The 72,089-nt window shown below is 34.0% G+C and overlaps 2 protein-coding genes across 2 annotated transcripts; both read right to left on the reverse strand.

Moving 5' to 3' along the window:
* Positions 1-13,881: 13,881 nt before the first annotated feature.
* Positions 13,882-29,833, reverse strand: LOC126811824 (cholesterol transporter ABCA5). Its single transcript, XM_050537749.2, has 17 exons — positions 29,662-29,833; positions 28,112-28,242; positions 27,540-27,927; positions 26,654-26,775; positions 25,952-26,178; positions 23,753-24,110; positions 23,019-23,166; positions 22,529-22,715; positions 21,797-21,861; positions 19,924-20,057; positions 18,925-19,077; positions 18,106-18,225; positions 17,576-17,714; positions 16,455-16,545; positions 15,370-15,509; positions 14,884-15,000; positions 13,882-14,365 (listed from the first exon to the last, which is right to left on the reverse strand). The coding sequence occupies exons 1-17, from the start codon at positions 29,705-29,707 to the stop codon at positions 14,160-14,162; spliced, it is 2,772 nt and encodes a 923-aa protein (XP_050393706.2). The 5' UTR covers positions 29,708-29,833; the 3' UTR covers positions 13,882-14,159.
* Positions 29,834-42,405: 12,572 nt separating this feature from the next.
* Positions 42,406-56,652, reverse strand: LOC126811828 (organic cation/carnitine transporter 2). The gene is made up of 6 exons (XM_056099043.1): positions 56,648-56,652; positions 55,803-56,018; positions 47,370-47,573; positions 46,974-47,046; positions 44,651-44,913; positions 42,406-43,863 (listed from the first exon to the last, which is right to left on the reverse strand). The coding sequence occupies exons 1-5, from the start codon at positions 56,650-56,652 to the stop codon at positions 44,731-44,733; spliced, it is 681 nt and encodes a 226-aa protein (XP_055955018.1). The 3' UTR covers positions 42,406-43,863; positions 44,651-44,730.
* Between the last annotated feature and the right edge of the window lie 15,437 nt (positions 56,653-72,089).

The following is a 72,089-nucleotide window of genomic DNA, read 5'->3' on the forward strand; positions in this document are numbered from 1 at the left end:
ATTTAAACAGTCGTCCATTTAAAATTAAATCAAGAAATGGCCGACCACTGGAAACCGGTTTTGAAAGGCCTACCAAGCGAGGGTACCATAGCCATTGAGAATGTTACTTGATAATTGAGAATATGTGGGTGGAATTATCATCTGTCAATCAAACGATCGACAATTCTCGTAGACATTGCGGACACAGTTGATGCCCATTTCTAGTCCAAACTTTCAACAATGACAACTCAGTTCAGTATAAAGTAATTGGACTGAAATTTTCAATGTTTTCTTTTTTTATCATCTATTTTTGAATTCTTGTAGCAAAAATGGCCAACTCTTTATTAAACTCTTAACTAATGTATCTTTAAGAAAACAAAATCAATCGCAGATATTCTTTCAGCATGATTTTTTTAGACTGATATCCCATTTAAAGATTGAACTTTGAGAATATTTTAGATTGCAGGGGATTCAAAATCTCTCAAATGATGATCAGAGACTTTAACATGTCGTTATGGTAAACTAAATATCTCAGAGATAACACTCCATACTTTTATTTATTCTCAATACAATCCCGCTCACATTTTCGTCTTTAATTTTTAAAAAAACTTCTAAACTTGTAAACTGTCTGTTTATTGTACATGAAAGTAAATATTTAGCATTCATAATATATATATTTAAAAACTTACTCTAATTTTCCATTGACCATAATGGCTAATCTATTACAAAGTGCATCTGCTTCTTCCATATAATGAGTGGTCAATATAGCTCCCTTTTCTGTAGATGAGAAACTTGCAGAAATCATATCCCTGATATGGACAAAAATGATTTAAATTAAAACAAAAGCAAAAAAGTTATTGCTAGAAAGAATGTATTAAAATCTGAAAGCAACTGATCACAAAATGATCTGATCTAGCAAAATGTTGATACAATTTAGAAAGATATATTAGAGTTGTCAATCACTTTGGGTGAAGGATATAACAAAACCATAACTTTGTTCTAATTTAGAGGTTGTTAGGCGACTTACCACAAAAATCGTTTAGATTGTGGATCCATACCAGTTGATGGTTCATCCAATAATACGACTTCTGGACTTCCTAACATACTTAAAGCATAACACAGCTAGAAAATATATAAACATACAATTATTCTAGATATGATTTACTTGTAGCACAACACAGCTAGAAAATACATAGACATATAAGAACTCTAGATATTGTAACTTTCTGTATTATAAATGACTGTTAAAACTGTATCCAAATAAAAATAAGGGAAATTTTACATATTGGGTAATATACTGTTTAAAAACCATGTGACAAAATATAAACCTGCATTTCATAAGCAAGGTCATTTGCAACCAACATTTGATTTTTAACAACTACTTCCACTTGTTCAGGAAAGTAGATGGTGTCAACTAGGTTAATTATTAAAAAAAACTTTTACAAATGGTACATAAACAAAAAAGAAAAGTATGTTAATTACCTTTCTTTTAGTTCCACCTGAACATTTTTTTGTATGTTTATCAGCGTGTTCTTGAACCTTTAAATTTTCTATATAGCTAGAAACAGAACAAAAAAAAAACAAACCTGAACTTTTAACAATAATTTAAAATCACCTCCACTTTTAGAATTTTTACAATCAATATATATTAGACATTATTCCCGAAGGACATCATTAAATATAATTTATCCAACCTATTATGTACCAGTCATCAAATATAATTTATCCAACCTATTACATATATTAGGCACCATACTGTATAATCCCTGAAGGACGTCATTAAATATAATTTGTCCAACATATATATTTATACTAAATTGTATAATATAATTTGTTCAACTTATTTATAATGTCATTCAATATAATTTATCCAACCTATTTATATTTATACTATATTTTATAATCTTAAAGGACGTCATTCAAAATAATTTGTCCAAAATATTTATATTTATACTATTTTGTATAATTCCCGAAGAACGGCATTCTATATAATTTGTCCAACCTATACTGATTTATACGATATGTAAGATGCAAATTATCAATATTTCGTTTTATTGTTTCATTTAAAATGTCCAGTCTTAAATTTAGATGTAATTTTTAGTTGAAAAGAATTGTTAACCAGTGTTCTACTCTTTAAGAAAATTGCTATGCTAATTTGAGTCTGGTTGACCGTGTCTTGCGAGGTTGCCATTGACGAAGCATGGCTGCTGCCATGAAGCTGTGCTATTATTACGTTTATTTTCATTGTGGGATGACATAAAATACGGTGAGCACACAAATTATTATATAACTGTTGAGTATAGTAATCAGGGAAAGTATTTATATTACTGTTTTTAGTTGTCACATTCATAATTACTGGTTTTGGAAGAGTTTAGAATTGTCACATTATAGCGTCTATTTGCTGGGTAAAGGCCCTCTCATAAACTATGATGTTGTTTATAATGTTGACACTTGTTTAAGCCAAAACTTATTTTTGTGGTTATTTCTCTATTCTTATGTACTTGGTATATTGTGTAGATAAATATGTATGTATGGTTGTACATTTTATCATGGAAATTTAAAGGTCACATAAGACAGTTAGGTTGATATTTGTTCTGTGCTTATAAAGGCTGTCTCTGTATTTTCAGCCAATCACCACCACTGTCACCACTATCACTGTCACCACTATCACCATCACCACCATCACCACCATCACCGCAGTTGTAACAATCTTATTACTTTATGATGATAGAAATAAAATGGTGCATTGCCGTTCATTGTTAAACCTTTTGCAGTATTTACGATATTTCATTATTCTAAAGGACGTCATTCAGCATAATTTGTCCAAATATATCTATACAATATTATACAATCCTAAAGGACATCATTCAATATAATCGTTTAAAACTTACAAATTTGCTATTCTATCAATCTGTGATTCAGGAACACCTCTAATAGCAGCAAATAACTGTAAATGTTCTTTAAGGGTAATAGTTTCCAATAATGGGTCATGTTGTGGACAGTAACCAAGAGCTTGAAAAGCTTCTGACATGTTGGATCTAATATCATGACCATGTACATCCACCTGTGAATATAAATGAGGTTTAATGAGGTTTAATGTCCTATATTTCTACACTGACTGGGTTAATGAAGATGGGCATACATCATACAGTATGCTATGAGCGAAATTCTGCATTATGGGCATACTCTTTTTTTTAACCCCAACTGTCAAGTTGGGCAGTAACGATTCATCAATGAATCGATGAACCGCAATGTTTTAAAAATCCACGAAGCACAATACAATAAAGTTCCGTATTGTGATTCGTCATTCAAAAAATTATTTCACACAAATAGACCAATATTCTGTCGTTTAAATGCGTAACTAAGTTCATGAGTGTTAAAGCGTTTTTGGCAACTGAAGTGGCTTATTAAAGATATTTCGTCAAGATTAAATTATCAGTCTGGTTAAGCAAATTAGGTTCCTTTCAAAGTACACTAGGGGTGATGATTTTCCGTGATCGTGGAAAAAACGCGGAAATCGCGGAATTGTCCACTCAAAACGGAATTTGAAATCTCACACGGAAAAAGACGGAAAAGCCGATATTTGCTGATACTAAACACAAAACAATTTTGCAGTTATCCAAGTATTTCATCTTTTTATTCATTCATAAAAAACGGAAATATTGAATGATATCGCGTGGTTTTGTTACTGTCTATTTTAGTATTTAGCTACTTTCATTTCATCATTTAGGAATCATAATTTTAATCGAAACGAAAACCTGTCTTTCATGTATCCCTGTATACAATTACTCTAGCTGTAGTTTAACTTGAATTAAACATTGTAATGTATATATATATATATATGTCTTAAAAAAACTTCTGTCACTTCATAAAAGTAAAAATCGTTTCATTTACTTCTTATTTTACTGCCGGGCTCGTGACTCGTGTTTATCCGCATTAACCACGTGACATCACAAATATACCGTAGCCTTGTAAATCCAGCCCTTATTCTCGAAGAAACGGTAGTAACTACGAAGATGTCTGGATAAATCGCGACTACAACTAGCAGCTGAGAAAAATGGCTTCGTCTGCTAAAAAGATGAAACGAGCTCACAAGATGTAATTTATTTTCTGTTATTTAATTCGGGAAACAGGTTTAAAGAATAACTAGTCATTGAACATTACAAGTCATTCACAATTCAACATTTGTTATCATTGGTTTAAAATGATCCGTTTTGTAATAAAAGGCATTTTAAGATGTTTTATTCATTTATTCATAAAATATCATTTTATCTCGAAAAAACAGAATATGGTCAGCTCTGAAAACGGAAAATAACGGAATTAATAATACTTAAAATGGAATTTGCTATTTTCTGAAACGGAAAATCATCACCCCTAGTACACACTTGAATAATATGCAGAAAAAAACATACTACATATTATTATACATACGTCAGTAATATGCAATTTCTGATAATATTACTGCATAAAATGCCGATTCGTGCATAATGCATACATTGATCAGCACAATTAACTTTTCTATATTTTCAATGTATATCAATATTTGACATTTAAAATTTTGTACGTTATTTTCTAAGCCGTTCTGTAATCTACGACTGACCTTTCAATGAGCCAGCCATATTGATTGGGAAGCTGAATTTTTTCATAATGAATTCACCAAATTCAAGTCGCACAGTGGACAAAAGCAGTCTTGAGATCAAAAATCCCCATATGAAGTATAAGTCTCAAGTTAAAGACTTGAACTTTGTTATTGAAAGAATGAAAGTAGAGTGGATTTCTGAACTGTTGTTTACTTATGTGCCGAAGTTGATAATTACTAATTACTAATTAAATTAGCATTATTATAATAATCATTGATATATATATATGTAATGCAAGGATGTGATAAAGGGTATATCACACACATTTAAAAGTATACAAACCCTTGAAAAAGTTCATAATATTATGTTTAAAGTAAAACAACAAAGACTTTTAAAATTTAACAGCATTTCTAAAATTTATTTCTGGAGGACCCAGAGAAAAACCCATGAGGAAAGACAGGCGATCCCACTACTTTGCACATAAAAGCATGGCCATGTAATCCTAGCCATTTGACTCAATGACAGAATTTAAGATGTAAAGTGCAAACTTGAGGACTATCCAGCCACCTCCCATACCCCCCAAATTTCCAAATTTAATATAAAAATATCAGCCATAAAGAGCAGAACAATAAAATCTCAGATAAAAATATCAACTAACCTTTCCTCGAGTAGGACCAACTTCAGCTATAATCATATTCATTAATGTTGTTTTACCAGCTCCATTGGGACCTAGCAAACCGAAAACTTCTCCAGAGTTAACAGACAATGTAGCATTTCTAACTGCTACTTTTATTTTATCATCATGTTCAACCTTTGTACAACCCTTGTATTCTGTTTTACCTCGTTTTGTAAATTCTTTTCTCAGATTACTTACATATGCAACATAATCCTATAAATAATAAAACAAAATAAACATCAAAAGGGTATTGTCACTAACATAATCCTATAAATAATAAAACAAAATAAACATTAAAAGGGTATTGTCACTCACATAATCCTATAAATAATAAAGTAAAATAAACATTAAAAAGGGATCACTCACAATGAGAAAAAATGAAAGACTCGTCAATGGTATTGTATCATTTCTTTTCACTGGAAAACTAAGTCTACACAATGGAAGAGGGAGTTGTCTCGATTGTCAAAGTACGTGGTTAAACAGACAAGGATAATGATGCCTGATTGAGTGAAACTTTTCAAACCTGCACACGTGATAATAACACTGTAAAATCCAATGTTGGATATAAAAAGAAAATGATATATTTGCCAATTTCTCTACTGGCACAAGTGATTTATATAGGATTATTCTTTAACAGAGATGCCATGTATTTTTAGGCTTTATTTTAATATTTTTTAAACATATGACTTAAAAAAAATGCAATTATCGCTTTAAACTTGAAAACCACACCCAAATTTGTTAAAATGTCTGTACCTGAGTGACTGCTTTACGTTTTGATCACAAATGATTGATACAATCTATTTTGAACATTCCTACAGTAACTACTGTTCAGTCAATTCAAATCAAACTTAAAATTATTGACAATAAATGGTTAATGCTTATTTAATATTAGTGTTTTACGAATAAACTTCTAAAAGAAGAATTTAACAAGAAATTTAATTTGGATAATTTTTGTCCTGTTCAGATAAAATAAAGTTTATGGGAAGCAATAGAATAATTAATTACACTAATATATATATAAAATTTCTCATATTCTTTTGAAAAAATATTTAAGGAAGACAAAATAATCAAATATTGTCTGGCTGGCAATGTTTTGAATTTGAAGTAGAAGCCCTGCATTCTATTGCAATTATAAGACATAAGTTACTTACATGTCCACTCTGTTGTTGTAAGTTAGCAACTTTTTGTCTTTCTTCTTTTACATCTTCATCTTCATTTTCAATTAAATCTAAGTTATCATCTGGTACAACTTGATTACTATGACTACTTGACTTAAACAACTCCTTTATATCTCCACCATTACTCTTAATATCCAGTATTCTTAACAATATATACAACAACGCAGCATGGAATACAGGCTGAAATTAAATATTATTAACATTTAGTATTGAACGCAATACTTAATCTAGTGCAGCGTTTGAACAGGGGCATCTAGAATGGTTTCAAAAGTTGATTCTGGTAGCTGTCACATCCATCTGTTGAGAAATGAGTGGGTCATCTCCTCAAACATTCGTGATAAAAAACATAGAGCTTAGTACTTACCATAATTAGAGGAAGAAGAATGGGAGCTTCCATATAATCTGAAAATATGATACTGTCTGTTTGCTGCATATAACTTTTTATTCTATAAACCTATAATAAACAGAATTTAATATTAGCATTTGATTTATCAATTTACATGTGATAAATTTAAAAGCATCAAAGTTCAACATTTTACTGGCCTTGGCAGATCACAGGTGATTTTAATCTTTCAAAAATAAATCTATTTACTTATTTTTTTTTAAATAAATTGCTTTATTTACATCCTATACACTGGAATATGTTTCTCTGGAAAATCAAGATTTTAAAACACCATTACTGGTTATAAAAATTATTGGCGATTGGACACAAATTTGGAAAGGACAAACATGATTTAAGTCAGACACAAGAAAATTACAGGATATAAGTTGATTTGGAGTGGTTTAATTTTAATTGTATTTTACAATGATAATCCATAGATCAGTCAAAATGGGGTATAAGACAATATTTCATTGCGTTACAAGAATGTTATCCTAGTCTAATACTGTTCTGATGTATGTCAATAATGGCCCATGTGAACTTATTAGCTGCTAAATGTAGGATTACCATGAGTAATATTTTAAGTTTTGTTCTTGGTTCATATAAACTAGTTTTTACTTCAAAATGTCAAATAAATACACTCTTTCTCTTCATACATGGACAAAAAATATGCCATTCTGGTCTTTTAAACTTAAAGTAGAATTCTCTCAAGAAATTACGAGAGATGAAAATGTGTTTATTTTCACTAGACCAATGCCAGAAGGAAGATTTCATCTTCCTGGCCTGAATTCTGTAGAAAAAAGGTATTGACTTATAGCCTGAAAAATACTGTAATAGAAACATTCAAACATAAAACTGATATACATACCCGGTCAATATAATAAAATCCTCCAAATATTGAATAAGGTGGAATAAGTAAAGTGCAGATGTAATGAACTATTACAGGTACATTCCCTTCTCTTATTAGCATATCCATTAATGATACAGCTAAATATGGTATAAAGGATCCCTAGAACAAAAATATATCTATTATACTTGTAAGTTGGATATTACATCAAGGCCTATTCTAAAACACTGGAGACAACATCTGCCTTATGTTAAAAGCTTGACTATAGGGCTATTGGGAAACAGCTTAGTTAGTTTATTCTTATGGTCAATATGAACTACAATAATGTATGGTTCTAAAGTAGTATGATTTTGATAAATGCCATCATCAGATAGCATTGTGAATTTTACTGTTTTCATGTCTTGTAAATGTAGGTTTGTACATTTTAACATGAAGTCATAAATTTTGAGGACCTTCATAATGGCCAAATCGTGGAAATAACCCACATGTCACTGACAGTGTCCGCCATAAAATCAGGTTTGTCAGGTACAAATCCTCTGGTACCTGTCAGTTTCATCTGAGTCAGATTTGTCTTTTTTCTATATTTTTTATTAAAATCATTTGTAAACTCTGACAAAAAGATATAAATGCAAAGTACAACTTCAAGTTTAATAGTGCCTGACATTAAATTGTTCCCCATCTGCTAAAGGTCAAGTCAAACTTGATTAACAAGACAGATATCCACGTTTAGTATTTTTTGTTAAAAATAAGAAATCTAACATTTTACTTACATATAAAAAGACGTTGGGTAGAACTGCAATACATGTCTCAAATTTATCAAAAGCATACGTAAAACAGTATGCTAATAAAATGTTTGCAGGAATAAAGGTGATGAAAAGAACAATAACACAAAAGATAGCTCCACCTGGTGTCAATGATGGTAACTGTAACAAATAGAAATGAAAAGAAACAAATATTTAACACATAGTAGAGTCCATCTTCTAAACTATACACATAACTATGAACGTAAAGAATACACCACTTACATTAGAATGTTAAAGCGAACGACATAACAAAGAGAAAATTATCAAGACTGATAAAAACTTCTTAAAAGATACATTATGTAACAATCTGATTAAAACACAGATCTTATTTCGTTTCGTTTTTTATGGTTCAAAATTTCGTTTTCTTTGCCTTCACTACAATAGGATCTGGAAGAGTTGTTATATAACAGGCGTTTTCGATGGAGTGAGGGATTAACCAATGAAACCATACAGCGACTTCTTGGAACTGTGGGTAAACCACTAGAAACGTCAAAGCTGATTGATTAATCAATGTGTGACATCATAGGGTCAAAAACCGCTCGTACGGCCCCCGACGCAACCTTCCAATACAACTGGTCAGATCAAAAACAAACAAAACATAGATCTGTATTATAATCAGATTGCATTATGTAAGAGATAAATCTGCTTATTGTATGTCTTCCTTCTGGCTTCAAATGTTATATAAATTATTATTTAGACATTTATTCACATGAACTCTCTAGAACATCAGATGACTAAGCTATCAAGCGATTTAGATAATCTCCCCCATAATATCTTCGTTAAACAATAATCTTGAATTCGGTTATCAGGTAACATTGCTACGATAATAAACAAAGTCTTAGTTTTCAAGATTCATGAAAACTAAGACTTTGTTTATTGTCGTAGCAATGTTACCTGACAACCAAGCACTATTTCTTTTCAAAACTTCAAACATTCATAACTTTGCTCAGAATATGAAGTAATTTGACTGACATGCTCAACATATGCCCTTTCCATTATCTATTTTTAAACTATTACAGCAAGAACGGTCAGCTCTTTATCTAAATCTTAAATAAAGTTATTTTAAGCTAGAACAGAAGACAAGACAAGACAAATATCAAATCAAATATATATGTTAGTCATCCTATGATAAAAAATAGATTACAGTAAAATAAAATAGGAAAGGCAAGACCATTTATATGGAATACAATCACTGGGTTTATTCCCTGTATAAATATAGTGCCATGTTCTCTTATTGTTTCCAAGCACATATAGTTTATGTATGAGAGGGTGGGTGCTTGTTTTAAGCTGGTGGTTAATTTGTCAAATACAGTAAGTATTAGATAATTGTAAATAATCCTACATACCTGTACAGCTAAAACTATTATAATACACACTATAGCTGGTATTAAATACAGACCAAGATCAAAGAGAAAATTAACTCCCCAATAAATGTTAAATGTTATTCCTGATACACGAAGTTGACTTTTAAATTTTATCTGGAAAAAAAAAAGAAAAATAATTCTTTATAAATACTATATAAAAAATGAAGCATTTTTTTTTTTCTTTCAGTAACTGGATGCAAACTTTTCATGGTCAGTCCCTAAAACTAAAGTTCAAATTGGTGTAGCTTTATATTTTATTTCCCTGGTTTTTAGAAAATGTCTGAGTCGATGCAGAAAAGTAGGACATTAATACTCATTTCATTTCATTTCTGTTAAAGAAATGCACAAACAAATCAACCATCACCTAGTGTTTAAGAGAACCCCAGGCATTACCAAATAAACACATCACAACTCAGCTCAAATCAAATCTGAGAAATAATAAGGGATATTTATTTTTTATTTTTTTTTTTGGGGGGGGGGGGGGGGGTCGAAAGTGAACAATATATAAATGCATTACCTCTTTAATCTTTACATGATTTGCAGCAAAACCAGCAATCGTGAAAACAAAAGCCATTCCTAATATCATTATAGATGAGAAGGCGGTACCATCGTAAGATCTTTTGTTTGTCAGAGCTGGCCACGGCAGATTAAAAGTATTGATTGAATTGACTCCAAGTAAAATATTAGACATAATATTGACAATAACTGGTAATGATAATAGAGCTGTATCATTGTATAATGATGTGTATGCCAGAGACTGGAAAAAAAACAAAACAACAGAATTCTGTTAAACTTCATGTATAAAAGCATCTAATGAAAGATTTAATTCTTTTTCATAACCTTGCAGTTTAAACAGACATTTTGCAAGAGCTAAATATGTCTGTTGCAGGTCTTTAGGCATGAAATGTTATGTAAACCATTAATTATACATCTATTAACATGAGAAGACCATAATCAACTCTTGATGCCATCGGTTATTTCCGATATTAAGTAGATTAGAACCGTTCAGCCATATTTTGATGTAATTTAAAAATGAAGAGCCGATGCTTGGCTTCGAACAACCAGTATGGTGGTTGCAATTAATATCTTCCCTCACAGTAGAGTAATTTGAATGAAATTTCCAATATACTGAATTTACATTATCTTTTTTCAAACTATTATAGCAAGAATGGCTAGCTCTTTATTTAAATCTTACATAATGTATCTTTGAATATCTCATTAGCAAGTGAGATATAATGGAATGTGATTCATTAGATGCAATAAAGTTTAGCTTTGAGTTAAATGCTTTACAAATGTCATTATTGTTATCATTTTTCACTAGCTTAGTTAGTTACCCAGCACTGCACAGGTGAAAAATCTTAATACTTCTAAAATCCGCAATAATCATTAATTGTCAATTTCATCATTAAATATTGCACCAAACACAGGTTACTATGAAGTTATTTTAAATTTCATAAGCTAAACAGTTATACAGATGATGGTATAGGCTATTACATTTGAATTCATTATATTGATTTACAGATGGATACTGTCAACAGTTACACAAGGTAAATATGCTATGTTTTGATTACTTTTATTGTCGGTGTACACTATTACTATTGGTTTAGATTACTATTGAAGAATCCGTAGAACAATGCTTGTTAACCTGGATCTTGATGATACAGTTGGGGCAGCGCAGGAAAAATATCCTTGAAATTCCCTGAGCAAAAAACTGTGTCTAGATAGAATGGTTTAATCCAGGATGTGTTTTGGGCGATAGCCCTTCTTCAACATGCCCTGGATCAATCCACTCTATCTACACACAGTCTTGTAAAGTTTGTTGATCGGGGAAGGGTTATCTTTACTTATTAAATATTAGCTGGATTATATCCTACTTACTGTTCCAGTAACCATTGTTTGTAGATTAACACCAATATTATGAGGTGCTATCGACATCAGATCAACTGATGCATTCTTAATATCATCAACTTGCATATAAGTATTTAACTGTGTAACAACTGCTTGTGATGTAGAATCATCTACAACATATATAATACTAATGTATATAAACTTACAATCTTGCATATAGAAATGGTTTATAAATTATATCTGACAAAGAGAAATGGGGTAATTGGGTAATTTCAGGAATAATATAAGGTTTATGTATTTTCTAATTTAAAAAATTTGCTTGCAAGAAGGGTTTTCAGCAGTGAGAGGAAAATGGAGAACTCAGAAAAATACATGAGGTGAGACAGGCAACTCTACATTCATACAATGAAATGAAATGGGGTTTAACGTCCTACTGTTCTGCACCGAACTGGTCTAATGAAGAGGGGCATACGCCATACTGTGTGCGATGAGGGAAATTTTGCCTGGACAGCAGCACTACAACCTACTCTTATATATCGAATTATAACTGTCAAGGGATCTTTTACGTGCACGCCAATGTGTTAACAGGACCTCAGTTTTTCATAGTAACCAAACAACTAGACAGCTGTCCTTGTCAGGTCTCCTCCGTCCTGCATCACTGACAAGGGGTAGCACACTGGAAAATCTGGATGAACTTTCTCAGCCAATCCAGGGATCGAACACCCGGCCTTCAGGCTAGCGAGCCAGCGTCTTACCCACTTATAGCCACCGTGACCCCCTAAATTCATACAAGATTTGGAATGAAACCATTTCTTTATACCTTTATGTATGATAAAGTTTAGGCCATATAAAAAATATTCTGGTTCTCAGATATCACTGCATTTTAATATGTCACCTGTTTTCGATTGCAAAAATAAAACATCCTTGTTAATTACTAATGTAGTAATAGAAGATACACACTTCTGCCATTATATAAATTTACATTTCTTTTATTCAAAGAAATATCAATCAGTCTAAATAAAAACCAGCGGCTGCCAGGCAGGATACGCCCACATTTTGCTATCAGGGGCCATAATTCAGGAAGTTACGTTCCGATATGTGCGAATATTGAAAGGAACCGAGATCTTTGGGTTATAAACTTACATTTCAAGTTTCATCAAAATCAGAAGAAAATTGTGACCTCAACCACAACCTTGATATATCATATTTTTACACTATTTGAGTACGAGGGGTGGCGATTTTGTCTGTCAGTTTTGGTCCAATTTTTACGAAATTCAAACTCAATCCATCTTTAGGGTGTAACGGTGATATATTCAAACGTTTTTTTTAAATCGTATAAAAATTATGACCTCTATAGGGTCCACAAACTAAAAACGTGATTTTTCGTACAATCAGGAGCCATAATTCATGAAGTTTCGGTCCGATACATACCAATATCGAAAGCAACTGAGATCTTTTGGAGATAAACCTATATTTCGAGTTTCGTCAAAATCAGATAAGGGGCGACGGCAATATATGTCGACATGAAAATGTGGGCGTATAAAAAAGATAGAAAGACTTGTAACTTGTATTAATATATTATTACTTACTCATAGAATCAACAAACAAGAAACTTGAACTGGCATATTGATCTGGTTTTAAAGACATAGAAATTACATTATTTGTATTGTTAACTTTTGCTCCAAATTTATTGAGAAGAAGTCCAGTTGTGACAAAGATTATCGGCAAAAAAATTTGAGAAATCAACGCAAGTTTCTCTCGTATTTGAAGCAAAAATCTTATCTGAAATAAATAACAATAAACAATGATGTTTGTATTTTGATTTAGATTCGATAAATGAACACTAACATATATGTATATATTTAAAGCGATAATTTCATATTTTCTAAGAAAGTCAAAACATAATTATTTCTGTCTTTTGCTCAATAGGTTGTCAACTCACTATTATACGATCATAGGTATTATTCTCCCACTTAAAAATCCTTTGACCCCGGAAATACTAACACAATTACCTCCCTTGTTTTTCTATTCCCCCCCCATGAAATAGCTGTCTTCAAACGTTTGAATTTGAAGTTGAAAATGATATTTTTGTCAATTTCTCAACTGGCAATAGTGAATTATAGGATTAATAGGAGTATTCTTTAACAAGGTAGGACTGTTTATAGATACCATCTATTTTAAGGCTTTATTTTAATAAATTTTAAAAATATAACTTAAAAATATGAAATTGCAACTTTAACTAGATATGCAAGCAGAATTGAAAAGGCTTTCAGAGGAGAAAAATCATTCCGATTTTTTATCAGGATTTTCTGGTCACAAATGTAGTGACTGGACCATGACTTGTTTATACTTAGCATCTTCTTGTGACATGGGTTAACATACATCGTTCTGAGTATTAGTCAAAATTTTCTGTCATCCGGGTAACTAAAGATAGTTCAGGGTTTCACTTTCTGTTCGTTGTTCCTTTATTGTATAATTTTGTTCAAAGACTGAATTCCATTTCCATTAACATACCTTTAAAAATGCTTTCAGTCTTTGTTTCATTAATGCACTACCTTTATTCAAATTAAGTAAATTCTTTGAATTAAAAAGATTGTTGGCGTCCTCTTGAGTACCATTCTTGTTTATATTGACAGAAACATCATTTACATTAATCATGTTAGTACCATTGGCTGATTTATCATTGGTATCCTCAGATTCTTCATCATTTCCTTTAAAATAAAACAATCATTATAAAATTACTGTATAAAACAAGCAAAAAATAAATTAATGTGGAAGTAACAAAGACTTAATATCAATATAGCACTGAAATTTATATAATTAGCCATATTTTTCCTTTCTTATTTCGAAAACGACCATTGTGGCAATGGAAGTATATTTTTGCTTAATGTAAATCATCATAGACTAGATTACAGAGAAAGAGTAATAGGATTCAACGTCCACTGGACACAAATTAGGTCATTTTGGGACTAAAGTATGATTTCAATTTTATTTCAATAATTCGATTGCGCGTAGGGGTCTTTAGCAATGGGAGGAAGCCGGAGGACCCGGTGAAAACCCTTGAGGTTGGACAGGCGACCCTATTCCTTGTCACGTACAACCGTGGAATCGAACCACGCCAATTGACAAAATGACAGACCTTATGATACAACGTGCACATGCCAACCATTCGGCCATCCAACCCGCCATTAGATTACAGAAAAACAATTTAACCGAATTATTTAAATACCTAATTTCAAAAATACTTCCTCTAATGACGTCATGGAAACACCATAACTCTTTATTCCCATTTTTTCTGCTTTAGTTACACCATCAGATCCTTTTTCCTCCAGAGAATTAAACATTGCTAATAACAAATAAAAACACACAAAAAATAATATACAAAAAATAAACAGGGTTGTTATTTTACTCTATTTTTACAGATTGATAATATTTAAATTAGTTGGCCTGCAAAATTATGTTAATGTTGCAGAAATCAGCTTGCAAAAAATTGATGCCACCGAATCCAAATTTGAACAACTTTTCATATTTTCTCATGAATTATTATATAACGAATCAAGATTAATATATGAGTTCATGAAAGAGACTTATTGTGCTTTTAGATTCTTCATTTCTCTCAAAGTTTCCCCCCACTTCTACCTAAATTTTCAGGAAGGAGAGAGGACTTCTTTCTAAAGTCTGAATTGATCTTGAAGTACAGATTGTCATATTTTACCTGCAAATTTGTCCACTTCATTTAATGGTACTGTGTATGCTAATTCTTTACCATGTGATCTTCTATGCTCTACACCATTTATTTTTTCTTTAAGAAGTTTCGTCACATCGTCAGCATCACAAGATGGTTCACTTATCATACTATATAACAAACAAATAATATTTCAACATTAACTATTTACAGAAATATGTATTTACTGATTTTCAGGTGAAATTTGGTATAAAAAACCCAAAAAAACTTAACCACAGTTGGCCTTCTTTCTTATTGACATCATATCTATATTAATATATTCCATTCTAATGGTCAATCTTATACAAAACAATTGGGAAAATGTCCTTTATCATACTATATTTTTTATTGTTAAAATTAGGCTCGACCAGAGTTCTTAACCCATTTTGAAACGAACCGGTCAGAAGTGGGTCAAATGAGGTCCTGGTAGGAACTGGGTTTTAAAATTTTAAGCTTCCATTCCCTTTAATATAACCAGACTTCAACAAAAATAATTCTTGGTAATTTGTTATGAGGAATATCATATTCTACTGTATGTTATTAGCATAAAAATAACGACAAATAGGTACACCGTTTAGAAAATTTTCCATATTTAATTCACGTACCGGCTTGAAATTCATGTCAGTAATATTCCTGAAAAAATTACTGTATTCGTTTTTTTTGTTTTTTTTCGATGGATATAAGCTGATACGGCACCATGGTATTTCTTCATAACACACAATTTGTAGTTTTTTTTCTATTATGTAACTTGCAAATGTTTTTATTCATTCGTCAATGATAGACACATGGCACAGTGATCATGTGACAACCATAATTGAAATGGCTTTAAAATTAAATTCCATACGACTGTGCCATAAAGCTTTCAATAAAAATAATAACGACAATTTTTTTAAAAGGTAATACTCTGTCAGCATGTGTATAAAATTTAAAATCATAACGATAAACGTTATTTAATTAAAACTAAAACTAGCATCGCTGGTTTACTGACAACAATACACTCAAACATGAAATAGTGGCATATAAACATAAATCATTTCTGTAAATATACAATTTAGGTCAAATTAATTTCTACTTACTTCAGATGGTAGCCTATACCAAATTTACTCTTTAGAAATAAAGATGAACCACAACATCGAAGTTTACCTTTACTGATAATTGCCTTACGATCTGAAAATAATCAATTCAGTTTTAATCATGAAAGTTCTGGTGCAGAAACAAACCCAAGTCAGTTTTTACTATTAGCAAACTACAGTAGGTATAAATATTATATGCAAATACCGATTTTGAAATTGCTCTTTTATGAAACTATAGTTATAAGTTATCAAAGTTATTGCATGTAGAACTATAGATTAACATGTACGGTAAGCAAATTATAAGTACCAACAAAATACACAATATAACTCAGTGCTCACATTGAATTTTGATTTTGAACATTTAATTTAAATAAAAATTCAAATTTTTAGTTCATTTTCATATTTCTAGAAATATTGCATTTTTTAAATCAACACATTTTCCTTTATTTGCATATCTATTTACTGACTTATCTGAATTACTGACCAAACTGACATTAGTTCCTTTAGGAACTGACTCTGATTGGACGATGTCCGCTGACAGTTCCTTTCCATCCCTATATAGCTGCAATACGAAAATACAGTAAAATACCGCTCTGGTCTACACCACCTCTATTCTCAGGCTATTTTGGAACCTTAACTTTCTATTTTTCAGCGTGATTGTTTATTTTTCGCCAAAAGAAATCATTTCTCACCATATATGACACAAATTTATAATAATTCAACAATATTAACTAGTAGAATTTAGCGATTAAATAAACATGCGGTATACACATGTTCCAGTCTCGTAATGGCTAATAAGTTCAAACGTATTTTGTGTACGTTTTTATTCGCGAATTCTCCTTGAAAATATCTTTCAATTATTATAAATGTGTGTCAGCTGTGGCAAAAACTGATTCCTTTGGCGAACAAAGAATAATCACGGTGAAAAATAGTTGGTAAGGATTCCAAAATAGCCTTAGAACAGAGGTGGGGAAGAGTGTTATTTTTATACTGCAGATATATAGGGACGGATTATAAGAACTGTCAGCTGACATCATCCAATCAGAGACAGTTCCTAAAGGAACTAAACTGACATCAAATAAAGAAATTATCCAAATTTAAATATTTTGAGAGCATTAATATACCTGCAAGTACATCTGCTTCATCCATAAAATGAGTGGTAAGTACTATAACTTTTCCTGCTTTCTGTTTCTTGAGGAGGGACCAAAGATGACGCCTGGAGTGAGGATCCATACCAGCAGTTGGTTCATCCAGAAATATTATCTATTTAAATAATCCATATTTAATATTCAAAATAGCAGTAATCTACATGACATTAAACCTCGTGTAACAGTATGATGTTATGATAATCTTAATTATTAAAACAAATTAACCCCAATATATTTTTGTTCTGGAAACAATCTTCGTATAGTTAGCACGCTTCAGTTCCTGAAAGTCAAGTGTCAACTATTGTTGCAGGCAGTGACAGGTGTCAAGAACTCCACAAGTTTATTCTAAAGCTGATACCATTTTTTAATACGTTTTGTGCCTTATCTAACAACAACCTGCTATGTATCTTATTCAGCCAGAGTGGTTCACATTACATCAATCAATATTCAATGAACAAAAATTCATAATCTATGTATTATTGTATATAATCTATACTATAAAATACCTTGGGGTCACCAATCAGTGCTATAGCTACCGATAATTTACGTTTTTGACCACCACTGAGATCTTTAGCAAACACATCACCTTGATCCAATAAATCAACATCAGTTAATGACTGCTTTATCTATAATTAAAAACATTAATTTAAAAAATAACAACGGTTTACAATCAATTACAATGCACCAGATAAGAACTCCATAAGGGCACATAGGTATATAGTTTTGTTTTCCTGTTAAAAATATGAATCTCCAGTTGAAACGGAAGTGGATATTAATACTGAATTTCAAACTGTGATGCCAGAGGACGAGAATAATTTAAACAGACGGGTAGGAGAATGGAAAACTATCCAAAAATAATGATGTAAAACAACAACTATTGACCATGTATTTCAGCATAAAACCAAGCCAATAGCAAGGCTGATATCTTCTGCCTTAATCCCAATATAAATAGATGATACATGTTACAAGTACTTGCACATTTATCTTTATCTGTCTATAAACCATTAACTCTGCTTAACCTAATTAAAATGTTCATTATTGAACTTAGTCATGGTATTGAGGTACTGAAACTATAGACCAAATTACAAAATTCAAAGTAAATTAGAATCAAAGTTATCACATTCCAATGAATAGACCAACCAAGTTGCACATCTTACCTTAGCCTAGGCAGAAAATACTCATCCACACCAATTAAGTTTAAACATTCTAACTCAATTAGAGGAAAGTTATTGTGTTCCTAAAGATCTGAGAGACAGACAGACAGATGGACAAGCTTATTTTAAATGAAGTATTTAAAGTTGAATGAATTGTTTTAATCTACATACCACTGACTCTACATTATTGGAAGGTACACCCTTAATACCCGCAAATACACGCAGATGTTCTTTGCATGATAACTCATCATACAATATATTATGTTGAGGACAAATACCACACATAGTTCTTATCTTCTCCATATCACTGCTATCAGATACATCCTATAATATGCATAGATGAAATATAAAAATGTTTACTTTCTGCAGTTCTTAAATAGGGACACAGTAAGATGAAATTGGGTTGAATATCTCTTTGACAAATAAATTAATTATTTTAAGAATAACATATTTATGTATATTTGTGTAAGTAGGATAATTATGCCAGCACGGTTGAATCTGAACCATTAGACACGGTTTCTTTGTCCGTCTTCTAGTTTGGCCCATTAGTGGGAATCAGCAATATTTATATTTTCAAAAAATTAAAGTACACATGAGAATATTTAAAGGATTGAATAACTTGCTAAGATGAAATATTGACAATTCATATATTACAATATGAACAATGTATTAAATATCTTGCCATTGGAATTCAATGAAAAGAAGGCGTAAACACCATTGTCTGGGCAGGATTTCCTCATACCACACTGTATGGCTCATGCCCATCTTCATTAGACTGGACAGTACAGAAAAGTAGGATTTTTATTTTCATTTAGAATTTGGTCAAATAAAAAGCAGAGATTACCGGTTCAATATACCATTTAATATGTAGTAAGAGAGAGGGAGAGAAATGGAGTTTAACGTTCACTCGACACAAAATAGATCATTTTGGGACTAACATATGGTTCAATCTTATTTTAATAATCTGCTTGCACATAAGGGTTTGCTTGCTAGCAGTGGGAGGAAACCCGGAGAACACAGAGAAAATCTATGAGGTTGGTCAGGTGACCCTACTCCTTGTCATGTATAACTATGTCACATGACTCAATGACAGGCTTTATGATCTAAAGTGCACAGGTTAGACCATTCAACCACCCAAACAACCTTAATATATAGTTAGAAGATACTTACTAAATTATTGATAATAGCACCACCACTAGTAGTAGGAATTAAACCATACAACATATTTAATAAGGTTGTTTTACCAGCACCATTATGACCCAATAATCCAGTTATTTGACCCTCATATATATCTAATGATATTCCTGCAAAAAAATAGTTAATATGCTAATTTTCTATTAGCTACTTATTGCATTCCATTGATCTTATACTACAATTAGTTAGTTAAAATGGACAACATGCCACAAGGCAAATAACAACTTTTCTTTATTTAAATTTATCCAAAATATGCAGAATATTAAAGTAGCTAAGTCTCAAACTCAATATCATCCAAAGTCTTCAACATTGAAAACACGAATTATTTGGGGGCTTATGTAAATAAGTCTGGTTTATGCACTGACACAAACTCGTTCACATGTCATGACCTATGCCACGTGACCTCATCTGCCTCTTTTTCGAATCTGCCTCTTTCTAGATTACAGCGCGTAGGCCGAGTCATGCTATATGTATTCGGCAAGAAATATTTCAAGCCCACCTCCTCCCCATCTCCTGCCTTCCTGTTTGCTAAGCCAACAGGGACTAGTTACTTGTTATGCATTTTCACAGCTAGTTTAACCATAAACTAGCTATTCTACCCCAAAGTATGGGGTTACCTATTTGGTTTGAAGTCAGTATTGAATATTATTGTTCAATTTATATACATGTATATATGTTTATGTATTAAATGGAATCTATTTCAGGTACAGTTCAAGATTGGTCTGGGAGCTTCACTCCTCAATCTTACAATCGGAGCTTCGCTCATCCATCAGTACGAACACTCGAGCTTCGCTCACTTCACTGTGATTAGGAGCTTCGCTCATCCATCAGTACTAACACTCGAGCTTCGCTCACTTTATTCACTCACACTGAGAGCGGCAGCCTTAAGCTGTCTGCCAATTGAGTCATCTATCAAGAATGGGGTTTTCACAATACATCAATTCCCATGTATTGGACATTCAGCCATGTCAAACATGTTTGGAGTGGAAGATTGTGAAAACCAGTCATTCACTTTAGTATTCAACATTTTAATATTTCATTTAATGTATATAGAGTAATGCCAAGATATACATGCTGTAGTCCCCATATGCCAAATAAAGTTTTATTGTTTAATGTCAATCCGAGTTTGTGTTTTGTTGCATAAATGTCAATTTAAATCAACATTGATGTTCTGATCTTACCGGGAAAAGATGGGCTTCTGATATTCAATATTTAAGACAAAATAAACATTTTACCATTGGTACAAGAATCGTTTAGCATAATGCGTTTCAGTGCCATTTGTAACACAGGACTCGAAAAACAAGGCTAAACATATTCCACAAGTCATGTCAAACGATGACGTCATATTCTTATCTGGTGAGCATGCGCATTAAATACTATCGGCGTAGACTGAAATAACCAGACGCTAGAGATTGCCATTCGATTGAGACTTCTGGTGAATTTCCCCAAACATAATTGATTTGAAATTAGGGTAAAAACAGAAACGATTGAATATAAATTAGTTTATATACATTCATATTACATTATCATATGCGTTGCGACCCATTTGTGCCAATTTCTAGATCCCAAATGTTATCGACTTAGCTCCTTTAAAGCTAGCAATTTAACAAAAATATGGGCTGAAAATGTTATTTAGGTAGTAATCTACATGTGGAAGATAAAGCCTAGAAATGCAGGTTAGATAACATCTTGGTCTTGATTTTAGTAGCTATAAATCCTGATATAAGAGGTATGCAAAATCAACAGAAACCGAAAGTCTGAAATATCCAGATGTTGAAATACAATGTGAAATATAAAATAATAATATTTTAAGCATATATGAAGGTCTTAATTAATATAACCAACTTACCATTTACAGCATCTATTGTTTCACCCTTTTCTTTACCAGGAAATGTTTTACCTATATTATACAACCTGAAACAAATATATCAATAATACAGCCATTCATTCATATATATAAATAATACAACCATCTATATAATTATTTTTGGATTGGCCTGGTGACAGAACTTTTTAAATGAATGAAATGGGGGTTTACGTGTATATCCTACTTTTCTGCATCTGGTTAATGAAGATGATGGGGATATGCCATACAGTGTGCTATGAGGGAAATTTTGCTGAGACAACAATAGAATTCCAAAAGTCAAGGGTTCCTTTAATGCACACCAATGTGTACATCCGACCTCTCTTTTTTGTCTGACACTCTGCCTCACTGAAAAGGGAGAACCAAGAAGGAAAATCTTTAGGAACTTTCGGGACCAACACAGAGAAAAAACCCTAGACCTCCAAGTTAGTGAGCCAGCACTATGATGGAGTAGATGATTCTAATAGCAACTAAATATTATTATAATATTGAAGACTACTCAATATAGAATTTGGCATAATAAAGTTCCAGAGTTGAATACCCACAAACTTGGGGTTGGAGCATGAGAAGGCCCTCTGAAATATTTTTGGTCTGGGAACATTTTCATTGTAAGGGAGGCCATGTTTTTCCACACATGACTAATTACAAAACAAATTTGATAACATGAACCTGTGATGAGATCAGAATATGTGAACCATAGTACTGCTAACTACTTACCTAATAGAAGCCTTTTCTTCCATTTCTCGAGGAACATCTTCTACATCTTCGTCATGTGTCATATCACTATGATGCGTTATATGCTGATTGTCTATTAAGGACTGTATATCATAGTTGCTCTTTTTACTCTGACACCAATAGGATGGTAATAAACAATACCATGGTTTATACCGTACACCATACTCTCCTACACAAAATATAAACAATACCATGGTTTATACCATACACAATACTCTCTTACACAAAATATAAGAATACCATGGTTTATATAATACTCTCTTACACAAAATATAAACAATACCATGCATATGGTTTATAGCATATTCTCTTACACAAAATATAAACAATACCATGGTTTATAGCATATTCTCTTACACAAAATATAAACAATACCATGGTTTATACAGTACACCATACTCTCTTACACAAATAATACTATGATTTATATCATACGCCATGCACACCATACTCTCCAGGCAATGCAACTTACCTGGAATAACATGATCTAAATAAAATGCCAGCAATCCATACAGTATAAAATCAACAAATAACATCAATATGGGTATATAGAGGGGAAATTCACCTAATGTTGCAGTTTCAAATGTCATACCACCTTTTGCAACATCCAAGAAAAGTCCCTAAAAAAATTAAGTCACATTTAAGTACAAATAAGAAAGTACGTCTGATTCTAATATCACATGCTCTCATTTTGATTTTTGCTTGAAAAACTATGTGCATACAATGAATTTGTGTGAAAAAAAAAGACACCAAATTTTGCATGTCTAGTTTGTCCATATGATACACATCTCATGTTTGGCAGATCATTTACCAACCATTTTAAGATCATCTGTGAACAGTTTAGTCCATAACAGTCCTTCTAAAGTAATACACAATAACTCACTTTAAACCTACATGTACATATGCTGTGTTTTAATATTGAATTTGGAGATTTATGGCCAACCCTATATGGAAACTGAAAGTTTGTATTTCTTCGGAAATGTATCACAGAGATTTCAATAGTTGCACAGCAACAGGATAATGGTTTGCAAAGGTCTTTCATCGCTAATTAACTACTTTTATTCATAGAAAGAACCCTAAGTTTAATTTGTACAACATGAACAAATATTTTCACTTGAGGCCATATGTTTCAATAATAACAATACATATTTACAAAATTATCCTACTTTCATGATAAAAAATAATTATGATTTAAACCCAGATTACCTGATCCACAGCTAGAGCAAGAGCAACAGGAGAAAGAAAGCACAATGCTACTTGACCGCCAGCTCCAACAGAATACGAATATCCATCCACAGTTTGAGTTCTTGTCAATCTCACAGCAAAATACAAGCAACTGATGATAACAGTAGAAAATACTGCAACAATTCCTGCCACTTTAGCTTTCTTAAAGAATGGCGTTAGTAAGAAAGCGAGGTTTATAATTGAGAGTCCGTATAAAAATAACATGAGGAAAAGCAGAAAAATGTTACTATGTGGTAAAAAATTTGAAGCGTAAGCTATAATTATGACTATTATTGTGACAAAAAGTATGAGAATGGCATATATCAATGACCATGATAACCTGAAATACAAATAAAACACACAATTATAAATTAATCACAGTTTTAAAGTATGGACAGATATTGTATTAATAAATTGAAATTAACAATGGATGGTTAATAGTATTAAAAACAAGAGCAACGCTACAGCTGCAATATAGGTCCACATTCCTGCTTTGATTGATATGGTATTCTTAAAAATGAAGAGAATGAAATATGAAAGGTGCAACAACTTTAATATGACAATAGGCAAAGAAGGCTTGTTGTGCAGTTTGTTTTGCAAAAATTTACAGACTAATTATTAACAAAAAAGGGGTGTGACACTGCCTCAAGGGGTCGGGGCATGCACCAAAATAAAAAGTTTCTGTCTTTAAGATACAAGGAATAAATATGTCAAGTTCCAAGATAATCCAATCAGAATTGCAGCCTGTATAGGATAAACACAAACATTAGGCATGGCTCTACCACTAGGGGTCAGAACATGCACCAAATTCAATAGTTGCCGTCCCTAGGCTATAAGGAATACATATGCCAAGTTCCAAGACGATCCATTAAGAATTGTGGCATGCACCAAAAAAAATAGAGGTCAGCCTTAGGGTATAAGGAATAAGTATACAAAAAGTTTTCAAAACGATTGATTAAGCATTGCGGGCAATAAGTGACACACAGACACACAGGAAGAAAATGGGCGTGGCTCCGCCTCTAGGGGTTGGGCATTCACCACAAACAATAGGGATGTTCCTTAGGATAGAAGGGATAAGTATGCAGTTTCAAGGTGTTACATTAAGAAATGTGGTCTGTAGATGACAAACAAATAAATATTCACCAAAAACAATAGGGATCATCCTTAGGGTATAAGGAATAGGTATGCAAAGTTTCAAAAGGATCTATTAAGACACAAACAAAAATTGGGCGTGGCTCTGTCCCACTCCAAGGGGTTGAACATGCACCAAAAATTTAAAAAAGTCATCCCTAGGGTATAAGCAATATAGAAAAGTTTTTAAGACGATTCATTAAAATAGCGGCCTGTAGATGACACACAGACATACAAAGAGAAAATGGGTGTCGGACATTCACCAAAAACAATAGGGATCATCCTTAGGAAAGAGAAATGGGGTTTTACCTACACTCGACACAAACTAGGGCATTTCGGGACTAATCTATGGTTTAATTTTATTTCAATAATCGCTTGCACGTAGGGGTCTTTAGCAGTGGGAGGAAACCGGAGGACCCGGAGAAGACCCACGAGGTTGGACAGGCGACCCTACTCCTTGTTACGTACAATCGGGGATTCAAAACCACACCAGTTGACTCAATGACAGGCCTTATGATACAGCATGCACGTGCTAACCATTTGGCCATCCAACCCCCCCCCCACGATCATCCTTAGGGTATAAGGAATAAGTATGCAAAGTTTCAAAAGGATCTGTTAAGAAATGCGGTCTGTAGACGATGGGCGTGGCTCTGCCCCTGGGTGTCAGCATGCACCAAAATAATAGAGATCATCTTTAATGGTATAAAGAATATGTTTGTAAAGTTTCATGATGATCAGTAAAGAATTGTGGCCTGTAGGCGACACACAGACACACATAAAGTGGCAACAGCAATATAGGTCCACATTATGAATGTGGACGTATTAAAATCAATTAAGAACAACAGACGGTTATTATAATCAGTTTAACAATTTATCTTCACAATATTTTTGAAGTTCTTCAACTTTGATTAACCTGCTAAGATCGCATGAAATGCCAAATGAAAAATAAAGCAAATCATCTACAGTAATAACCAGTGAACTACCACCTGGTAGATATACTGCTGCATTTTACATTTAAACTATTGATTTATTCTTGAATACTTTTCTTACCAAAATACAATATCTCTGAGACCCATCATTTTCATTCCTTCTCGTATCTTTTTCTCTTTTTCAGCCACGATGTTAGTCGTCAGGAAATTGATGAAAAGAGAGTACGCGAACACAAAGTAGATAGATGCAAGGGTTTGCATTATAGAAATATCTGAAGTGAATGGACCTTTAGGCATAAGTTGGACTGAAACATCAGGCATTTCAACAGATGAATTGCTTTTGTGCACCTGGAAATAAGATGGCAAACTCATTACTTTTTTAAATAGATATACACACTGATCATAAATAGATATATGTACACACTAATCATAAAAAGATATACACACTGGTGATAAATAGATATACACACTGATCATAAATAGATATACACACTGATCATAAACATATATACCTACATGTACTGATCATAAATAGATATACACACTGATCATAAACAGAAGTTGTTGGTAGTCATTGAATGTCTTCAACGCATGAACAGACACCCTGTGCATAAAGTCAATTAGCCTCTAGAGCATCCACAAGCAATTGTGAATGGCTAGGCAGACTGGGTGACGATGATTTACAACCACATTGAAATGTGAAAGTATAAAAATAAAATAAAAAATAACTATATCTGTGACACACTCCTATTTTGTTTCACAGCTACTCTTCCAAATAATCTTGGATTGAAGTTGTAGCAAATGATATAAATATGAAACTGACCCTTATTAATGCTGTGTCTATTGCGTTCTGTAACCATATAAATCCTGATGTTAAAAAATTATTTACTTGACACTGTGATCCACCCATTGTACCATTCAATTGATAACTATTTCTACAGCCAGCTTCAATAAAACATAAATATACAATCATAATAACTTCTTTTTCTATGAAACTTTTGTTAATTTAAACAATAATTTCAGTGCAGACTGGTTGGTATTTACTATTGGTTTCCAAAATGGTGGTATTGCAGGCAACTTTAACTTCCTTTGACAGGATGTTCCCAGATATGTCATACATACACCATACAAGGGAGTTCCCCATGATAAAGTCAGAAGGTAGTATATTTGAGAAAACACAGGACTGAACAATCTACATGTAGACATCTCCAGATATATGTACAATCACAAAACACACCACATATTCACATATGCTACATTTTCCACCTCCTTCAGTTGGTTCCTTGGTTGCAGCTATAACCTATTCCAGATTACATCTTGGAGGGTTTTTTGGGAATGAAGAAGTACTTCCACACCTGAAAACTCCCCTGAAATTCCCCTGGGCCAAGTCAGAAGGAGACAACACAGGACAAAGCAATGTAGGCGTCCTAAGATAAACGAACAATCGCACACCACACCACATATTTACATCCCTTCTACATGCAGAAAAGAACAGTGTTTTCACTTGCTTGCTTCTAATCATCTTATCAGAAACTGTCAGTATGAGGTTGACCATCCATAAGCTTCTTTATTTCAACGATATAGAAAACCATATTGTAGTCTCTGTTGTGCTTACAAGAATTATGGACAACAGGTGGACAGATTAAAGCACAATTTACATGTACATTACCAATATTCTTGCCCAATAAAAAAATTCTTTCCTTACTTACCAGTTGATAATGCTAACCAGTTTCCATCTGTAGATGCATCACTATAATCCATTCTTATAGCATAGTCCATTACATTACCACCCTGATAATTAAAAACAATTCCTGCCCCAATCTCCTTAGAGTTGTTTCTGTAGATATCTTCAATTGTTTTCATATCACCATACATCTCATACTGTACAGAACCCAAGAGATTTGAAACATGTGTCATGATGGTTTCGATATTTGTTGTATTTGGAGAAACAAGAATTTTTTTTGCAACATTGAAATGGAATGTGGCATCATTCAATGATTTCAAAGGAAACCGATTAATGGCTGGTTTTGTAGAAGGTTTTGATAAAGCCGTTATCATAGCCAATATGGCAACAAAGTAGATTGGTAAAAATATTTCCTGAAATAAAACAAGAAAAAAATGAAAGGTTTTAAATTTTTATTGTTACCCTGGTTATTTTAGCCGCTTAATTCTAAGCTCTTCATCTGTTACCAATAACAGAAAACCTGTCACTCAAGAGTCAAGATTCTTTCAGCAGTCCTAGTTGAGCAATTGCCATTCTGGTACATGTAGTAATATTTACCTGGATAAGCTGTTTTTTGTTCCTTTTCTTCAGTAAAATGTTCCTCTGCATCAGAGCCTTCAGTTGTTGAAAAAATGAGGCGATTTTGTTGTCTAATATCACTGACTGTTGTGTTATCAATTCACATTCATCTAAAAATATTTAAATATCAATCTAGATAAAATGGAATTTGAGAAGAATTATACGAAACGATTGTTGGGGTATTGTTACATTTTCCCCCTTTCTATTCTATGCTATTCTTAGCTACTCTAATTTATAATTTGTGTTAAAAGGACTATCCCAATTTGAACAGAGTCTAAAAAATACAGGTCCGAGTACGTATGAAATTTAAACGCCAAATATAGGGAATGGTGTATTTATCCTGTCTCAAAATTCCAGCTCAAAATATTGAGTCGGTTGGACGTGAATGTCAATACTGCTTATCCCGACACGTAACCCCTTTAAGTTTTCGGGCCAATGTTTTCGTTGGGTGACCTGACAATCGCTTTCCGTTCCTTTAGTGGTCTATACAGTAAATGACCCATGTGCTGTACTTTATAACGAATAGTTAATTTCACCTACACATTATTTTTATAAAATAAAAGTCTGGTTTTATCTGGACACCGCATAATACATTTTGGGACACCGTCTCCATTTCCAGATGACAACTGATGGGTTTAATTTATTTGAAAACAAATCACATATATTGAGTTAGTTGCTCGGCACTAAGGTAGAGGATTTTAAGGGATTTTAATACAAAATAAAGCCGTTTTATTCTCCAAAATATTATCGGGATTGGCTCTTTAATCAGAAAGTACCTTTCCAGTGTGTAAATCTCCATTTATATAATTTAAAGAAAAGACTGTTTTATGTACCCATTATGGACATTTTTTATCCATATATACTTCAACCATCTTTATTTCTCTTCCTTAACAAGTTAATAAATTGTTTTAGAATTTAATTTGCAGAAGGAAAAAAGTTGGTATCGAGGGATAATTTTAACTAACCCGGTGTCATCCCTGTCAGTGATATTGGAGACCAAGCGATTATTTACTGCTGATCAGTTTGAGCAAACTGTAGTGTTGTGATAGTGGGCATATGTAAATAATAACCCGCCCCCCCCCCCCCAAAAAAAAAAACCCTGTAAATGCAGTGCTCGGTTCCTGATAGATTAGGTCAGCTCTGAACGTAAGTCTCATTACACTCGCCCTGTAATGAGTGTAATGAGACCTACGTTCAGAGCTAAACTACTGATAGATAAGAAACCTCATCTCTCAACAGTATATATCTCAACGTTTTTAGATACGTTCTCCTAGCTAGGTTGGTTCCTGACTGTGTCACTCATATCAGGTGCATGTGCATCAGTTGATCCCATTTTCGCTAAACACCCCTGCGCAGTACGTTGATCCGGCTACTTGGGGTTAGGGTTAGTGGTGGAAGTCAAAAGTAGCAGGGTCAACGTACTAGGCCAACACCCCCCACCCGACCCCAAACAAAATCGTTATGTACGCCCCTGTGTTCACACACAGACCTGTCATGAAATGAGCACTCAACAGAAGCCTACATTTTACCTGTATAATTAACTTTAGAATATTTGATCTTCGTTCTTCTTGTCATGTCTACAACATGAAACTCCCGTGTTTATATTTTTTGTGGTTGGAGACACATGACAGTGACAAATTCTATTATGGGATTAACCCTTTCACAAGGTGTTGCGAAATGTTAGTAGTGTCTTTCCTTATCGACACAGCTCACCAAATATTCCTGGGCCGTCGCGAAACAAGGGCCAAAGCTATTTTTAGTCCTTCTCCCCCTTTCCCTTTGAATATACATTTTCTGTCAGGTTTTGGTGTGAATATTCATGATTTTGAGGCGGAAGGATACAAGAGTTAAGAGGTTGTTTAGGTTGAAATGTAGAGCGGAAAATTGCTTTTATTTGTTATCTCTACTTCCAGGTAAACGATAGATCTTATAAAGCGAGTACAATAGTCAATACAGAGCGAGGAACATGTCAGTCAATTTGACATTATGTATAGTAGAGGCTAAAATCAGATCTTGGATCTACTTGTAAATATTTGTTGGGCCTCGCTGTAAAGTGCGTCTGTTTAAATTAAAAGATTTTGGAATATTTTTTCAATTAATTTCCATAAAAAACACGAAATTTGAGTGATTTTATTATTTTAAATTAAGAATATTATCGTATATGTCCTAGAAATAGAGAAAATCATCGCATTATACGACACATAAAATTAGAACCCATCGGTTTCGCTTTATATAGTGAGTCTTTTTCTTATATTTGAAAGAAATTTGGAGTATTTCTTTCAATTAATTTCCATAAAAAAAAGATATTAGAGTTATTTTATAGTATAAATTAAGAATATTATCCTATATAGGCTATCCTATGACCACATATACAACCCAATCGGGTTCGCTTTATAGTGAGTCTTTTTCTTATGTTTAAAAGATTTTGGAGTATTTTTTTCAATTAATTTCCATAAAAAAAACATATTTGCAGTGATTTTATTATATAAATTAAGAATATTACCCTATATATCCTAGAAATAGAGAAAATCGTTGCCTTATACCACACATTGAACCCAACCGTCCTCGCTTTATAGTGAGTCTTTTTCTTATGTTAAAATTATATTGGGTTATTTTTTTCAATTAATTCCAAATTAGGAATATTATCTATATATCCTGGAAATAGAGAAAATCATTGTCTTATACCACACACAGAGCCGAATCGGTCTCGCTCTATAGTGAGTCTTTTTCTTGTGTTTAAAGGATTTTTTTCAATTAATCTCCATAAAAAACATATTTGCAGTGATTTTATTATATAAATTAAGAATATTACCCTATATATCCAAGAAATAGAGAAAATCATTGCCTTATACCACACATTGAACACAATCGGCCTCGCTTTATAGTGAATCTTTTTCTTAATTTTGAAAGATTTTGGTGTATTTTTTAAATTAATTTCCATTTAAAAAACGATATTTTAGTGAGTTCTTATATAAATTAAGAATATTATCCTATATATCCAAGAAATTGAGAAATTTGTTGCCATATGCCACTTATAGAACCCAATCGACCTTGCTTTATAGTGAGACTTTTTCTTAAGTTTAAAAGATTTTGGAGTATTTTCTTCAATTAATTTCCATAAATAAACATATTTGCAGTGATTTTATTATATAAATTATGAATATTACCCTATATATCCTAGAAATAGAGAAAATCATTGCCTTATACCACACATTGAACCCAATCGGCCTCGCTTTATAGTGAATCTTTTTCTTAAGTTTTAAAGATTTTGGTGTATTTTTTAAAATTAATTTCCATTTAAAAAAAAACCAATATTTGAGTGATTTATTATATCAATTAAGAATATTATCCTATATATCCAAGAAATAGAGAAAATCATTGCCTTATACCACACATTGAACCCAATCGGCCTCGCTTTATAGTGAATCTTTTTCTTAAGTTTTAAAGATTTTGGTGTATTTTTTAAAATTAATTTCCATTTAAAAAAAAACAATATTTGAGTGATTTATTATATCAATTAAGAATATTATCCTATATATCCAAGAAATAGAGAAAATCATTGCCTTATACCACATATAGAACACAATCGGCCTCGCTCTATAGTGAATCTTTTTCTTATGTTTAAAAGATTTTGGAGTATTTTTTTCAATTAATTTCCACATAAAAAAAACATACTGCAGTGATTTTATTATATAAATTAAGAATATTACCCTATATATCCTAGAAATAGAGAAAATCATTGCCTTATACCACACATTGAACACAATCGGCCTCGCTTTATAGTGAATCTTTTTCTTAATTTTGAAAGATTTTGGTGTATTTTTTAAAATTAATTTCCATTTAAAAAAAACCCGATATTTTAGTGAGTTCTTATATAAATTAAGAATGTTATCCTATATATCCAAGAAATTGAGAAAATCGTTGCCTTATGCCACTTATAGAACCCAATCGGCCTCGCTTTATAGTGAGACTTTTTCTTAAGTTTAAAAGATTTTGGAGTATTTTCTTCAATTAATTTCCATAAAAAAACATATTTGCAGTGATTTTATTATATAAATTAAGAATATTACCCTATATATCCTAGAAATAGAGAAAATCATTGCCTTATACCACACATTGAACACAATCGGCCTCGCTCTATAGTGAATCTTTTTCTTAATTTTGAAAGATTTTGGTGTATTTTTTAAATTAATTTCCATTTAAAATTTTGGTGTAATTTTTAAATTAATTTCCATTAAAAAAAAAAGATATTTGAGTGATTTATTATATAAATTAAGAATATTATCCTATATATCCAAGAAATTAAGAAAATCGTTGCCTTATAGAACCCAATCAGCCTCGTTTTATAATGAGTCTTTTTCTTATGTTTGAAAGATTTTGAAGTATATTTTCAATTAATTTCCATGAAAAAAAGATATTTGAATGATTTTATTATATAAATTAGGAATAATATCCTATATATCCTAGATATAGAGAAAATCGCTGCCTTGTACCACACATTGAACCCAATCGTCCTCGCTTTATAGTGAGTCTCTTTCTTATGTTTGAAAGATTTTGAAGTATATTTTCAATTAATTTCCATAAAAAAAAATAACAATAGAGTCTGTTTATTATATACATTAAGAATACTATTTTTTATGTATCCTAGAAAAAGGGAAATTCATGGCCCTATACCACATATAAAACCCAATCAATCGGGCTCGCTTTATAGTGAGTCTTTTTCTTATGTATGAAAGGTCTTGGCGTATTGTTTTCAATTAATTTACATAGAAAAATGACATTTGAGTGATTTTCTTATAAAAGTTAAGAATATTATCTTATATATTCTAGAAATAGAGAAAATCAGCATCCTATACCACATACAGAACCCAATCGGCCTTGCTGTAAAGTGAGTCATTTTCTTATGATTGGTTGGGTTGAGCGTGGACCCTCCTACAGAAAACTTTTAAAATTACGGCCCTTTCCTGTCGGGTTAGATACAAAGTGGAACCAATGATTACATTGCCCAAATCTGACGAAATACGGAGTTATCAGGATTTTTGCACGAAAAGAGTTGTTTCGATACAGATCGAAAATTCTAATTAGACAGTGATTCTGCAATGGATAAATCGCACTCCTTGGAAACAAAGTTGACAAGAGAAATGTCGCATAGATGCTTTAACATATAACATATATTTTACATAATAAGTTTCTTTCCAGCTTTGTGACTTGCGAACATGTTAACTGCAACAACTCACCCGTTCCAATATTATTACCGTTATTACCCCCTTCAAGGCGGTAATAATATTGGAACGGGCAACTCTATACTGCACAGCGAGGGGAGCGCTTTCATGCGTCCCTTACCCATGTGGAACGCAGGTGGTGATTCTTGATTCGTGCAAGAGAGCAGTATACATTTGGGGGGGGGGACTAAGGAATATCCCAACACCAAATTCAGCTCGTTGCGTGCATCCAATACTATCAGTTCAAAAAAGAGAAGAAAGCAAATGAGAATTCTAACATCGCATTTGACTTTTAGGAATAAAATGAAGACGGGTATATACCATGATGTGTGCTAGTGCTATGAGGGCGTTTCCGCCTACTCTGCCGAATCTAACATGTACACGGGTATCCCAACCGAACGACACGGGAAAGCCACGCTGGAAAATCCCGTCGAACTTTCTCTGCCAACACCGGGATCCATCTCGGGTCCTCCTGTCAGTGAGCCAGCGCATTACTCACCTAGACACCGTGGCTCATCGCCATTTGTCGAATATAATTGGCCTGGCTCATGACTCATGTACCTTAGCACTGAACACAGGCAAGGGGCCTTTTTTTCTGTCTTGAGGGCCCTTCTACTAGACCTAGGGGCTCTATTATAGGGGGTCCATATTATGTTTTCTCCCCGGAATTGGCGTTTTTTCTGTTTTATTTTTAAACATTTCCCATTATTTTCGGGTCGGAGGCTGGCGCCACCGCTATAATCCGCTTCTGACAATAACCCACCTTTAATTGAGGTAGAATGTTTAAACTTCGTTTAGATGTTCAATGGGTGAATGTCTTGACTGTGTTCGATGATTAACATTTTGCGCTAAGGCTAGGCAGAGATAAGCAATTTGGTTGGTTGATGTTTTGGGACACGATAATTAAGTGCTTTGTTTCGTCTTTTATATTAGCGATTTGTACTTCTTTCCTCATCTAATTAGATGATGATGATGATGATGATAATAATTATTTTATTAAAGTGTCACAAATCAGTAGAATATTTACACATTTTATACAACATAAAACACATGATTTCTGGCCAACAAAGGCCTTTGAGACACTGGTTAAAACATTAAAATACTATAAGGCAATAAATACAGATATATAAGGCAATAAATACAAATATATATCTAAAATACAGATAATAAATACAGATAAAAGAATTATGTAAACACCTGTTTCTAAAATACTTATTCTAATCATAAAATTTCATATACTATATGTTTAAATTAAAACCAGTCATAAAATTTCTAAACATTTTCGAATACTATAAGGCAATAAATACAGATAACCCAATTAATTAAGTAAACACATGTTTCTAAACTACCTATTCTAATCACAAAATTTCATACTATGTTTAAAGCTATGTAACCATATATATAAGAGTAAACATTTTGAGCCTGTCACAGAATTTCAAACTATACAACGTTTTTCAGGATGTTTCGTCTATTATTTCATTTGTGTAAGAAGGGTGCAAGTTGACATTCAGTGGAATTTGATATTGAAACTGGTCATATGTGGCTAAAGATTGGAATCTTGATTTTTTTTAACTTAATTAAAAATTCTGATTTTATATATCGTTGTAACACGGGCATGAACATAAACACTGTGTCAATTGGATAATAACTGTAGCCCCTAGAGCGTATACAAGATTTTTCAAAGTGATCAAGGGCCATAACTCTAGCAGTAATTATTGGCAATCAATAAGATTCTTCATCTCATGACCGTAAACACTGTGTATCTATTTCAAGTCAATCGGATGATAACTTTAGTAGAGCGTCCACAAGAATTTTCAAAGTGATCACTGAAAATCGCTGAAAAATTCAATATGCTTGCTTCTCTGTTTCACTAATTTAAATACTGCATATAAATTTCATACAGATCGGATGATAAATGTAGTCTGTTTGACTGTTCACGACAAATAATTGTGGACGACGGATCGACGTACTGACAGACAGACCGACCGACGGACGGGGGTGACGACAATATACGACCACATTTCCATGTGGGCGTATAAAAACTGTATCCTCTATTGCGCTGACAAAAAGTGTGGACGGACCGACGAATGGAAAGGGTGATTACATAAAAAAATAAAAATACGCACACGGCTCCGAACGCAACTGAGGAGTTATAAACAAATTACTGTACCTGTTAAATTAAAGTTTATGTTATATGACACGACAAAACGTGTTGTGGAATTAACTACAAAATTTTCAACAAACTTATTAAAATTTTCATCAGATTGAAATACTTCTGTAGACATATTAGGTGGTATTCGAAATCGTCCTGCCTCAGAGAAAGATCCAACGATAGTATTCTCAACTTCAGGGAGAATAAGTTTTATGTTCATCATAAGGCCTAACAATAAACGGCCCCTTGCAACCTTAACTTTCAAAAAAGTGGGAAGGGCCTAAACAACAAAAGGGCGGGGCTTAAATTATACTCGCTTTATAGAATCTATCAAAATCGGCCCTGCTTCATAATATCTAACGCTTACCTTCTGTGTCGGTCGAAGAGACGAGATTTAACATTAAAGTCAATGGCAAATCATTGGTGATCTGTGGCCTTATGTTGCTACAGAACGGTTGTCGTAATTTTTTCACGCGGTGTACAAAATATAAATATAATATGTATGTAATTCCAAACACAAGCAAATTTGTATTTTTCAAAATGAGGTTTTATACACGCCATAATTAATTGAGACAGAACAGGCAACGATATAAAAGGAAGGAGAAAAACAATGAAAAGCTCATTAAAAAAAGGTTCTTATTATATAGGGGAGAGCGGGGATGGTTCGGACAGTGGGATGGTCCGGACACCCCCCATAGTTTTAATCTTTACAATGCTATCCGTTTTCTGATTGGTTATTTAAACACTAATGATCTCATCTTGTAACATGAAAAACGCATGGCAGAGATAAACATTCAAATGTAGATGCAGATAAGATTTTTCTATTTTTGACAATGTTGATGTAAAAAATTTCTAATGTTAAATGGTTAAATCAATTCGGTGTTTAACAAGTTTCTTTTTGGGGTACGCTGTCATCTCTTTCTTCCTTCGCTATTTAATAGAAATAGATTGAAAATCTATCATATTTTCATTGTAAATAAACATAATGGCGGCTTACATCAGAATTATGGGTTTGGGGTACATCCGGACATTGTCCGGAATTATCCCACAAGTGTTTGGATCAAACTGTTAAATATTTCCAAGAGTCAGATTTGATAAAATAAAAAGAATGATGACTGGCATTTACGGGGTCTATTAGGTTTACTGAAGTCATGGGTACTGCTTTACTTCCATTAAATCAAATTCTGTCAATTCTTCAGAAACCCTTATCCAGTAGCAATAATAAGGTGAGTTATTACTACAAATTTGGCCTGTCATTAGCAGAAATAAACATTCGGTAGCGTAAATTATGGATTGACATCATACCTAGAGAATAGCAAGAAGCTTTAAAGCTTTAGAATTATCAGTTAATTCCTTTTTGAATATGTTCATTTATTTCCATCCAGCTATGTTAAAAAAAATGCCTCGGATAGATGACATTTTGCTTTAAATTTATCACTACTGGTTTAACTTTATTGTTAACGGTATTTTTTGAATGAATACAACTAAACTGTGAAAGAAACCTTTTCAATTTGCTTTTGTTTAATCGTCCTCTACATGTTCAAAGTATCCCCCCAGTGGTGACCGGTGTCTCCCTGCTATGGGGTAAATCCGGACATTTTACTAACCTCCCCAAAAGATGGTAAAACACGAAGACTTTTATAGCTACACAGCTGTATCACTGACTGAATATAGCCAATAAGGTTGAGTCTATTTTCCACTCTTAAGTTCAAAGACAAGTGCATTAGTAATTGCACAAATGTGAAAAAACCCAAAAGTGTCCGAACCATCCCCGCCCTCCCCTACCGGTAATTGTTAAATTACATAGCCTAATTACATATTTTAAATTTGTCACCTAACACAGTAACATTACAAAGCAGATTGACCCGCCCCCTCCCCCCATATAGACCTACGCACGTGCTTATTTTGCTTAATGGTTAATCCAGCCCTGCCTTCACGCGAAAGTTTTCGGGCATTAATCAATTAGCCTATTTAATCATTAAGTTTTCGGGAATCAAAATTTCGTTGAATTTGCCTTCTTGTCGATGAAATAGAGCACGAGAATTCCCATGACTTTTCTTTTTGGTCTGGAGCTACTATCTGCATTGTGCGATATTTTTCGGCATCGATCATTATTCGTGTCATTTTAATTTTTCGGGAATCGGAATTCCTTTAAATTGACTATGGATACAAATTTGAAATCAGTGTAATAAACTGGAGGGCCTATCTTATATAGTATCTAGCATCAAGCTACAATACTCATTTTAGTTTTTCGGGAAGTGTAATTTTGGTGGCCTGTTTGACGTCAATTTTTATTATGAATTAATACGATGACATTGTGATTCAATCTAATTATTGATGCAAAGCATTAATTTTTATATCACATATATCATTATCTCGCACTTTGAGTGCCCATCCTGTCACACCATCTGGTGATAAAGGATAAAGCACAATTATGACACTTTTCTCACAAAAAAAGTTGTTTTACAAAAGGTTGTTTTACAAAAAAAAAATTATGTAGCTGAGCAGAGGGGGGGGGGTGGACCCCCCACCCCTCTGGATCCGCCCCTGAAGGCGCGCAGGGCGGGTAGGCAGCCTTGCCCTCATAAATGCAAAAACAAAAGAAAGTGGAAATGTTTGATAATGCTCGAATCCGATGAGATTTCCTGCAAGAGGTATAGAGGTATGTGAGGTTATGTGCCATCCCTTCCGAAAAAGCGACCACTCTTCTGAGTTTGGCAAAAAACTGCATGAGATAACGACGTGGGCTAATATTTGAGAGATTTTCTATTCTATTTCCGGATCCAACATCCAATCCATTTCCACGAAGCGAGGTGTTGACAAACATATCAACCATACTGACATACAAATTGCATTTGTGTGTGTCTGACCGACAATGACCAAGGGCGCCACGCCAACCGATCTGAATTTTTGATACATGCAGATTGCAATATTTGGCATCAATATATGATCACTACGTTTCAAATCACTAGAGTAAAACAAATGCACCAAGAATACCGACTGATTTTATTCAGACATATTATAATACAGCTTAGGACACATGTCTCCATTTCCGGATGGAGAATGTCGGGTTTAAATTGTTTGAAAATGTATCACGTATATTAGAGGATTTTAAGGGCTCTTAACACAAAATTAAGCCGTTTTATCCCCCAAAATATAATCGAGATTGGCCCTTTAAATTACTAGTTTACGAGCATTCCGCTCCATATTGATGTACACAATTTCCATTTTTTCACGTATTTCAACCTGTTATTTGTGATAATTAGACCTATATGCATCGTTGAGAGAATTTCATTAAAACAAAATGGTATAATATACATGTATTCGATTAGTATGTGTTGATCGAATGACAAGCAATTTTTGACATGTAATGACGGTCAATAGCTGTCGAGGTCAGTTAAAATATTGAACAAATACTGGGAAATTAATTTAATTAACGCAATACGCACGCACAGAGATTCCTGAGAAGACGAAAGAAATGAAATGAAATGAGGTTTAACATCATACTTTTCGGCACCCACAGACTGAAACGGGCGTACAACATACGTGTACACGGGACCTCGGGGTTTCGTCCCACCCGCACGACTAGACTTATCAGCCATTGCCAGGCCCTCGTCAAACCACGCTGGAAAATCCCGGATAACTTTATCGACCGAATCCCGAACTTCCTAGTTAGTGAGCAAGCATCTTACTCACTGAGCCACACCGACCCCCTAGAAGACGAAAGACACATAAATCAGAATAATATTGTATTTATGTACCCATATATTAATGTATATGTATCCAAGTGCAACGTATTACCGGTAATCTAAACTTTATTAAAGCGCATTATGGACGATTAGTTAAAGAGTTGACAGTTCGCGCTATAATAGTTAAAAATAGATAATGTAAAAGGGCTATGCTGAAAATTTCAGTCAAATTACTGCACTGTAAGCCGAGAAATCCTCGTTTTAAGAACACTGTAGCCTCTGTTGTCATTGTTACAGTTGTTACGATAATAAACAAAGTCTCGATTATCCACTTTTACGGTTGAACGGCAGATCAGATTCAAATATATGGAATAAGGGGAATCATCAGATGTCATTGAGATTTGATTATGGCCTTGTCATGTTAATAAAAGCCTAATTAATAGTTTACGCATGTATAACATTTCAGGCCTAAAGAAAGACCTGCAATTGGCAGATTTAGCTTTTGAATAATGTATGTTTAATTTTATGCACTTAGTATTTGAATTTGAACAGGAATTTTTTCAAATATTATACTATTGGAATTGCTTTCCATTTTTATACGTCCACATTCATAAAATGAAATGAAAATTGTGTTTAACGTCCTGCTGTTCTGCTGGGCCAATGAAGACGGATATACGCCATACTGTGTGCTATGAGGGAAATTTTGCCTGGTCAGCGGCACTATGGTCACTCTTATATCGAATTCCAACTGCCAAGGGATATTGAACGTGCACGCCAATGTATACACCGGACTTCAGGCCCTCCTTCCTGCACCACTGACAATGGGAAACCACGTCGGAAAATCCCAATAAACTGTCTCGGCCAATGCAGGGATCGGACACGCCACCTCCAGGCTAGCGAGCCAGTGTGTTAACCACCGTGGTTCCCGGGCGTATTATGCCGTCGCCACTGTCATCTGGGAAGCCGTAAGGACAGACAGAAACTATTGATTTTGGTGCATGCCACATTTCCTAGGGGCGATACCACACCCATTTTCTTGTTAATATTTTGTGCTCTACGGGTTGCAATTACTAACAGATTTTACTCAAGTTCGGCGTCGTAATCATTTCAGTAACAGGGTTGTACCTACCCCCAGGAACAGAGCCACGCCCAATTTTTCTATTGATTTTGTTGCATACCCCGATTTGTGTTTATCGTCTACAGGCCGCAATTCTGAGAGTATCATCCCGGAACATGACATATTTATTGATTTTGGTGCATGCCAATCCGATATACCAATGATTTTTTTTTCACAGGGGGCGAATTTCTTTTATGGTCGACAATGTTTTCACGGTGCCCCCCCCCCCCCCACCTACGGGCCTGGAACTGTAACGTGACGTGACGATTTGCATAAAAGATTTCTTACGAAACATTAGGCATTATATGGTGCATTTTAGAAATAACTAGTATCAGTGATCTACATAATTGTATATTATGCCGTTGCCCTGTGTGTGTGTCCGTGTGGCGCCTGCAGGTGGCAATTCTTAACGGATTGTCTTGAAACTTTGCATGCTTATTCCTTATACCCTAAGGCTAATCCCTATTGTTTTTAGAGCATGCCCAAGTACATATTTTTCCGTTATAGAATTCCTAGGTGTTTACATAACCACGGAAAAGCGTTGCCTACTTCACGTAGAACAGTCAGTCAACTGCCAGACTTGCTAATTCACAAACGACAAAATAATAATATACACGACAGCAATTTAATGCCGAGCTTAATATCTGAATTTATTTTTCGAGATGCCGCACCCATTCAGACAAGCACATATATCTTCATAGACCTTCGATGTTTGAAATATTTACAGAACAATAAAAACGAACTAGTCCATATAGCAGGGAGTTTGATGAGATAAGATTTAACCAATAAATACACTTCAATAGAAAGTCGATAGCTAACTTCATTTCTATCACTATTCAAACAAATAACCACTAATGTCTTCAAAGATTTATAAACAGCGTGACCGATTTAGCTATCACCCTTCAACAGATTGTGTTCTGTCCCTCTATCGAGTACAATAATTGTTACCATAAAACTGGAAAACAAATGAATTGAAATGCGGTTTCTGCATCAACCGTGATAATTTAATAAAGACTGAACTGGAACAATTTCTGTAGATCATGTACAATCTCAGAACATGAGTTTTAGTCTATACATGTATATGGGATACTACCAGTGCCGGATTGAAGCCTAAGGCCTGAAGGTGTAGCGGACCTCCGGTCAAGGTTTTTAATATTTCTGACACTTTCATAAGTCTTTCTTACATTTTCTGTGGTCTTAAATATCCGTCATCATCCTCGACTTTCTTCAATTGTGTTTAAAACACGCTTCGATCTTTCTCTAGTCCTGAGGTTGGGGGATTGGGATGGGCCTCGTACGTGGAATAAGAGGGTCTCTCGTCATTTATATCCGGCCTTTGATGGATTGTGAGCGGTTTGACCTGCCAAGAACATCATGATATTGTGGACGTCTACTCATTCATTTATTGTGAATAAGGCCTCCCCTATACCCGTCAAATGCAACTATCGCTGATACTTTTAAAGAGGCAGTTACTCACAATATTGTCCGATCAACGATCAACCAAATGTATTAATCCTTCATATTGTTTATTTCTCAGCTAAGATAACGCAAAGCATCAGAAATATATTGATAAACGTATTTAATATACTTGTATGTAAAGCTGAAAATGACACAGAAATTAGAAGATGGTCAGGCGGACGAAAGTGCGACTACTCTGGCCAAACGCCACCTACCCCACCCCTCCATAACATTGGACGGAAGTGCAACTGGTTTGACCAAAAGTCACCTACCCCCCCCCCCCCCCCAACCTCCGTAACATTGGACGCATAACCATAGTAGATAAGTAAATGTCTCTTATAGTAAAGTGACGAAAATATCATAAACCTCAATCCGCTTTGCTTATTTAGATATAAATGACAAGACCTTTTTGATATTGGTCAAAAATGATATTGTCAATTAAATGTTGATGTGGTTTGTTGATCGACACTCTTGTCTTCGCTGTAAACTTTAAGTCTATTGATAAAGCCAGTAATGAAGTATAATCAATCGTGTGTTCCACTTTCGACACAGTAAGCCAAAAATAACACTGAAATTAGTAAACAAGTTTGCACTATATCTTTTGATAAAACATTTAATCACATAGAGTTTGCCCTATCACTAATAGAAGTATAAATATAATACATTAAATGAACGCAATCCAATCCAATACTTTGACGTAAATGAAAGAGGGTTTAACCCCGAAATTATAGTTTTAATGAGTAATACGAAACAAATGTATTAACTTTTAATTCATTACAAAATAATTAATTAAATAACATGTCATCATTACAAGAATTCATAAAACTATGGATATAATATACATATTCCATTGGTCACTGTAAATTTGTAAGACTGTTTGGCCCTACGGACACGCACGTGATGCCTAGAAGGTAGACGATTTTAGATTAAGATTCGCAATTTCACTTTTTTTAGCCTGATCAATTTACAATGAAGATGTGACATACAGGTTGCATATGAACGTATACTAATATGATGTCCCGATTTGGACTATGGATTATTATTTCCAGACACTGTCCGTCTGCCAGTCAACCCTCCTGTCCTGATGATTACGTCCTTTGCTATTGTCATTATTCGATTTGGTAATACTTGTGAATATCGGCAAATCTATTTATGGAGAACACTGCGAACACTTTAGTGACAATGATTCGTAGTATTAATAATAGTAGTGCCGTAACAGGTGGTAGAAGTAGATAGTAGTAGTAGTAGTTGTAGTAGTAAGCAGCAGTAGTAGTAGTAGCAGATAGCTTAATGTTTGCTTCCATCCAGTGATATGCAGTAAATAAAATTTGTAGGTTTTGCCTTTTAGTTACACGCGACAACCTTTACGGACTGCTCATACAACAGCTTTGGTGTACGTGTGTTTCATTACCCGTCAACCGATCTTTATACTTATAAAAGTATAATTAACATACGATCAACACAAATAATCCGTAAGGTATATATATATTTATCGTTATGTTCCAATATCTTAATACTAGTAAATTTTTAAAAAACTAAAACAAAAAGCCCCAGAACGCCACAGCGTGTTTCAGGCGCCTTCGCGGGCTTATCAAGATGTTTAGATAACACACAGGTACTTCATAATATAACATAATACTTCAAATACACAAATTATTAACAAAGGGTTGATCACATCCTTGAGCGCCATTATCTGTTTTCTTTGCCAAAAGCAGATGTAGTCTGTTCTTAAAGGGAAGTACATAGGACACAGAAAGGTGTAAAGGTACACGAGCAAAATCCCACCCCCTCCCTGTTACACAACTAAAATCGTATCATTTAAACTCCCGGTAGGGAAAATAATTTGGTTTCCGATTAAGTACATGTATTTTATGCACAAAATCTACAAATTTAAATTATCTTTGTTCGTCATTAGTCTTTATTTCTTCTGGACGGAAATCCTGTTTGTCCTTTATAAACAATAACTATTGCTTTCGCTCTCACTACAATAACTGTTGATGGTGACATCAAGAAAAACGACGATGTATATCACAAAACAGCATTATATAAAATAGGTCTCATATCAAGACATAAGATTACGAGTATGTTAAATTCTGAAAATAGATAGAAAGAAAGAAATGATATATAGACACCTTTTTTATATTCAGATTCTATTTTCACCCAAATAATCAATTCTTTTTATTTTATTGAATTGTTCTAACTTTCTTATTTGTAACGGAAAATTGACTTTTGTAGGCCTACAAATGAATGCTAAAATCCAGTACAATATACATTGGCCAAATATTATTGTTGGGTTGTGTTTTTTTCTTATATTGACAATGTTTTCCGATTTCTGACACCATTTTAAAATGTACTCATCCGACAAGAAATGTCCAGAGCGAAATCTAGCTCAACGAAATATATATACATTTTCTCATACAACAAAATATGTGTATTAACAAGGGCGGATCCAGTGATGGGGGGAGTGGGGGGAGCGGGGCGTCACGGGCGCCGAAGCGACCAACGCTGGTCCGGGAGGCCTTCCCCGAAAAATTGTGGAAGCTAGAAGACCGGAAATGCCATGTCCAATGGTCTCAGTCAAGATTCCGGTTGTAAAGTGGTAGGGGGCGACGGATACGCAACTTTCCCCACTAGATCCGCCCTTGATTACAACGAAAATGGGTAGGAATTAGAAATATTACCTATATAGCAAAGACACAACGATTTAATATTATTTGACAAAATAATTTACTAAACAAAAGTTGCTATTTCGGTGTTGTGTTTAAGTATATGGCAAGGTAAGAAGCGAATTGGAGGTTTATTCCAGATACAAAACAATTCGAAATTTTCTAAGTTAATTTATAATTTTTAAACATAAAATATGTACAGAATGAATCTTACCTAATGTCAAGCTAAAGAACATCTGAGTAATCAAAATCTGATAAAATATCGTTGTATATAAAAACAGTCTTTGATGTATTCTACACACTTTCCCAGGGATTAAATAAACGGGCACCTTCAGTTAGTGGTATTTTACGATGACGACAAGGTAATATATTAGGAAGGGGTTTTCCTATTGTTTCGGGTAATATTAGCGCACTAAAACCAACTGTAATAATAAATCCACCAAAGACAACAAATGGTATTGTATAATGAAACGCATCCTGAAACACAAGAATAAGAATTAGTTGTTCATTTAAAACGATATGTCCTACTTGTCTGCGCCAACCGGACTAATGAGGACGGGCTTATGCCATGCAATGTGCTACGAGTAGTGGCATTTCATCAAATTCCAACTATTAAGGGTTCTTTTACAGGCACGGCAACGTGCACAGAACCTCGGTTTTCGTCCCAGCATAACGACGACTACACTGTCCCTTCAACAATCTGATTAAAATACAGATCCTCCTTCGTTTCGTTTTTTATAGTTCAGAATTTAGTTTTACTTGTCTTTAATACACTAGGATCTGGAAAAGTTGTTATATTACCGGCGTTTTGGTTGAAGTTAGGAATTGGCCAATGAAACGGTCGGTTATGGCAACTTCTTGGCGTGCCGTGCACGGAACTATGGGGGTCGTACTAAAAACATCAACGTTGATTGGTTAATCAAATGTCTGACGTCATGGGTCAAAGGGCGTTCGTAAAACCCCTGGCGCGACATCCCACTACAACTGGTCAGATCTTCATGTTGTAGAGGCAATCGAAAGTATAAAAACGAAAAGAAATATAGATCTGTATTTTAATCAGATTGTCTATTTCAGGGCGGAGCCCCCGTGGCATAAGTGGGTAAGACGCTGGCTCGCTAGCCTGGAGGTAGCGTGTTCGACCCCTGCACTGGTCGAGAAAGTTCATTGGGATTTTCCGACGTGGGTTCCCCTTGTTAGTGATGCAGGACAGCGGACTGATAAGAACAGCTGTATTCATACGGTGGTACATAAACCGAGGTAACGTGTATACATTGGCGTGGACGTAAAAGATCCCTTGGCAGTTGGAATTCGATATAAGAGTAGGCCATAGTGCCGCTGCCCGGGTAAAATTTCCCGCATAGCACACTGTATGGCGTATTCCCGCCTTCATTATCCCAGTCGTAGCAGAACAGGAGGACGTTAAATCCCATTTTATTTCGCTTTCTGGGCCCTCCGTCCTGCACCAATGGCAAGATTAGGCTAAACCTTGGAATATACCGAGGTTCTTTCTTGGGATCGAACCTTCTGTTTAAGAACGGCTCAGTTAAATAAGACGAGACATGCTGGGTATTGAAAGTGGTAACCATAACCTGCCTCGTGCAGATTGTTAGTTAAGTTCTTTACATTTAATAAAGCGCCGATTACTGCAGTATTCGGCGACACTGTGTAATTAATAAAATATATCATTTATTATATGTATCTATCCCAATGAGTAATTAATTTGGAAAGGTCCTTTGAAAGGGATACATCTTGTGATTTACAATTTTTCGTGCTGTATAGCGTTTAAAAGCTGTGTAAAATGTTTGGATTTAAATAAATCATTCAAATACTGGGGAGCCAGGTTATATAGACACATGTTAATTATAAACAGTACCAATCATTGGCCTGGTCGTGCATAACAGTAGGACGCTAAAACCACATTTCATCCCATATTCTTTCATTTCAGTTATATACGAAGGTCGAGAGGTATCATTTCCAGCGTCTTTTACAAGTCATTCGTTATTTTTTACTGATGTACATATACCAAGTCAAGATACGTAAGTATGTTTAAATTAGTGTATAAAATACGTTTATTAATTAACGATAATCAAATGCAATTCCCCAATGCCTTGTACAACTTGAAGATGTAGAATCATTAATAATAATCATGGTTTATTTTTAGAAAGAAGTAAAATCAGTATATATAATATAATATAATTGCAGATCATTAACGATCACATGAACGTTGTATGAGTCAAAGGGATATCACAAGGCATACATATCATATTAGTGTTACCAAGATAAAGATTGTTTACCGAAAAGTGTATAATATGTGAATAGTCTTAGGTTTACGCCTGACAGCAATCACGAGATATTTTGTTTTTATCTTTCCCATTATTTCCAGTCTAAATCACTGCTTTCTAACACAATCTTCAATTTCGGTCACTATAGTCACAACCCGTTTAGGAAAAGAAATGAAAAAGCGTTTAACGTCCTACTTATCTTGTTACACATCAACCGTTTCTACTTTTTTTACATAACAATGATAACGTAGTTACCAGGAATTTAAACTGTCTAGACAATATTGAACCAGCTGCGGTAAAAGCTACACCTATAGCAGTTCCCATACATCTGAAACAAAGAACATAAGGCCTGTATTGTGTCGAGCTGAACCAAATCCAATTTTTTTGACGGACCTGTCTGAAAAAAGTAAAACAAGAAGCCGTCTCGCTGCTACCGTTTTGAATAATTATTCGATCAGATGACATTTGCAAGAGGGGATGAGGCAAGAATCAATACAGCGCCATGAAAAGGGTCTCATAAAATAGGAGACCTAATTACATCGTGAACTAAGCCAATACAGATGTCGGATGACGACTTGGTAAGGATCTTCACAATTTGTAGTGGTGCTATTTGTATGGTTGGTCGTCAAAGTGTATTAAATACTTTTATACCTGATAACTGTAGGATACATCTCTATAGCCATTACACTGATGAGAGAAAAAGAAGCCGTCACTCCCAGTTTACCAAACATACATAGTCCCGTTACCATGGTGGGAATAGACTGAAGGTTACCCGTCATATGTAGAATCATCACAGACAATAAAGCAAAACCAGAAGCTACAGCGTAAAGAAACGTACACCATCTTCTACCTAAACTATAATATAATAACAAATAAAAAAAACCCTCAGTATAATCCTAAATAGGAATCAAATATAGGCTGAAACAAACGCCAACCAGCATCTTCGGTGCACGTGCAGCTGCGAAAGGTTGTTACACTGAAAACAAACTTGTGTTGAAACAACACAAACTTGTGTTATTTTCAACACAAGTTAGGTGTCTCTATTTAACAACACAATCTTGTGTTAAATGTTGAAACAACACAAAACTTGTGTTAAATGTTGAAACAACACAAAACTTGTGTGAAAATCTAAAAAAATAAAAAAAACCCTCAGTATAATCCTAAATAGGAATCAAATATAGGCTGAAACAAACGCCAACCAGCATCTTCGGTGCACGTGCAGCTGCGAAAGGTTGTTACACTGAAAAAAAACTTGTGTTGAAACAACACAAACTTGTGTTATTTTCAACACAAGTTAGGTGTCTCTATTTAACAACACAATCTTGTGTTAAATGTTGAAACAACACAAAACTTGTGTTAAATGTTGAAATAACACAAAACTTGTGTGAAAATCTACACATTATTTGTGTTGAAATTTCTGAAACTTGTTTGTGTTGAAATTTCTGAAACTTGTGTTGAAATTTCTGAAACTTGTGTTGAAATTTCTGAAACTCGTGTTGTTTCGTACAAACTTGTGTAGAACAAAAACTTGTGTTGTATTTTACCAATTTATATCCAGTATAGCAACCTTTCGAATGCAACCCCTTCCATTCGTTCTGTTTAAACTGTAATTATTGATAAATGACATAATAATTTTGTTTGTTAAATTATTATTTATTCAATAAATGATATGAAAAAATAAATTAATGCCTAATTAATACCAATACAGACATCTCGAAGGTTAATAAACAAAGTTAATTCCAATACTAATATAATTGTGTTATACAATGAAAAAATACCCCCACCCCCCCATTCCCAATTATTAAATAAAAAGTAGCTATTTAAATTGAAAAATAAAGCACCGAGACATTTGGAATATTAATCAACAAAGTTAATTTCAATACTAATAAAATTGTGTTCAATAGTAACAATATCCCCCCACCCCTCAAAAAAAGCTATTTAATTTTTTTTTACAATTAACCTTAAAAAGAACTGAGAATATAATATATATGTTCACAATATCCCTACCCCATGGTCCCAAAACATACATTTTAAATATATCTAAATTTAATATCAACCAAACCAAGCACTAAAGACATTAATAATGCACTAAATTGAAATACTTTTAAGAAAAAATAGTCCCTTTAACAGATTAGGAATTCAAAATTTTCTACAGTATATAAATGGGAACTAATAGATAAAGCACAGGCAAATAATTATAGATAGATAAAATAAATATAGCATAAAAATCAAACAAAATGGAGAAAATTAAAAATTTGTAAAACAAAAATTGATTAATTAATAAAACCATTTTATATAAAAGAGGCATTAACATTCGAAATGTTCACTAAATGTTTAAAAATAAAGGTTGATTTCATCCTACAATAATACATTTTTATAATTATCGAATGTTACTATTAATTATTGATGATCCCTCTATATTATTTCAAGTTTTCAGGCTAAATCTTTAGTGTTTAGGATTACACTGCATTCTATATAATGAAACAATATTAGAGATGGTTTGGTATTTGACATTAAAAACAAAAATGTGATTAAAAAGGCAATATAACTTTTGGGTTTCCACAATAAGATCTGTAAAAGAATTTGATGACTTTATATTCAGAATTTAGAGTTGTTTTCTTTCTTTGGTATTAATATTCACTAAATAGATATAATTCTCCAAGGATGTTCAAGTGATTATTATAAATACACTTATCGACAAATGGGGTTTTGATGTGGATTTAACTTGGTACACCAGTCATGGGTATAGAGTTATTTAGGGGGCGGGGGAGTTGAAAAGAGCATAATTTAACAATATATTATATTATTTTGAGACTCATATGTATGACTACATGCGAATGCAAAAGGCGGGGGGGGGGGGTATTTTAGTCAGGTAGCATTATTGCTTACTCATGTACACCAAAAACACGTCATCTCGCCTAAACAGATGTTTTACGCCAAAACGCTTCAACTTGATTGATTGCCATGTTTTTGGTGTATATTTATATCTTTTCTTGGGCGCCGAATCGAACTACGGCTTTTAAAATGTTCAAAAATCGACGTAAATTGATTTTTTCAACGTTAGTTGGTATACAACGACGAGCACATGAGTGAGTATAGACTGTGGGAAAGTTACGACAACTCATTTCCAGGCGCCATTTTGGGTCCCAATTATGACGCCATAAAAGCTATGACGTCATGGCTTCATACAGGTTTACATACCAAAATTTGTTTTTTTCTTGCAGTATTAGACGTTGAGGGATAATATAACGTTTTACCCGAAAAAAAATGCAAAAGAAACCAATGCAGTTTGGTTCAGTGATAAATATATCAAACAAAATCATACCCAAAATCGGGGAATTTTCTGAGAGCGATATCTCGTAATCAGTGTGTTTTACTATTTACTCGTTGGATTATAAATGATTTCTTTTTAAATTCCTCAAACACAGAGTGGTTATGAAAGCGAAATGTGCCGAAAAATCGAATTTGACAAACGTCAAATTAAAAAAAAGAAGTGTTTGTTATATGGTGCCGGGCGTTTCTTTCATAATGGCCACCAAATTTGGTAATATTATTATTATTATTATTATTACAGCATATTTATAGCGCGCCCTTTCATAAAACATGTTCAGGGGCACTCTACAAAGTAACAATGTAATCATAAATAAACAACAAGATTATGGACATGTTAACAATTGTATACAGAGTCGGTTAAAAGCCTCATTAAATAAATGTGATTTAAGTTGTTTTTTAAAAGAATATAGAGATGTACAACATCTTAAACTAAATGGTAGATTATCCCATAAAACAGGTGCTTGATAACTAAAAGAGACTAGTTGAACAGTTTTGGGCTTTAAAAATAGTTTATCTGATGTACGTAATGTTCGACCATTATATCGTGGTTATGTACGCGAAATGTGCGGAAATCGAATTTGACAAACATCAATTAAAGAAATGTATTTTCCATGTGGTGCCGGGCATTTCTTTTAAAAGGGCTACCGAATTTGGTAATACATGTATAAGGCAATTTAACAAAAAAAAACATAAATTTGGTAGACTAAAAGGGCATCTCTTAAGATACGTAAGATATGACTTTTGCAATGTCCTTTATATGGTTTTCGATGTCTGTGAATTTGAAAATAAATTTTGAAAATACAAAATAGCAGCAACACCAATTGGCGGATATTAAATTAATCGTCATTTTTCCTGTTGGATATTAGATAGTGTCTCTTAAGCATGATGTACACTGTAGTTCGATGTACCCTTTAGTTCAGATATAGTCTCCAAACCGTGTTTACACTGACTGTAGTTTGGGTGTAGTTCGTCAAATGAAGATGAATTTACGATACAAAAAAATGAATATATTGTAAACGCGCTTTAAATATCTGGATGCGATAGACTTCGTGATAACAAATTCAAGGTACATTATATCATTGGCAATAATAAGATCCAATTTTAGTTTTTAGTTACACACTATTAACCACCAATAGATGTTTTAATGACAATAAATCATAAAATGTATTCAGCTCGACGTAAGACATAAATAGATACAGTTGGTTTAACTTGAATAGAAGTTTTAATTATCTATGCTGCATATATGCATATATCACCTTGATGTTCATATCGTCTTACGTATTTGTCAACATCAAGGTTAGTGCGACCCATTTGTGACAATTTCTAGTTCCCAAATATTAGCGATTTAGCTCCTTTAAAAGCGAATGCAAGTTAAATATGTTTAATCAGAGGCGGATTCAATGGGGGGCGCCCCCCCCCCCCTAATTTTCAACAGTGCCCTTTTTTACGGCTGAAAGTGCCTTTTCTCAGACTCAAATATGTCCGTTCCCAACCCGTTGTAGGGATCCCAAATGACTCGAACCATCGACTCAAACACACCAGTCTGGGAAATAGCTCTTGGAATGGCTACAGATGCAAGGAAATGACGGATAATTTTCTTGGGGACCCCCCCCCCCTCAGCGGCAAGCCCCGTCTCCGCGGTCAATGCCTTCATTTTGCAGCGCCCCCCCTTTTCAAAATTCCTAGATCCGCCCCTGGTTTAATAGTAATTTTATCTAGTGTATCTTTTATTTTGATTTTTCTTATAGAATAAGGCTATATAACAATAATGTGCGCTTCTTGTTGTATAATACTAATATTAGTATGTTCAGCTATACTTTTCGTTTAAAAAATGTATGTTTTATGTCCTATATACACTTATTCGCTGAAATCTATGACATCCAACAATATAATAGGTCATATAAATAGATAATAAGTTTGCATGACGTCATATGAAATTCCTGGCTTCACAGTTGTCGCAACTTTATCTATACACGGCGTTGCGTCGACCAACCATATAATGTGAAGTAGATGTCAATATGGTTATGTGCATAGGCGTACGAGCTGGGGGGGGGGGGCTGGGAACCAAATACTGGGAAAATTTGGGCACACAATTGTACTTTGTAAAAGTTGTATAAAAAAATATTGTGTTCTTAATGTGTCCAATTTAACAGCGAATTTATTATTATTATGTAACATATTAAGAACCTAACTACATTTTTGGGGCACCAACCACCACCGCCCCCCAGTCAAAAATTTCCCCGTACGCCTATGGTTATGTGTAAGAATATTCAGTTCAATATATTCACGGTGTATGATTTTATTCATACTTCAATTTTAGTGAGTTAATTCTGCAACGTTTTTAGAAAAAATTGCTATTAATTTGGCCAGTACTGTAATAGCAAGTGTATAAATATTTTCTGTTCAGTCTGTACACAGTAACATATCTGAGAACCATATTATCATTTCTGCCCAAGGCTCCCTGTGATTTATAGTTAGCAGTGATACAAGGCAATTATAATTTTCCGTGCTCTTGGCCTGAAGAAATAAAATAATAAAAGTCAAGTTTTTATTATTATGCAAGTGGAAAAATACAATTCTTCATGGTATGATTTGAATAAATACAACTGATTTGAAGTTGGAATTATTATTTGTCTAAGATGACTGGGCATTTACAAATTGAAATAGCTACTCTTCATCAAGAAAATACATGAATATTTTTCCCAATTCACCTGGATTTTATTGTAGGTCTTTGTACGTGAAATAGCTTTATTTAACGTCCGCTACCACCGAAGTGGTATTGCAGAAAATTAACAAATTCGGATTCCCTTTTAAAGGAATTAGACTACACTATCGCTGGATTGTATTATATTCAAAATGGCGCCCAGAACACAAAACAAACATTGCAATTCAGGGCGGACTGGTGTCGAGGTTGTATCCTAAGAATGATTTTTTGAATATTTAATCAAACAGAAACACAATTATGCACATGCAGTTATGATATAATATTAAATTAGCTTACCTCAAATACCTCGAAATATACTGTTTGGTCAGTTTGTCCGCCCGCCATATTTCTATTAGTCACACATCCTTCGGCCAATTAAAATGGAGGTATATTTTGTTTTAACCGAAACGAAAAATTTGCGTTATAAATACATTGTATTAAAAAATACCAAAATCACAAACCTGATATTCTTATTTTCTGAACAAACTTTTTTCACAACAATATCACTTTTTTCGATACTAATGCTTAATAATACAGTTAACATTTGCAGTACCACAGGGTTTAATACCGCAAAATTACTTCAATAAATATTTCTTTCTTTGTTTTAAGAGTAATTCATTTTAATTGGTCATTTACAGGTAAGAATAAATTTCCAATTTCGATTAATGAACCAATTAAATTAAATAAAAAGATTAACTCGACTATTTCCACGCCCATTCAAACATTTTTTTAAAACGTAGATATAACACAATTGTTATTGTCTTTGATGTGTCAAGTTTATTGGGGCGATATCAATCAGACACTTCCAAATGCAGACATTGTAATAACCTGTCTCTGTATATTGTCTGAGACAAGATGTGAAAATAAACAAAGAGTAGAATCAGAATAATCTTTTATTATATCTAATTAAATAAATAGTTTATATTTAGATAATAATTGACTAAAACTTTGATCTCTTATATCAGTATACTGTTATAAAATACGTTGTTTTAAAAGAGATATTAAATGCATCGCACGATACAAACATTGCGATTTCTACTTAATGTTTGTAATAATTAATATATCCTTTTAGATAATTAGAAATATTAAAAAATAAATCAAGTGAATTACTCGACATTCAAATTCAGGAAGAGTGGTTTTACATATAGGCTAGTGATAAAGGAACATAATAAATGTTATCTTTAATGTCGACGTAATTAATTATATGGAAAAAAAAACACATAAGATTTTATAAATGTACACAAGTTTGTGTTAAGACATTGAAAAAAACACAAACTTGTGTCATTGCAATGCAATACAACACAAACATGTGTTAAATATTTTTAACACAAGTTCTTGTGTTGAGATCCAACACAAGGGTTTTTTCAGTGTATAAACCAGTAGTGTCAATAGCTCACCACAATTCCTGGAAGTTTATGGCAACACAAATGACAACGGTCCTAGTCACTGGGCAAGGGTTAGTAAAGTAATCAAAGTAATTATCATGGTCATCAAGAAACCGTGCGACCCGACGAAAATCCACGAGAATAGGCAAGCAACCCTACCCTTGATCACTACATGCTTGGGATCGAAACCACAGTACGCCATTTGACACAACGCATATCTTATGATCTAAATGACACGCGTTATACCACTCGATCACCCAGCATCTTAATTTAGAAGCACGAAAATCGCACAGTTCTTGTGTCTGAACAGGCGAAACAAGCTAGTGTACCGAGGATAGCGTAAACTTCTTTGAACTAGCTTCACATGGATGCACTCAACTCTATGTCTACAATATGCATAAGCCTAAATGTCAAGGCGAGTTGATCTACGCGAACATTTTTTATAATAATTACAATTCAGTCATCCCAAAGATCGTCCATGTACCGAGAGGCGGACCAGACCCATTTCTTTTAGGGTCTTACCTAAAATCACCCACACGGAGAGTCAACTGGTTGGAATATTGTAATGTTACAAAGACCCTGAAGGCGGATAAATAACGTTAGAATGTTAGAACGTGGTTTAAACAGAAATCTCTAGGCATAAGTTGAGAAATAAATTGATAAGCACAATGTAATGATAATATTGTAAACGGCATTAATCCCAAGAGGCGTCCCGGTGGATCATATTTATTATTCATTGTAATGAGGACATACTACAACAATAAAAGATAAATGCGACTAGAAAAGAGATGATGGATACCTTGTGTATTCGCACCTGCGTAAAGTAAACCATTGTTCTATTATAGGTACGCGCTATTATGTTTTGTATCGACTGGTGTCGTAATATATTTACATGTATTACATGTACACTCCTAGCGTATAATAACAAAACATGTTTCACAATAAAAACATCTGATAGATATGAGCAGTTGACATTTCAAATTATTAGCCAATATATAGGGCCTACGTATTAAACTCCTACACCATGCACATAATCTTTCATTATATATATTTTGCAAGTGTTTTATACCTAATATTTCTCAACTGTCATTAAATTGTGTAAGAATAATATAAACTGCCCTACAAAACTACATTTCGCAACTTATATTTGTTATTAAAAGTGGTTATAATTCTAAGTGACATGTATTGCTATTGAATTTATGACATCAAATCATTTATAACTGTTCATCCACTTGACAGTGTCACTCCCGCTATTGTCTACAGACCTGCCAAGCCTTCGCTGAAATACAGATATCTTAATATAAAATTTACTAGCCCTACATGATGATTAGATTGGGTTAGTTTATTTTGAATATGATATTATTCAAAATTTATAAAATTAATGTCTTGTTGGTGTTTAAAATACATGTACCTATTTAAAAACCTGTTCGTTGTCAGAAAATAAGGCAATTACTACAAGTAATTGACCTCATCCAAGTTACAAAGTACAAATGGCTTTAATCACTAGATTTTAATACAGACCTGGTCCATTTTCATCACCATACCATGTGGTAATAGGTGTCGGGGCTTATAATACATGTCATAGCTACATATTAATTAAATATTAACATATTTGAAATAAATCAACAGTTACCATGGCAACATGTAATTGATATTACTTACCATTTATTTACAACTATAGCACTCCAGGTTAATGGAAGATCAACAATAAAAGGTAAAACAGTATCCACGTAAACATTACCGGTTATATTACCAATCTTATTATATAAATAAAAATATACCGTAGAAGCTATCAAACTGAAAATATAGAAAATACAGGAATAAAGTAATTTCCATCGGCGGTAAATAATTTTAGCAGTTAAACGGTAAAGTTGTGACCTACAAATGGCCAAATTTTACATAACTGCATTTTAAAAAAATGTACATGATTGTATTTTAACTATTCTACAACTATTTTCAAAAAAGCTTGTAGCATTTCATACAGATGCAAATACCTGCTTTCCTCCGTTGATTTGAGGACCGGGTGGGTTGAGAATGTGCTAAAAATGCATAGGCAGATGTAACGGCTAATTTTATTGAGATTTTAAAATGTTTTATGATTGCATCATTTTATATTGTACCATGGCCATGGGTCACATGCCTACCCTCGTGGGTTTCGTTCGGGAACCTCCAACTACTAAAGATCTCCGCGAGTAAGCGAATTGCTGAAATAACATTACACCATACGTTTGTACTTAAAGGACACTGAACCTCATTTCTCTCTTTCCCTCGGCTTTTAAACGAAGGGGTTTAGCGGAGTTAGCTCCCTTTATATAGTTATCAAGCGTTTTTCGACTACGACACGACGTCATCGGCCACTCTGTCCAATAATTGAATAACCATGCATATAGATTTCACACCTCTATCTCTATATCGACTACACTACTGAATTAGCCTATAGATATAGCCGTGACCATTAAATGCATTCGTTTTCCTTCAATAACTTATTTCAAAACCTCTAAACCAACGACATATTTTTTTGGCCGATGCTATCACTGGTGCATGTATAGCCTACTATACTGAAACTTACCAAGAATAAGCTAGCGCTATCGTCCATTTTGTTAATTCTATTGTATGAAACAAATGTATATAAGAATAGTTTTTTCTGTGCATGGTATTAGAAACATTAGTTCTAGCTGTATCTAATAAACTTGTTAATTCAGCTACAGGTTTTGTATTACATGATATCATATCTTTAACAGAAGCCTCAGCAGCTTGATACTGATGACTACACAACAACCACCGTGCACTTTCTGGTATTATACTGAAATCATAAAAAAATAACCAGTCTAAGCTAGTTTAAAATCGGATTCAATGGATTTTTATTTTACATAAAACTTAGACATAAGTTCTCATTGGGGTTTGGTATAAGGATGAAACCAATGGCACTTAAAAAAAAGAGTGTGATGAATTCTAGTCCACACTTACAATTATGAAACAGGCTTATAATTTGGATAAATTGACCTATTGCCATAAAAAGAAGTCTATAGCATTTCAAAAATGAGTGTGATAGATTCTGGCGAATCAGTCTGGATGACGATCGGATTCGATGGAATTGGTTTTTAAAAGTTGAATCTCTCGTTCGTGTTGGCAGAAGGCAGAAACCTACAGCTTTGTCAGACCTCTAACTACAATTGCTTTTAAAATAAGGAATAACCGAGGTCCGGTGTATGCAATTCGTCGTAAGTTAAGGAACCCTGGCAGCTGGAAACCGAGCTGTAACGTGGATGTTCCGCATTAGACCTTAAAAGTAAAACTCCAGTTCATTTCATGTCCGTTTATAAATTCAATGGTAAATTACGCTTGAATTACATTGCAGTAGAACGTGTGATTACCAATACCGTTTATATTACTTCTTTAAGAATGCACGGAATTTGTAAAAGAGACCGAGATCATTTGGGTTAAGAAGGGTTTTCCATTTCGTTCGCTCTGCCTTATTATACATCTAATAGAAACTTACTAATAAAATAAGGAATAACCGAGGTCCGGTGTATGCAATTCGTCGTAAGTTAAGGAACCCTGGCAGCTGGAAACCGAGCTGTAACGTGGATGTTCCGCATTAGACCGTAAAAGTAAAACTCCAGTTCATTTCATGTCCGTTTATAAATTCAATGGTAAATTACGCTTGAATTACATTGCAGTAGAACGTGTGATTACCAATACCGTTTATATTACTCCTTTAAGAATGCACGGAATTTGTAAAAGAGACCGAGATCATTTGGGTTAAGAAGGGTTTTCCATTTCGTTCGCTCTGCCTTATTATACATCTAATAGAAACTTACTAATAAAGTCCCACGAGTGGTAATGTAAAGGCTCCGGATACAAATGCCAATAATTTCCAATTCTTAGAGAAAAATGCTTGAATGGATAACACAATGGCACCGATAGTCCAGAAACCAGACAACATACAAACATCTCTCCATTCATAGCCCAAATATTCTATAGGCATCACTATACTAATAACAATAAAAACACCTAGAAAAAATTAATACAAATTCACATCAAGTTAATTAAACTCCAATTCGACATGTAAAAATTTAAAGCAAATTTGATTTCTAGAAAGTTGAAAGCGAAAGGCGCATTTATATTTGAATCTTTTGTTTGTTACTTAAAACTGCACCCATTCCTGTGGCAATTTCTAATTTACCGTTTCAAATCTGTCCACCCAAAGCAGAGCTGCGTATAGTTTGAAAGGCACGATTCGATTCACGATGTTGCCTTTAAAGCTTATTTGGCTCCATGTTACGTATAGGCAGGTCTGAAATATCATTGGAGCGACTTTACATTCCCCATATATGTATCAACGTCAAGCGATTGTTTAACCTAGATTAGGTATTCTAAAATTCTTATTGACAATATTAATAACACTATTTATGGCTTATTTTATTTATAATCAAAATAATGGGGAAAAAAATATTGGTTTTCTGTCATGCTGATGGCTAAGTGGGAGATAAAACACGAAATTTCTATTTCAAAATTAACCACGGGACAATTCACTTTTTTTTAATTACGTTTTCATATGGAACAATTCGTTGCATTCTATTTTAACGAATTGATATTTCTATAGAGTGTTAAATTTTTAACGTGTCAAAAGCACAGTTTAATTATGGAATTGTCTCTAAACAAAATCCTTTCTTCTAGAATAATTTCTTGTATTGTGTTCTTAAGATTGACATTCTTATAGCTTTGACACTACGCAAGGTGCCAAACTCGCTTAAACCAGGGATGTATACACAACGCAGATCCTTGCTTAAAGATACATTATGCAAGATTTAAATAAAAATCTGAACGTTCCTGTTATAATAGTTTTAAAATCAATAATGAAAAATTAAATACATGTGAAAATTTCATTCAAATTACTTTATTCTGATCGACGTTATAAGTGTTTGAAGTTTTGACAAGAAATAGCCATGATAATAAAAGGTCGATTGTCAGTCCTTTAAATAGTGGCGTCCATATTAACGTCAATCGATTATATGGCGCGACTGTTCTAATCCATTCAATATCCCAGCCATCCGATAACTAGAGAATTGATTATGGGCGTGTCATGTGAATAAATATGTAAATAATAATTTATATACATTTGAAGCCACAAAATGAACACCAATAGGCAGATTTAGCTCTCAGATAATGCATATTTAATAACGGGTTTTGTCTGAGTAGCGCCGAAGAATATTTCTCGCGTTTCTATAATAAAATCCCGTTAAATAAAATTAGAATGTGCAAATCTGAATTCATAAAAATTGATTTCTATTAAAAATTTAAATAAGACAAAAAACGCAATTATTTTAACTCAAATGCTGGCACCTCACCTTTTATCTTATTTATCAAAATTTAAATTCAGCCAGAACTAATAATGCATCTAAAGTAAAGAATGTGAAAAGTGGCATTTAAGTGCCCAAAAGAATGATATATCTCTTAATGTTTTTGATAAACTACAGATTATGTACCTGCCGTCACACCAACGATAAATCTGAGAGATATCAAAGCTTGCCACGAGCTGATCGCCCCACAGACACCGTGGAAAATCAACATTAAAGGAAAGAAGGTAAACATCACTTTACGGCGACCAAAATTATCGCCAAGAATTCCACCACACAATGCCCCAATAATAACGCCAACAGCCTGACTGTAAGTGGTAATTTCTGATAATTCTCCAGCATCTGCCTCTTCTAACCACTGCCAAAAGAAGAAAACAAGTCATAAAGTGGCAAAGATAACAAGTTGACTATGTTCTCAAATGAAAGATAAGATGTCCAATTTAATTCTCTACTTGTTAACTGGAGGGCTACAGACTATTCATCTCCATTCTTTGTGTACTTTCTTCAAAAATTACATCAACTTTGATAACGAAATGATGGAATTAAATTACAAAGATAGAATTCTACCGTGTTCTTATCTGATCAATACTGATATGTTGTTGAAGGATATATTCGACAGAACTGGGTAATTGGGCATTTTGTCCTGACTAATAGGTCGTTAACTGTGTTTTAGATAATTCCTGACAGATTAAACAAATAACAAACAAAATCCATGTAATCCACTCTTGTAATTGGTCAAGCAGGAATTGTTTTGTCTTTATACTCTATTTCAGTTTTTAAAATTTGATAGCAATCGGAGAAGAAAAATCTATGTTTTAAGTGGAAGAATTGGTTCATATACAAATAAAGCTGACATTATGTAACACAATGACATTGGATTTGAGTTTGCATTGAATAACAGAGCTGTTGGACTGGCGTACCCAATCCAAGGAGGCTTGAGTTCATTTACATTTTGGTACAATTGTAAACGGATTGAGTTGTTGCCGGGTTGTTTTGAGTCAGTGTAGGATAACACAAATATCAAAATTGCATTAAACAATTCCGCATTAGTTAGATGCCAATAAAACCCCGGTGAAAAAAACTGTAAATTTAATCAAATTGAATATTTTATTTCTTTTAATTGGATTTAAATATATACAGCTATTCCTCGGTCTATAGATTATACTATTCACTGTCTTGCAACTATCTCTATACTAACTGATTGTCAAGGCAAACTCGATAGTAACTCAACTTGGCTCAAACGGAGGCAGGCCACCATTAATTCCCCCTTTGACTTCAATGTTAATTCTGGTCTCTTTGCCCGGCACCAACTTTTCCCCAAATTTTCGTTGGGCTGAATGCTTTTCACTACAGACAGAAAAACAAATGGTCATGTCTTTGCACCAGAATTTGTATGAGAATCACCACCAAAATTTTGAGATACACAACCTTAAGTAGCATATTAAAAACATGTAACCAGCCTGTTAACTCTATTATCCTTCCGCCTCTAAATCATGAATATTTACCAAAACCTGACAGAAAATGTTAATTCAAACCCATTTTGTCCATTCTAGACCAAAAACTCAACAAAAATGGACATGCAAAGGGAGAAAAGAGAGGGAGGGGGGGGTGCTATAAATAGACGAACTACAATAGAGCGAAATTTAATGGTGGTCTTCCTCCAAATCTAAACTTGAAGTGAGTTAAGTATACTTCTATATTATTCTAAATATAGAAGTCTATGAGTACTTGTCAAAACGGTAATACATAACAAAAACATCCAGTGACCAAAATGCAATTAAATTGAATTATTAACGGGGAAAGAAACAATCTAATTTTAGGAAGCAGTACAAATTTTATAAAGTGTGTCACTTGTGTGAAACAGTTCTGGAAATTGTTTGAGAGATGACGGTGAATGCATCAAATTTCCTCTCAAGATTTCTCAGGAATAGCTATATATATATTTAAATCAAATGAAAAGAATATAATATTCAGTTTGATTAAGTTTACAATTTTGGTCACCGGGGTTTTAATGAAGTTTACCCATTACAGAATTATTTAATGCAATTTTGATATTTGGTGCTTTTTGGTGACTGAGATTTTGGATTTGGTTATTGCATCGGATATTTAACTGTACTCACCGTTGGAACATCAATAGTTATTTTAGAGAGGATATCACCATTATAAGACAGCACTTTACATCCATCGCGAGTATCATTATCTGACGAGTACTGTTCAGTCCTATTCAATGGTTCAATAATTATGGAATGGTTAACTGAATGTCCATTAGTCAAACACCGAATTGGTTCAGGGGTAGGGTTCGGTGTAGCAAACGACGTGTACAGAAGTGTTGACACGGCAGCGGCTTGCAGGAAGATGTTGACGAAGAACAGTCTCTTCTGGAAGAAGCCAACTGGGCCATTGCCTTCTAGTATTGACTCGAATGACTCTGCACTCTCGTCTGCCATTTTGAAGTCGCCAGCTTTGAGATCTGCAATAAATTATAATAGTATTTAATGTTTGGTTCCAATAAAATTCTTAGGATTTGTTGAATGATACCGCAGTACTTTTAATATGACCCAGCTTTGTGATTTTTTCTATTGGTGCCACACACACACACACACACATACACACACAACCCCATAACTTAAAGACTATATTCGTGATTTTAGCGCTATAGAATCCCTTGTAAATTACAATATTGTGAACGGTGAATCTCTAATATGGTTCAGTATCGTTCAGTATTTGCAAAGATATGGCGAATTGAAAATTCAATCGACCTATGCCGATCCCTATGTAACAGCCCCCCCTCCCCCACTATCTTTAGTTGCCGTGAAGAAAATTAATGGATCTGTTTTAAACGAGATTAAATACAAGTCGGGAGATTATCTAGCGTTGGTAGTTTAATATTTTCCGAAAAATGCAAATCACCTATATCGTTACTTTAAATATTGTGTTATAATCATTTCCAAACATACGAATGGAGTGAAATTCGGGGTTTAATGCCTCGTCAATACAATACATCGGTCATTTTGAGACAAATATGCGCTAATATTATACGTGGTTATATGTGCAATGCGTGGCAGGAGAATTTTGCCCAGGGAGCGGCGTTTCCACCTATTTTTCGATTTCCAACTGTCAAGAGTTCTTTAACGTGTACACAGGTGAACATAGAAACACTTTCTCAAACATGTAAAGTTTCCAATAAATATTTTGATAAAAACGTCTATTAAATTTTATTTAACGTTTTCAAAGAAATCCAGGCATATATACGTCTACATAACCTTCATTTCCTAGAGAGAGATAAAAATAAATAGCCAACTCGATTAAACTATACTAGTCTACATTTCTAACGTAAAACATCTATCTAATAAACGATTTCTCAGACCAATTTCGAAGTTATACCGTGAAATACAATCCAAGCAGGTACTGAAATTGATTTTTTTGTGCCTATTTTTTATCAATTGGAATAAGGTCGTTTATTTCCAGTAAGCCATCAAAGTGAAATTATTCACAGTTTACAGGATATTATGGTGTAATCGATAGTGTAAAGGCAGGAATAAGACCATGTTGAAAATAGCATGCTTATAATACACCGCAATTAACTCTTTCACTATCAACGTGTTATAAACAATAATATTAAAGGAGCCAAGTCTCTAACTCAATATCATCCAAAATCTTCAACATTGAAAACACGATTTATTTGTCAAATTAAATCAACATTCATGTTGTGATCTTACCGGAAAAAGATGGGCTTTTGATATCCAATATTTAAGACAAAATAAACATTTACCATTGGTACACGAATCGTGTACCGTAATGCGCTTCAGTCCCAGTTGTATCAAGAGACTCGAGGGACGAGGCTAGACACATTGCACCAAATCAAACGGCGTATGTAGACAGGAATAACCAGACGCTAGAAATTTGCACTCGCTTGAGACTGCTGGCTTATTTCGCAGAACATAACTGATTTTAAATTGGAGTAAAAACGGAAACCATTGAATGTAAATCAGTTTATATACAGTCATACTACATTATTATATGCGTTGCGACCCACTTTTGTCAATTTCTAGGTCCCAAATGTTAGCGATTTAGCTCCTTTAAGCTTACCAAGACTACCAACAAAACATCTGAAGACTATCAATAACATAAACTTTATCCAATGTGTATCTATTTAAATCCGTTGATCGTCATTTAAGAGGTTTCGAATCCCTTGCAAATTACAATATTGCGAAAGTTGAATTGCTAAACGGAATATCAGTCCGAAATAATTGTCCAATCCCGTTTAGGATGTACAAAGATATAACGAATTGAAAATTTCACAACAGTCAGCATTCACTGCAATTTAGCACCACCTATAAGTGTTGGATAATATCTTTTGATGGTTCTCTTTAAAATCACATTTTCCCGTCTTCATTAGCCCAATCGAAGCCGAACCGTAGGACGTTAAACCCCACTTCATTTCATTTAAATCCGATTGAGTCAAATCCAGGAGATTATCTACCGTTGATATTTTTGGTAGGTTTCCTCAAATGTCAGAAAATTGCAAATGACGATCGGCGGCTTTAAGGCCGAATGTAGGTTTTAATATCGAGAGCCAAACTTTAGTTAATAAATTGACATAGACTGTCTGGGCCCGCGAGCAACTTAAACACACAACAAGACACATTATCATGGCTACTGATATAGGTATTTTACTATGTAAATATCTGACCTATCTCCATCATGTTTTAATTTGGCAATTTACAGTTCATGATTCCGTTACACATAGTAGGTATAAGAATGATGTACACGTAAAGTTATTGAATGCACGTGAAGGCATTTTTACAACCGATTATTGTTTGGATACTAGGAAGACAGATTATTTGAAAAAAAACCTACTGATGAAAGACAAGAAACATTATGTGTAATGAATGAGTGGGTAGGTGTTAACGACATTGAATCTTCGCACTCCTGTACATATAGCAGTAATTCTCAAATGGGTCGAATGTAAAATCTATATAAGCGGGTTAATTTTTGCGGGGGAGGTAAGAATAGTATTCACCGTGTACATAATATACACAAATGTGAAGGTTATCACGAACAGTTTACAAGGGATTATTTAATTATAGAGTGGTAAGGAGAGCGTGCGGGGTGGGGGTGGGGGGATTTTGCAGTGTAGGGCATGGGACTGAACCTCCCTTATAAGATATCTAAATTATTTCGGCGAAATACGCGATTAAGAGTATGCCACTTTGCCGGTTTGAGCTGTCGTTATCTCACTTAATACTTTTTAGCAATGTTTGTGTTCATATCGTATATTCAAATGATAATAAAGGTCATGCTCCGCCAATTCAAATACCATCGGCGTGAAACTTGTCATGCCTATTCCTTGGACAACTGCGCATTCGATTGTTGATATGACCTCACAATTCCAAGATGGGTGTGATGACAAGTAACTTATTCGAAAACTGAGTATCATACTGCCATTTTTTTGTATCTGGGTAGCCAGTGGCGGCGCCAGCCGTCGGTGATTGGAGGGGCAAAGTCCAGGGTTAAGGGGGAAAGGCACGAGCTTCAACTAGGGGTAGGGGGCCTCCCCCAGAAAATTTTGAAAAACAGGTTGCCGGAAATGCAGCCTGGCAATATTCAGACACTGATCGATGAGGTAAAGTGTCAAACGAACGGATTTGCGAATCACGACGAAGCCCACTCACGAGCGTCAAAGTAGGGAGTCCTCCCCCAGAAAATTTTGAAAAATAGACTGCCGGAAATGCTGTCTTACAGTATTCTGTCAGGCACCAATCGTCGAGATAAATAGATCTGCCCAGATACCGTTCGTCGCCTGATCACTAGTTTATCCGACTAGAGAACAAAATGTCAAACGAACGGACTTGCGAACCTCAACGAATTCCCCTTGTGAGCGCCAAAGTAGCGAGTCCATTGGGGACCTCGCCAAGAAAATTTTGAAAAATAGACTGTCGGAAATGCTCTACAACATGCAAGTTTATGACTGAGTGGGGATGTGGGTTTCATTCACCGTAGAAGGTTTTGATTACCGAAACATATCACAAATACTTTTTTTTATTTTCTAAAATTATTGGGGGGGGGGGGGCAAACAGAGGGCAGACCAGATTAATGGGGGGGGGGGGCACCTCCTTGCCCCCCCCCCCCCCTGGCGCCGCCACTGTGGGTAGCGGGTGTGAAGGGCATACTGTGAAAAAATGAATTACATGGCATTATTTAATTAGATAACGTCTCCATTCCAAGCTTTTAATCCAGTCTGACTTTAAATAAGTGGATTTATTCAATAACGCCTCTTCATATTTTTTCACGTGTTCTCCTTATCTTTAGCATGTTGAGGTGTGAACAAGGAATATTGGGGATATGAAACTAGTTTAATTATAAGACGGTGACAATGTAGTGTGGATAATAGGAATATTATAGCCTGTGGCAACATCACAGTATGTTTCTAATGATCTTGTTCGTCATCCAATCACAAAATAACTTCTTCTACAGATAATAATTTCCCTTTTTAATGGTGCGATATGGAATGAAAATAAAATGGGGGTCAATGCCCCATTTTTCTGTATAGTAACCGGGCTAATGAAAACTCACAAACGTCACGCAGTGTGCTGTGGGGGACATTTTGTTCGAGCAGTTGGGTGTCCGCCTACTCTTCATCGAATTCCATCCGCCAAGGGTTCTTTTACGCGTACACAACATGTACATGAGACCTCGGGGTTCCGTACCATCCGAACGACTAGACAACGTAGCTTGCCAGGACCTCAGCCCTGTTTGGCTAGCATGCATGTTAGTACCACGACCTCACCATTGATGGCTTTAATATCCCAATAAGAAACAAGATAGCCACACAGCAGCTACAGTCTCAATAGCAGATTATCAGAAAAGAAAATTGAGATGTTGGCCAAGTTTGTTAAGGATCAAATACCTTCAAGAAATATTTTCTCTATCGTGTTCACAAGCTTGGAAAATCACCTGTTAAAAGCATTCGCAAAGGAGATAAACTCGATCAAGATCGATAGGGTTCATCCTCTCATGACCCAAATGCTTCACACCAAATTTGAGAAGGATCAGTTAAAATCTATAGACTTTATCGCGTTCACCCATTGATGTTGTTTCCAGTCTTGGCAATCGTAAGACCGTAGTTCTTGTTCTTTTAGACCTGGGTGTGGCGGCCGTTACCATGGACCAAACAAGTCTGTTGAAACGTCTTAACACTCGACCAGGAATCGATGAGGCTGCACTAAAATGATTTAAATCAAACCTAAACAGAAAGAACCCAAGAAACCATCATCAACTGCTCAAAATCCCAACCCAAAAAATTTCCATCTGCATAAAATCGGTAAAATCAGAAACTGTCTAGACAAATCAACTACCAAATTATTGATAAATGCGTTTGTTACATCTGCTTTTGATTACTGCAATTCATTGTCATACAATTTACTTGACTGTCATATCAATCAACTACAGAGAATACAGAACAAAGCGGCAAAGATGTCTGTAGAGCGAAAGTTTCGCATGATATATATCTCCAATCTGAGTTACACTGAATACCTCTTAAATTTCGTATAGCGTTTACTTTTGTTCACTTTTAACTGCCTCAACAATCCCATTTCACCAGTCTATCTCACGGAACTTTAACATCCATACAATCCTTCCCGAAAGCTCAGATCATTAACTCAAAACGACCAAAACTCGTTTTGGTGAACGAGCGTTTAAGTACGCCCCTCCTTGTGAATGGAACAAACTGCCTTATGCTTTAAAATTAAACCCCAATATCTGAGTTTTCAAATCTAGATTAAAAACACATTTATTCATACCTGCATATCTATTGTAACTTACAATTAGTTTATACTTTTATATGGATTCTGTGATAATTTTATCTCTATATTAATTTTTAATTTTTTGTAACCCTCAATTTTAGGCTAGTCTCGATCGCCATTACTAACGTTGGTATGATAATAAACAAGTCTCGATTATCCATTTTTACGTTAAATTTGTTGTAGTATTTCGACATTGGTATACTATTGTATCTTAAAATCGACATTGTCATATCAGATTTGTAAATTGTACCTTTGTTTAATTCAATTGTATTTTAATATAAGGACAAAATTTCTTTTAGAAAATCAAAAAATACATTTACATTTCACCAGAAACATGTAAAGAAAAACAAATCTCGAACAACAAATTTCCAAATACTAATGTCCAAATACCAATCTTGCAAAACCAATGTCAAAAGACATTTCTCCAAATTCATCTAACCTGAATATTATGACGACAGAGGACGCTAGTGGTGAGCTGTCAAACTACATTGTATTATTATGTCGACTTTCATCCGTCGATTACCAAATATATAATCAAATAAGATTATTGACTTCATATCTAATTGAGAGTAAATAAATCGATTGAAAGTTACATAATTTATTTGAACAACACGGAAATTAGATGAATGAATGGATTAATAAAGGGGCGAATAATAAATGCAATAAATATATCCCCATTACAACAGTAAGCTTTAAATTGACAGCTCCCGTGGAAGATAGATTGATAATTGCAACACATTTATTGTAATGAAACATCTCCAAACTATTTTAGGAAAATTGCGACTTACGATATAAATCTTGCTGATCCTGGACAAACCCATAGTTATTTAGATGAATACGTTATAGCCAGACAGTGGGGGTGAAAATACTATTATCTAATCATCACAGACACAGAATATATCCTGTACATTAACCAGTGTTGGACTAGAGAGTTGATTTAGAAACAAGACAAGGTTCCAAGGGCCACGTTATCTATCATTTAAATACAGAACGTCAGACGCATCCGATAATACATTTTCTTACTTTAGACGTAACATTCATTGACAATTTGACAGCATAATGAAATAAACAAGAGTCGACTGCCTGGCGTTATATAATAAACAGTCGTCTCGTTTCGTCTGATTGGGATACAGAATGTCAATTTTAGAATTATTAACATGACTTAAAGGAGCCAAATCGCTATCCTTTGGCACCTAGAAATGGCCTGTTTAGCTCGAAAACTATTTCTTTTTAGCAGCATCTGAACACCTTCAAAATGCTAATGCCGCGTTAAAGTGTTAGAAATGAAATGAAATGGGATTTAACGTCCTACCTTAAAGTCTTACAACACACACAAGCAATAACATAAAATTGCTTTTAGAATTAAGATAAAAAAAAACATTTTAGAACTTGGTTGCATTTTGAACTAAGCTTTCAAAAGCATTGCCATATTATTAGGACGTTATATATTAATGTAACAACCAATAAACCACATGCCGCTAAGCATAAACATTTATATTTATAACTAAAGGAGGTACAGGATTTAAATAAAAAAAATAGATATATATACCTTCCTGAATAAAGACGAAAATTCTCCACTACTTACTCTTCAATCAAAATGCAATCCAAAAACTCACTTTAAAATAAATAAGACCGCTTTTAACACTACACAAAGTTCTACACGATACCACCCGATCTTGATTCCTCCATACCAAAAATCAAGTTACAGCTCCACTGGTTTCCAATAGAATTAGCCACAGCCGTGTTTAGATCATGCCACGCATTAGCTACCATTGCCATGTAGTAAAGGTATTCACCGCTACAGCCTCGTCGCATCATTGGCTTTATTGAAATTGGCAATGGTTGGCTCTGAGCAAGAAGTGTGCAAGAAGTAATTCCTATTAAAGGTCGCTCTACAAAGATCAATAACGTTGTGACTCGAAGAAAAAATAAGATTTCAAAGATGAGAAAATGTCACAAACATTAACCTTACCACATCTGCAGTAATTGCACATAGAGTGTTTCATGTCAATATCTTTAAAATAATAGGCATCTGTATTCCGGGCTGATAAAGATCAAAGTTATATAAATCCATTTAAAATCAACCAAGATAAAGACCCCCAGACGTGTATGTTATCCATTATTTCCTAAGCCAGACAATTTTCTATTATCATGCCCAAAGATGTGTTTATTAATGGAATATGAATAACCATTTCACAGATTGGTTCCATGAATACTATTTGCCAAGTTTTCTGGATATTTGATCCTCTCCAAATTGATTTACTCCTTCGTGACAGACCATTGTTGACATTTCATACGACTTGGGACGCATGGAAAATTTTGTGTTGAATAACATAACAGAGCAGCAAACTAGTGTTCAGGATACATTAAGAAAGGTTAACTCTAGTTATATAAGGTGTCATTTCTTTAGTGCAGGGCTTGAAAAGCTGGGAATCTCACAGACACAGGTTCTGCATTGGTGACGTAATCATGGTTAAGTCCTGTTTGAAAAGTATTTTATATTTCATATAATTATATTTAAAGGTTTGCCGTCTACACATTTATAGAACCACCTTTGCCACTCGTCCTTCGAAAAGCCGCGCACCATTATAGTATAGGTAGGCAGCTGGAAGTCTCGGTGTGAAGCGCTATTGTTTGACCATTATCGTTTCCTTTTTCCTTATGTACAGGGCTTCAATAAAGATTGTACAGACAGACGGGATTTCCTATAATTTAGTATATATACACGGTAAAATTATTCATATAAAAGACCATTGGAGCTATTTTCATTCTCTATTCTATTATCGTTAAATGTAGATATATAGTACCCCTTCTCGCCTTAATTGTTTCGTCTGACCTATCTGTCTCAAGGTTAGGAATATAGGAAACTTGGAGAACAAGCAATTTTCCTTTAATTGGATACCAAATTCCAGAATCGACTTATAATATTGATCTTACGATAAAATATAAATTTGTATATGTACTTCATGAAGAAACACATTTATTTTTTTTTTAAATCGACTTTCTCAATTTTCAATGTTTGTATCATGTTTATCTTGGCATAACAGACGAGATAATAAAAGTCGCAATCGAACATTTCTTATGATTCACACATATTGATTCCATGTCTTTTGCTTGTGATGAATTGTGGCTGAGTACTGTAGTTTTTAACCACAAATATAAGAAGCCGAGCATAAATATTTGACAAAATATGATAAAAACTGCACATGGTTATTTGATTTTAATCGTGCATGCATACACGTGTATGGATCAAGGCAATATAATATATCCTAATCAGTCAGCCACAGGCCACCACTATCAAGGTGTTGCTATTATCCATTATCCATTATCTGTTGGCACACTGTTTGCAAATAAATTCCGGTTATTTAAAGAACCATGAGACGAAAAAAAATTATTTTGTGTTGTTCAAATTTAATATATAAACGGACTGACTGAAATGCTGTTTGAATTTAACGTAAGACTAAAAAGTGTTGTTTGAATTTAACATAAGTACTAAAAAGTGATGTCTAAATACAACTTATATAAGGACTGATAAATGATAATTTTGATGATTAAACTAAAAACCTAGATTAGTTACAATGTGAGCTCGATGTTTATGGATAGAAATGTATGATATTAGTAAGCTCAATCTTACCGAACAGTTTTTCTTTGTGGTAAAGCGTTCTACATTTTCGAAGCGATATTTCTTAAAATGTACAAGCCGCCATGACACTACCCAGGTGAAATCTCATCAAATATCGCACGCGTCAACCCAGCCAATCGCTTCCCTTATAAGGTAGAGTTACTACATATTTTTACTATGAATGCCATATATGGAAAGTGACTATGATCACATGAGACGGAGTGCGCATCCTGTTCCTGGCTGGGCGGACATTTTAAGTTGGATAGGAGAGAAATTATGCGCTAATACGGCTTCACCTTTATTTCAATTGGAATTGGTTTATTATATGTTAAGCTATGTGCAGAACGGATTGGGGTCAGTTTATGTGGAAATTAAGGGAGCTGTAGGCCAGTAAAATGTTTGTAGTCATTTGACTAAAAAAAACTTGCTCAAAGGAACTGCTTAGAACGATCCACCACTGTGGCTGGAGTACGACGTAAGACATCAGTAGTGGAACCATTTCTAGTGGGCAGCATGACTACAAAGCTGTGACCACTCGACTAGAGTAGAGTGAAGCTACTATATTCGATATTATATCTACCATATCTGGAAACCGAATATAAATTCACGATACCTATAAAATATCTTTGCAGGAAGTCTGGATCACGAAGATGGGAAACTTCCAAACTATTTACTGTCGTGTTTAGTATGACAACATTTGATAACAATCCCATTTATTTAATGTATAGTGCAGTGTCATATAAACACAGTTGTACTTTAATAATGACATATAGGTGATTTGTTATTAGATTAATATGGATACCAGATCTGCCAGAGTGCAATGTACATTTATTCACTCAACTGACTTTTCTTAACTATTATCATGGGTCATGTCGTTAATAGTTTTTGTGTTAAAGATGCATGATATAAGACCTAAATCTGCCTATTGCAGGTCTTTATTTTGGCTTTAAATGTTATATGAATTATTAATTAGACCCTTATTCACATGGCAAGCCAATAATGAACTCTCTAGGATAATCCAGACTTTATTATCGTAACAATGGTATCTGATAACCGAGAAAATGTTGTGAAAACTTCAAACACTCATAACGTTGCCCAGAATAAAGTAATTTGACTGAAATTTTCAATATCATTATATTCATTTTCATTATCTAATTTTAAG

The sequence above is a fragment of the Patella vulgata genome, chromosome 2 (genome assembly GCF_932274485.2).
Source record: "Patella vulgata chromosome 2, xgPatVulg1.2, whole genome shotgun sequence".
Classification (NCBI taxonomy): domain Eukaryota; kingdom Metazoa; phylum Mollusca; class Gastropoda; family Patellidae; genus Patella; species Patella vulgata.

What these genes read in the sequence shown, in the direction of transcription:
- LOC126811828 (XM_056099043.1), bottom strand. An exon ending in ATGTATCCTACAGTTATCAG is followed by an intron (nt 47,047 to 47,369) that starts GTATAAAAGTAT and finishes TCTTTGTTTCAG; the next exon opens with ATGTATGGGAACTGCTATAG. An exon ending in CTAGACAGTTTAAATTCCTG is followed by an intron (nt 44,914 to 46,973) that starts GTAACTACGTTA and finishes CTTGTGTTTCAG; the next exon opens with GATGCGTTTCATTATACAAT.
- LOC126811824 (XM_050537749.2), bottom strand. Translation starts at nt 29,707, where the DNA reads ATGACAAGAAGAACGAAGATCAAATATTCTAAAGTTAATTATACAG. An exon ending in GAAGAAAAGGCTTCTATTAG is followed by an intron (nt 21,862 to 22,528) that starts GTAAGTAGTTAG and finishes TATTTGTTTCAG; the next exon opens with GTTGTATAATATAGGTAAAA. An exon ending in GGTATAGGCTACCATCTGAA is followed by an intron (nt 15,510 to 16,454) that starts GTAAGTAGAAAT and finishes TTTGTTATATAG; the next exon opens with TATGATAAGTGAACCATCTT.